This window comes from Coturnix japonica, chromosome 16 (genome assembly GCF_054131305.1).
Source record: "Coturnix japonica strain WE chromosome 16, WE-NBRP24, whole genome shotgun sequence".
In the NCBI taxonomy this organism is placed as follows: Eukaryota; Metazoa; Chordata; class Aves; order Galliformes; family Phasianidae; genus Coturnix; species Coturnix japonica.
Genome location: NC_140678.1, coordinates 9,762,293 through 9,813,168, shown reverse-complemented (window position 1 = coordinate 9,813,168; position 50,876 = coordinate 9,762,293). Strand labels below are relative to the sequence as shown.

Here is a 50,876-nt window from a genome sequence, read left to right as displayed (position 1 = left end):
CAAAGCTGCAGCAGGCCAGAAGTTTCAAGGAAGAAGAAGCGGCTCTTTTAACCATTTCCTGAGCAGTTTCTGAGGCTGTACATGCAGTTTGATCACAGCCCAGCTGAGTCCTGGTCACACCCCGCTCCCTCTGACAACTAAGGGAATCAGCACAACGAATCTGAAGACAGAAGTGATAATGCAAACAAGACGAGAAGATATTTGCTGTCTGGATCCTCAAACGCATTTCAGCTGGGAAAAGGACAGAGATGCCCACCTTGTAAATTTGGGTCACCTCCTCCCAGACACACCAACACATCACCATTGTGAGGAACTCAAGTTTGGAGTTGTGACAGATGTTCTCAGGTAAGTTTTGGACTGTTTTGTGTTTGCTTGAGACAGCTGCGTTCCCAACCAGTTCTGGAGAGTCCCTGCACAAGTCCATCCTTTGAACACATGGCAGGTGCTCAAAAACGAGCTCTGAAAGAAAGCAAAGTTGGTGTGTAATTTGTGGTGGAGCTTGCAGATCTTAACAGCCAAATTAGAGTGACAGCAAAGTTGGAGGACAACTGGCAGAGCAATTGCTTTACCAGCTTTTCTGAAGTGTATTTTGACCTTAACAAAGTGTATAGGAAACTACTGATCACAGCCTGAACTTCTGATTGACCACCTGAGGCAAGCAATGAGTCAGCTGCAGGAGCACAGGTGAAGGTAATTCAGCTGTGCTACTGGAAGGGGTGGAGCTTGGCTCTAACTCTCCCACATCTCATGTAAGGGCTGACCAGCTCTAAGGCAGGATTTCTTCCTCTGGTGATTTTTTTTTTTTTTTTTTTTTTTGACTTTACTGTGGACCTTCAATGTTGGTGAGCATTTTCCCTTTATCCTTCTATCATATTAATCATTTCTATGAAGCATCTGTATACCCTGTGTTTACATTTACATTACATTACCTATTGGCTGTCTAAGTGTTCAGTTGTATAACTATACACACAGGGTCAAAACTAAAACAACACGTGTTTTATGTCTGCTCTTAGCAGCTTGGAAGGAACCAGGCTAGACCTTGTGGTAGGGCATTCTGTGCTGGGAAGTCAGCAGCACTGTGCGCATACAGCTTTTTATGCCAGGTGAGGCTGTGTGCACACAGTGTGTGGGGGCAAACGCTGCATTGGGAACATATTAGCATGAAGCACAGAAATACATGCTCAGAGGTACTATGGGGCATGCTGGGTTTGATTGTTTCAAGACGTGAAATTAAAAGGCTGAACAGACATCATGTGCTTCTGGTTTGGAGAGGGGATTTTAATAAATGTATTTGAAGTTCTACAGAAACTTGGTTTTACAGCAGGCAGTGTCACATTAGTCCAGTCTTTTTCCTATCATCCTGAGGATAATATCACCAGATTAAATTGCTGGTACACCTCGATCCTCTGAGTTTTAAGAGCTTATGCTGTAGTTAAAAGTTGCTTTCAGACTTCCAAAGTGGGTCACCAGCACACGTACTGGCACTGTGAAAGCACACAAGACACAGCTGTTTGCTCTAAAACATTTATGATTACACAAGAAAGATAAAGCAATTGTAACTACTCACTGCCAAGGTAGGAATGAAGTGATGAAGCAAGCTTCCCAAATATGTGGGCACTGCAAGCTGGAATAATCCACTAATGGATTATTCCATTAGACCACTAATGGTCTTCTAATGCAATTCCTTCTAGATTTGGTTTTCCAAGTCCTGGGTGAAGGCAATAAACAATTAACAGTAACTGCTGGCAAATTCTTGTTTGAAGACTGCATTAGAAGAGTCTGCCTTATAAATACCAGACTGCTGCACACTGGTTCCTGCTGCATGAACAGGCAGGAATGGGAATCAGCAGAGCACACAGTCCGGCACATGGGGAAAAACCAGTAAGAACCAAACAAGGTAACACTTGATTTGGATTTGTTGAGATAGCTTCTATTTCTTTTCTTCAACAGGGTGCTAGTCTGAAATTGTTCTGTGACCAGAAGGAATACATTGGGCAAAGAAACTTCTGATTAGCTTGAAAACCATCAGGGAGAACAAAAATGTTCCTGAACTGACTGATCCTCTCTACAAGCATTTCCATCATGTGGACGTTCAGGTGCAGATGGATTGATCTAAGAGTAGAGTAGAGGGTGTTATATGACAATATACAAGCTTTTGGCTGTGGTTAGACCCAGAAGATGGCTAAGCACCATGCCATACTGTACAGAACACCCCTTTGGCCAGCGTAAACCAGGTGTCCTAATTCTGTTCTTTCCCAACTCCTTGGATCCTTTCCTGAGAACAGCTTTGTCTGTGCACAACATGCTTAGCAGGAGCTATAAACATTGGTGTGTTATCAGCATTGCTTTTATCCTAGAACCAACACATTGCATCATACCTGACAAGCTGAAGAAAGCAGGTCTGTCCCAGCTGGAAATGAGCCACATTTACATTGCTTGGGCTTTTTGTTGTGTTTGTTTATTTATTTTGTAGTTGTTGTTGTTGGGTTTCTTTTGGGTTGTGCTAACGATGAGATTTGGTAGTATCAGAATGTATCTGGTGAAGGGGGAAACAGTATTTGTTGAGAACTTCTCTTAGTTGTAGAACTGTATCTGCTTGGATGACACTGACCTCCCTGAGCACCGACTTTCTTCCAGAAGTATTTTCTTGTCTTACAGGAAAATGAGCGATGTCGTTAACTTTCTCCTACCCGATTCCTTCCTGGCTGTTGGCATGCACCAGCTGTTCCAAGTATCAGTTTGTACGTTAGGTATAACTTGTTTTTCGCTTTGCTTGTAGGTCTTTCAGGTTGCAGCCTATGAAGAAGAGGCACGTATAGCACTTGCAGTGCTGGATGCAGTTGAAGGCAAAACTGATGATGCTTTCCTAGCATTTGAAGCTATGAAGAATGTGGTTCACACTGGAATCTTGCCGAGGTTGGTTCCTAGCTTGCATTACCCCAAATGCTTTTTGTTACTTGCATTCCAGCTGATTCTCATTAATCTAAATACTGTCGCTTAGCTTTGGCAAAGAAAGGCAGATGAGTTTGTGAATGATGGTGTGTTGGCAGAAGCACAAGAAGTGCACAAACCCTGTCTTCAAAGAAAGCACTGCCTAATGAAGATCATTGATGAATGCTCCTCAGATCTGTCAGTAGCTGACAAAGTCATTCTTGCTCTACAGCTTGTTTGGAGAGATGCCGTGGTGTTGCTTACAGCTACACTGTGGCACTGTTTCATGCCAAAGCCCAAATCCAGCTATGTGGGAAACACAGTAATGGCCCTCTCTTACTGAATGTGCTGCAAGTTTCAAAGCCAGCCGTAATACTGCACAAGAGAAATGTGGATCTGTCTTTGCTAAAAAGGCAGGAAGGTCAATGGGACTGTATAATCTGTTTGGTGAGAAACAATCATGCTGCCTCCTAATGCACTGCCTGCCGGAATCCAAGCAAAACTAATACCAGAGCTTCTCTTCAGCGATTCTCCTTTAAACTTGAGCAAGTAGATGCTCCAAAGACCACTCAGAATTACTCAAAAATGTCTTTTTCTTTAGCTGTTCTGTATGCCTAGTCCAAAATTAAGCAAGCGATGAAAACTGTTGATCCTGTCAGAATCCTAACTCACAATGTCAACCTAGTGTGCTAGTATCTGTTGTTCAGTTGTGTAATTACATGCGTTTCAAATATCTAATACCTATAATATTTGTTATGCACCTGTCTGTTACATTTCAGAGACTGAGAGCAGTGTTCTGGTTGTCTCAGGAGCATGCAACTAAAGGATGACTTCTTGAACAGTAAAAGTTTCAGTAACAGCTACCATGGTAATAGACTGAGGTTAGTTGGTAAGAAGCACAGACTTCCCCCAAATAATTTGAAACCAGTCCTCTTCAGTTGCTGGTTAATGTTTTCTGGGATGTCAAACCCTCACAGTTACTCAGTGATTCAGTAGTACACATTGCTGCAGACAGCTCAGCTCAGAAATAAGGGCACTGTGGGGTTAGTGTTGCTGTTCTGAAGTAATTCAGTCTTCACGTTTGGCTCAATTTCTGTCCAAAGCTGAGATGACGACTGTGCCATCAGACAATCCTCCATCTGATGGTGCTATAATTGCTGATGAACCAGCACCTATCCCAGAGCAGAGAGCTCGTGCTGGCTTTCTCAATGCGCCTTCGATGTTCTTCTGTTATAAGAATAAGCCTGGATACGTACCTGAAGAGGGTGATGGTAAGGAGAGACCAAGTTGATTTTTGTGTTGCCTTTTTTGTGGGGAAAGGACATTTGGAACCAACAGATGCTGATACCGTTTGGACTGATGGGCAGCAATACTGCTGCCTCCTTCCTTTTGGGCGAGGATCGTGCGTCTCCCTTCCCAAATCTGTCTCGTGGCTCTCTTAATAAAATTACCAACACGCTATTTTCTCTGGAAACACAAAACCTACGCCAGACCTCTAGGCTGAAAAGCTGTCAGTAGTGTAATGAGGCACCTGTACACAAATAGGAATGGGAAGCTTGCTTGCTGACGCATAAAGCTCTTAACACTTATGCAGAAGTTTTTTGTATGCTTGCTGGGCTTGTAAGTCTGAAGGGCGTAACAGACTTAGACTTCTCTGTGTTTGGAACATCACTGAGTAAAAAAGAAGCCTTCACAAAAGCTTTGGTCACAAAATTCATAGGATTATTCTCACACCTCTGAGACGTGACTATTTTCACTCTGTGAGGAATAAAACGCAGCAGAAGAAACACTCTCTGGCTCCTCTCACTGCACCTCAGGTCTTTTCAAACACTGGAAGGGAGACACAGATCTTACATTTCTCAGGAAGAGAAAGGAGTCACAGCTGTTTCCAAACCTGGATCCAGCTTCAGCTACGAAAACTCCAACCGTGTTTGAATTAACTGATTTCAGAGAGAGATTTCAGAGGAAAACAGTACATCATTTTATGGAGTGATACTACTTCAAAGGTATAGCAGTCAACAACGTTTTTTTTTTTTTTTTTTTTTTTATAGTGCCAAATTGGCATTAAGTGAAAATTGAACAGGTTTTGGAGCTATTTCAACATTTTCCCCTTGATTTTTGCAGCTCCATGGAAAAGAAGAAGCTCTGATGGAGCAAGAAGCCTTTCTGGATAATCTGAAAGAGGTGCGGTAATGTAAGGACGCTTATTGCAACTTGGCTTGTAATCGTTTCTAAAATGATCTGGTTCATCCTGTTTGGAATGTGATATTTCTACAGCAGAAGGATGCAGAAGTGAAAAGGATTGAAATGCTGCTGAAGGAAATTGCCGAATGTTAGGACGACCTTGAGGAAGCAAATGAATCCATATGAAATCCATCGAGAGGAATTATTTCCTATGATCAGTAACTCTCCAAGTCTGAGTTAACACTGCTGGTTGTCTGAACAAGATGTCTGCAAAGCTGATGACTTGGTTTTTCTGTGACAGGAAGGGTGTGAATGCAGTCAATTACTTTCCCCCTCTGTGTTTCTGAGTTCTTGAGGCATTTTTGCAGCGTGGTCTCTACTGTTCTGTCACTTGTTTACAAGAAGAGAAAGGGTAAAGCAGTTGTTGGTTTAATCACTCTGCTGCTCAGGAACTCCGTCAAAGGATTTCGGAGTGTTGTTTACCAAAAAAATCGAGTTTTCTGTACACAGATATTTGAGTATTTTTCTTTTATTTCAGGTAAATGACGGGATTCTAGGGAAGAAGTACTCAAATCAATAGATAAGGACAGCAGAAGCTTGTTTCATCTATCTTGAAGGTAAGGTGTTTTCTTATCTGGATAAGATTCCTTTGTAGGTCAGAAGAAAAACAGAATTCCTTGTTCTGTTTTGTTGTAGTGTAAATATCAGTTTATAGTGGCAGAGATGCGTAAGGATACTGGTGAAGTGGCACAACAGATGACACCTTTCATGCAGGAGGAAGTGAGGGCAGCATCAGGAAGGGATCAAGTAAGAGTTGGGCAAAGTGGGAAATTCACTCAAAAGCCATTCAGCAATGGAACATTCTCTGCATACCTGTTGAAAGAAGGAAACTTTTCTAATTTCATTTGTTTCATGAGTTAATTAGTTGGAGAAAGAATAGATTCTATGAGGGGGAAGTGGGCAGAGAAAATAAAGCTTGCTGCTAGGACCATCTTTTGAATTTTATGGGGTGTCTGTATCTACTTCTTATTTGTTTGACATATCATGCATCATTCAGTGGATAATGAGCAGAACTGATGTGCTCTGGCGCATGCCCATCTGCTCAGGTTTTGGCTTGGAAGATCATCAAGTTGAAAGCTGAAATAGCTGATGATGTGACTATATGTATGAGGGGGTTCGGGTTGCTTCCGAAGTAGTCGGGCTACTGAAGAACAACAAAACAACCATCAGGTAGATAAAGCTGCTAGAATTGAGGTGGCTCAAATCGACTTGGATTGGCAGAATAAGGGCGAATTATTTCTAGCTCGATGGGCTCATGAGACCTCAGGTCATCACGGAAGAGACGCAACATATAAGTGGGCCAGAGACCGAGGGGTGGACTTAACCATTGACGCTATTGCGCAGATTATTCATGATTGTGAAACATGTGCCATAATTAAACAAGCCAGAAGGATGAAACCTCTCTGGGAGGAAGGGCGATGGCAAAAGTATAAATATGGGGAGGCGTGGCAGGTTGATTATATCACCTTGCCATGATCTCGCAGTGGTAAGTGTTATGTACTCACTATGGTAGAGGCAACCACTGGGTGGCTTGAAACATACGCAGTACCCCATGCTACTGCTCGAAACACCATATTAGGTCTTGAGAAACAAGTCCTGTGGCGACATGGCACCCCAGAAAGAATTGAATCTGATAATGGGACCCATTTCAAAAATTCCCTTATAAATACTTGGGCCAAAGATCATGGCATTGAGTGGATTTATCATATTCCCTACCATGCACCAGCTTCTGGTAAAATTGAACGATATAATGGGTTGTTGAAAACTATGTTGAAAGCAATGGGTGGTGGAACATTTAAGCACTGGGAGAAGAATCTGGCAGAAGCCACTTGGTTGGTGAATACTAGAGGATCTGTCAATCGTGATGGTCCTAGTCAATCTAGCCCCCTACACACTGTAGAAGGAGATAAGGTCCCTGTTGTACATGTAAAGAACATGTTGGGAAAAGCTGTTTGGGTCCTTCCAGCTTCTGGAAAGGGCAAACCTATCCGTGGAACTGTCTTTGCCCAGGGACCTGGGTGCACTTGGTGGGTAATGCAGAAGGACGGGGATGTTCAATGTGTGCCACAAGGGAATTTGATGCTGGGGGAGTGCAGTCAATAATTTTATGTATTTATATATATATGTTTGCATGTGTAGTGTATTTTAGTTATTATAGTTGTACATTTAGTTATGTTACATGTAATTCTACTGTTTAGCTATCATAATTTTACATACGTGTATATATATGTATATATATATTTACCATGCTGTAATAATGTAGAATAAGGGGTGGAATGTCATGGTTTTGTAATTTTGTAATTTTGCTATCAGTATTCCACATCATAACATCATGTAAATTATGGATACTTCTATTGAATGTGCAGTCCACAGAAGAAGACTACATATCCCAGAGAACAACAGGAGTAACAATAAGTCACGGGACCAGGACTCTATATAATCTCGTTCCCAGGCTGGAGTGCCCTCCTTCTTCTCTCCAACTTCTCGGAGAGTGGGAAGCGTTCCAGCCGTGTCGCCTAGAGTTCACAGTAGGCCTCTCGGTTTTCGGGGACTCTCTCTCTCTCTGTTTGTTCGATTTGTTAGCCTCAATTATATTATATTGTGTTATCTTGTATTTCGGTATCATATTTAGTAAAATAAGTTTTTCCTCCTTAGATTGTCGCTGTTTTATCCCACTCCCTTTTTCCCCCTCCTTTCCGGGCCCCGGGAGGGGGGCCCACAGGGTGGCTTCCCCTGTCACGGGCATAGGTAAATCTAAGTAACGCGTGACAAGATGTCTTATATGCTTTATCTCCAACCCACCCCCCACTCAGGAGAAAGATCCCCCTCTTACACCCTACCATCTTGCTGCATTCTAATGTTGTCATCAGCCTTCAGCTTGTTGTCATCTTTGTACCACTGGGTCTGAAACTCCTCGTGTGAAATCTCACAGACAAAAGATGCACTCCCATATTCATTCACTTCCACATCTTCCAGTGTTTTAACAATCTTGATATCTCCAGCTGTGAAACAGTAGAGATATATTTGTCAGGGTATTTCCAGAACTGAGTGCAGCATCTTTTCCTTACACATATTTGCATAGAAAATAAGTAGGATTATGTTTTATTCTAAACCATCATCCATTCCTGAGTCATTTTCCTTTTCAACACAGTCAATGCATTATTGCCCTTGAACTTAAAGATAGACTTACTAGCTACAATGGAGCTCCCTGCAAACAGTTTTCATGGAAACCAGAATCTCATTTATTCTAAAACCTTTCAAGCAAAATTAAGGGTAGAAAAACACTAGAACTGACTGAATCTTTAAGGTCATTTAGTTCCAGTCCCCCTGCTATAGGCAGGGACACCTCCCTCCAGACCAACTCTTCTCCTCAGGGTCAAGGCTTCTCTCAAATCATTCTCCTCTAAGCCTGTGCCTGTGCTTGGGATTGCCCTGACCCAGGTGCAGGGCCTTGGACTTGGCCACACTCAAGTTCATGAGGCTGCCAAGGGCCCACCTCTCCAGCCTGTCCAGGTCCCTCTGGGTAGCATCCCTTCCCTCTAGCACATCAACAGCACCACTCAGCTTGGTGTCATCTGCAAACTTGCTGAGGCTGCATTTGATTCCACTGTCCATGTTGCCTACAAAAATGTTAAATAACACTGGTCCCAACACCACCCTCCACCTGGACACTGAGCTATTGACTGCAGCTCTCTGAGTGTGACCATCCAGACAGTTCCCTATCCTGCAACTGGTCCATCCATCAAAACCATTTTTCTCCACTTTGGTGACCAGGATGTCATGCAGGACAGGATCAAATACGCTGCACAAGTCCAAGTAGATGATTTCAGTTGCTCTCCCATTATCCACTGATGCTGTTACTCCATCATGAAAGGCCAAGTTTGTCAGGCATGGCTTGACTTTGAGGAAGCCATATTGGTTACCACCATCACCTCATCTTTATTTTCCAAACTATGCCAAGGAGAAATAGACAGAACTCTACAATGTCGTGTCACTACAAACCTGTCTGAATCATTGGCTTCTCTGCATGCTCATCACTAGTCTCTCCTTAGCTTGTGTGCCCACAATGTATGGGGAATGTCAGCCACAAATCTTACCTAGGGGACATCTTTGCTTCAAAGTCCCTTGAACATCACACAATCCCTTTTAACTCTCCAGGTCTGCACTTCTTTATGTCAGAATCAGACCATATTTCTGTGCTGCTATTTCCCTTTCCTTCTGAAGGGCCTGTATACAACTTGGATTAACCTCAGGAGCAGAGTTCCTGCATAAAACAGCCAGTACTGAAACAGCAACCCAGCCTGGTTGCAGACTGAGAGAGAAAATGAGAGTTCACCGCCTGTGAATAATGAGACTTCTCTTATTTCCCTGGGAAGTAATGCCCACTTTTTTACTTTGACAGAGCTCCTTCCCATCCTAGAAGGGAAAATATCAAGTCAAATCTACATTAGTCCTTCCATCTCTGCACTGGGCAAAGGCAGCCTTCAGATCTATGCTTAATTCACCCACTCCCCTAGAATTAATGGAACTGTACTTACTGGAACATATGCTGAAGCTTAAGCACAGTGCAGTGTTTTCAACATGTAGGAATGGCTATAGAACATGCATAAATTCTGGCTGACATATGACAGCTTAAAGCACTGCAGAGGACTGTTAACAAGCCCGTTTGGACATCACCTTGAATAAATGATGTTATCCCCAACTAAGGGAAGGAACAGCTGAGCACTGGGGAGGTACATAAAGGGCCAGAGCACATTCTCACACTGTCAGGTGCAAAGAAAACTGAGATTTCACCCTAAAACCCAGTTCACAACAAGGCTACAAAATCCTGGCTGAGAATTTCTGAATGCTCACCAGTTGTTTCCAGCTCGAAGGTCATCTTCTGGCCAGCAGCCTCGCAGATGTATTCTCCAGCATCTTTCCTCCCCAGCTGCTCCACAACCAGACGCCGTGTTTTGCCCACAGATTCCATTCTGAACTTTCTGGAGGAGGCAAGCAGTCTTCCATCCTTGTCCCATTTTACTCCAGTTGGATCCTGTGCTACTTCACAGCTGAGGGAGGCACTTGCTGCCAGGGCAGCACTCACCTCTTTCTGCACCTGCTCCTGGTTTATAAACACAGGTTTTGGCTCTGAGGGAAGAAAAGAAAAACAGAAGGACTGAAATGAGACCATCTTGCAGGTTTGTATGTACAGGTTGGAACAGGTTTAGGTTACCACTTGTGCCCAAACTAATAGCCTTCATAGAGAATATCAGCTCTTCTGTTGAAACAAAGTGTCAAATCTAGGCAAGAAAGAACCTAGGAACTGAAGGAACCAAAAGGGTCCTTGAACACCAGTCCCATGGTTGCAAGTCACTATGCAAACATATTGAACCCAAAAGAACATCTGACCTGCAGGCAACCAAAACCTGAGTTCCTTTTGCTTAAGACCCACTGTGAAACAACAAAACACATAAACATGCGATAGTCAAACCACTGGCTGCCTTTTCATGACCCAGAACAGTACTCCTGGCTTCCTGAACAGACTCCTCATGGCCTCTACCATTGCCACAACTGTGACTGTCGAAGGCACGAAGGAAATATGCTCACCAACGCAGTCCTTTGTTCTTTGTGTGTGATTTGCAGATATCTATCTTACTTTGAGCTCTGGCAATAGTCAGCTCTACCAGGTCTCTTACTGTGAGTAGCAGACTCACCTATCCAGATGCAGCCTCCAACATAAAGGCATAGTAAAAAGGCAGTGTACTACTAGAAGTTCCTGCTTCTCCTGCCATGAAAGGCTGCACGTAAAACATGCACTCCAGCCTCACTGCACATACTTATCTTAGTCAAATGTTTAGGTGAACAAGAATTACAGTTTGGAATCTCAGGCACAGGAGAGATTTGAATAATATCTTGAATATTGCTTCCATTGTACATATATCAGTAATTATTATTCTACAGACAGACTGAAACAGGTCTTTGTGCCATACTAAATCCAAATACTTGCTACAAACCCAGGCAATCAAGTATAGGGGAAAAACCTCAGCACAGACTACTGCAACTGGATCACTGTATAATAGAAACTAGATTTTACTTTACTGTTCTCTGCTGTATTTCAGACAACACCTGTCTTACCTGTGACATGAATCTTGAAGGTGAGTTTCTGGCCAGCAGCCTTGCAGCTGTACTCCCCCCTGCATCTTTTTTCTCCACCTGGCTCACCACCAGCCGACGCTGTTTGCCCTCTGACTCAGCCTTGAACTTCTTGCTCGAGGTGATCAGTTTCCCCTCCTTGTACCACTTCACCTCCGTCTTCTCCTGGGCCACCTCGCAGCTCAGTGTGGCATCTTCTGTTGGTGCAGCCTTCACCTCCTTCTGCACCTTCTCCTTGTTGATAAAAGCATCTTCTGCTTCTGGAATTTAAGGCAAATGGGCAAATTTAAGACATGAATCTTTTCTACACAGCCTTCCCCAAATGCCCAAATTAGTCTTTGGACTGTACCGTTGAGGACAGCTTTCCCACTCACATTTCCTGACAGTGCTATGAACTGAATGCCAACATCTGAACTATATCAATTGCCAGTGAAGAACTTCCTCCCTGCCAGACCAAAACAGCTTAGATAGCCCTAAACTTGTTTTCATTTCCACCAGTATCATGTTCCAAAATCTTCAAAAATTAAAAAACACCCCTTTCCCCACTGTCCAGCAGCACACCAGCATACACAGTCATTGAAAAGTCTGTTTCATACAAGGGGACAGGCATTAAATTGTCCAAACAAGCTGACAGCTGTAAGTTGCTTTGCCAGCAAAAGCCAGGTGAGGGTCAAGGTTAAATTCTGTTTGTGATTAAGTCATAGTGAGGAAATGTATTTTTCTCACCTACTTATTTCTGAAAACAGTTCTAATCTCCTGAGTTTTCAGAGGCAGTAATAAAATGGTTTCCCCTATGGAATCATAGAACGGTTTGGGTATAGAAGGAAGCTTTAAAGATCATCCAGTCCAACCTCTTGCCGTGGTCAGGGACATCATTCACTAAATGAGGCTGCCCAGGGTCCCCATCCAGCCTGGCCTTGGACACTCCAATGATGAGTCACCCACAACCTGCACTGGACAATCTGTTCCAGTGTATCACCACCCTCATCATAAAGAACTTTTCTCATGTCCAAACTGAGTCTACCCTCTTCACTTTTGAAACCATTGCCCCTTCTTATGTTGCTATAGACCCTGGTAAAAAGCCTTTTTCCACTTTCTCATCAGACTCTCCTCATAAATAGAACGCCTGTCTTCCTCCATTTTGGAAAGAAAAGCACCAGCTTGAAGCCTTTCTACTTTTAAGCATTTCTTTTGTACCTGCTATAGAGAAGAAAACAAAAGAAAATACGGGAAAACCTTTTTAGTTGCAGGTTTCTTTAATTTAATAGAAACCACCAATGCCACCTTCTAGCATTGTGACCAAATGCTGTCTCTGAGACTATTTAGGAAGAAGCATTTGCAGGGGTGTGCTTGTGCCCTGAAGATATCTTTAATATTCTTTAATTTCCCCTGAAATTATTGACTTCTCATTTTGCTATCATTGCATCTACTTGAGATCCCCAGGGAAATTCCCGAATTATTTCCAGCCTGTCTTAAGCTGAGGCTACCCAAGTCCTCTGCGTTCATAGCTTCAGAAGGCAAACAGAAAACTATATGAATTAAACAGAATTTAAGCACCGTCTATATCACTGAATGCTGGGGTTGAATGTGTCAAACCACTTAACTTTCCCCTCCTTCTTTGTTGGGGGGTTCAATACAGTCGAAACAATTTCTCTCACCTGTGACATCAGTCTTGAAGGTGAGTTTCTGGCCAGCAGCCTCGCAGCTGTACTCCCCTGCATCTTTCTTCTCCACCTGGCTCACCACCAGCCGACGCTGTTTGCCCTCTGACTCCACCCTGAACTTCTTGCTCGAGGTGATCAGTTTCCCCTCCTTGTACCACTTCACCTCCGTCTTCTCCTGGGCCACCTCGCAGCTCAGCGTGGCATTTTCTGTTGGTGCAGCCTTCACCTCCTTCTGCACCTTCTGCTTGTTGATAAAGGCATCCTCTGCTTCTGGAACTGGAAAACATTGGGTAAAATATACATTAGATATGAACAACTTGTGACTGGAAGACATTAAAAGTTGCTTCTATGTTGTATTGGACCATTTCCTGGAGCAACACTGCTTTACAGTGTTTATCACACATTATAATGCATCCTCAGCACAGTCCCTATGGTCATCCCATCCCTCTGGGTAGTCTTTACTATCAGCTTGGACTCCTAATTTTCAGATTTCTTCTAATGAAGACAATGACAGATCTTCATCTGTCTGTCTTTTTGATATTGCTTCACTCTGCACTGGAGATCAGCCAAATACAGCTCAATTATGAAGTGAAGACCTCAAAATCAGGAAACCATAGAAATTTAAGAACAGAAAACCATCTTTTGACTCTACCCTATGGTAATGATATAGCCCTTAATATGGTGAATATTTGGCCTACATTAGATTTTGTAGCTCAGTTTTATGCATAAAGCATGGTTTTCTACTCTCAGCAACCCCTGATTCTTCAGAGAACTGGCTGAGGTCATCTCCTCTTAATACCTAACACATATAGAAGAAAGTGTTTAAAGCCCACCTTACCCTTTGTGTCAACAAATGGAGTTAGCATCAGAAAGATAGCAAGTGTAATTAGTTAGGCATACACACTTCAGTTAAGGGGATTCAGTTAATCACTTTGCTAAGTGGGATCGATTGATACATTGAATCTTTTATTGATTACTTTAATGACTGTTTTATCTGGTTCTCCTTTTACCAACAACTGGTTGCTGAGAGCATTCATGCTAGTTCCTATTTGAGGCGTGGGAGAACAGATAAACCCTAAATAAATGGACTTCCATTTCTATTCCATGGTTTGCCCTACAAAAGGCTGTAGAAGTGCAGAATATTTCTGACGCACTTACATCATGGACTTCTCTAGTGCTAGCCAGCTTCTAACAGCAGAGCAATTTTGAATAAGCTTCCTATGCTTGTTTGGGTCCAAGGAAAGATCCCAGGGTCCTGATGCTGATACCAAGACAGAGGCTCCAAGCATGAATGCAGGACTAGCAGGTGTGAGGGGGATTGACATTGCCTTTTATTTGCAGTGGAGACATGGAAGACCACTCATTCAGATCATTCATGCAAGCATATTCAGGCATACCCAACTCAGGTGACCGGGAAGGCTCCTGCTCCCCAGCAGTCATGGCAAACCCTTCCATGACCTGTCCCCTATCTCCTTCCTCCCCGCTGTCACTCTGTGAAGCCTTCTGCTGCCATCCCTTTCCCTTCCTTCATGACTTTCTCCTCTGCATGCTGTCTGAATTCTGAGTGGCAGCAGCTGCCCAGGAGGGTAAGTTCAGCTCAAGTTCCTGTGCTGCTGACCGTTGCAGTACGTGCAATCCCAGGATTCACACCACAGCTCTACCACCAGCACTGCAGTCCACTGAAGGCGAGGGAGCAGGGCAGCAAGCCAATGCAAGAATGCAGTTGATACACTCTACATTTGATCTCCCTGCTTGTATTGACTGTAGAAGCATCATTCTCTCCGCCCACCTTCAACAGCCCCTGTTCTGACTGATGATTTTCAGGGAAGGTTCAAGTTGGATGTTAAATAAAACTTCTTCTGAAGAGGAGTGGTGATGTGGTGGCACAGCTTTGCAGGGAGGTGGTGGGGTCACCATCCCTGGGAGTGTTCAATAACCATGGAGATGTGGCACTGAGGGACGTGGGCAGTGTGCATGGTGGGATGGGTTGAGGCTGGATGTGGGGATCTTTGTGGTCTTTTCCAACCGCAATGATTTGATGAAGATCAGAAGGCTTGCTTATTAGCAAGACAACAAACATGGCCTAGACCAACCAGGTGATACAAAACTTCTCACAAATGCAATGGAGCTTTGGCCCACTTCAAATAAGGATTTCAGCGTGCACCACAAATACTGAGATAATGAGATGGCAGAATCAGCCCTTTTTACTCTAGTTTTCTATAGGTTTCCAAGGTGTGCAGCACTTGTTTCTTTTAAGCAAGAAGGTCTAATCTGCATCCCATAATGCTCAACACTGAGTGCCGAACATTCAAGAGGTCCTTAAAATGGGATTGTTCTGTGCTACCAGTGGAACCCTGAGGTAGAGGAACCCTGAAAAGCTTTCTGAGTGCAATGGTAAGAGGATCAATTAAGACTCAGAAAGCCATTGCACTTTGGGAGAAGCTAGTAAGATGAGGATTTCTGTAGTGAAAGAGCCAACCACTCCAAGAGTACTCATAATCCCTCCTGACTTTCACACCACATCATTTTGCAGTGAGTGCTGGACTTGCATGTCATGTTACAGTGGTACACATGAGAAATACAGCAACGGTAGCTAGGCAAGCACTCTCCACGTATGGCAGAGGAGGAGGTATTGCATTACCCTGTGCAGCCATGAGCTCATCCGGTCTGAAAGAGAACAGAAAACCTTTGGTTTCTGAGGCAAACAGCTAATAATAGCCCTCAGCTAGCAAAATTCAAGTGTAAAAGCACTACATTGCTGTGTTTTCTCCCTACACCTCTGCAATAAGACGTGGGCTGGCTTTGGCTGCTGAGGATTAACTTGGTTGATTCCAGCTGTTGCCATAGTCTTTCTGTCATCGTTCATATTTCATTTTCTCTGACAGATACCTCCCAAATCTACCCTTTCTGTAATCCACTCTTTGCTGAAACTGCCAGTTTCCTGAGCCAAAAGCATGAGCTACACAACTCACGGAACAGATCCAAAGGCCCCAGAATCACATCCACGTGGTGTGGGATCATCAGTAAGAGCTGATGGTTTAGAGTCTACACCACAGGCAGCAGAAAAACTGTCTACTACAGGAGCAGAGATATATTGCACACCAGGGACTGAAGGAGCAGAATGCCCCAAGATGGAGAGAGCAAAGACTGCAACCTTTACAAGGGAACAGAACGCAAGCTATGCCCTGCAAGGACACCAGGTCTGTGTGAGCAGAAAGGCAGTAGACTCCCAGTACAGTTGCTCCTCCACATAGCTGACCAAATGCCAAACCTTGACCAGGATTAAGCTCCAATGTGTTCACTGCCATAAGAAAGAAGAGGAGAAAACAGATTCCCTGTCCTGATCAGCTCAGAATACAAGACAAGAACTGTAAAGTTAACAGAGAACAAGTTGACTTATGAGCAAAAACCAGCAGAGTGCAGCTACAAATAAAACAGAAGACAAACCCTTGTCATCAGCCAGCTCACTAATGGTCACTCAGAATGCAGCTGATGTGCCCATGGCTATCTGGAGTCTAAGTTAAAATTTACCGGATCTTGTGCAAAATATACTGACACCAGAGCAATCTCTACTGCAGCTGGAGTGAGAGATCTGCCTCCGTGCTAAACTCTCAGACTAATGAGAAATGTACAATTAGAAAGGTATCAATGGATTCATGACTGGTCATTACATTTACAGAACATGGAACAAATGGTCGTCAACGTGGGATTCAACAAACCAAAGGCAAGTGCAGTGCCTCTGACTAAAAGTTCTTAGGACACCAATAACCAAACCTTCTCAGTGCAGCCACAGTAGAGATCTGTAACTACTACTGTTGAAATATCAACTGGTAGAGCAGTGTTGCACATTGTACAAATCACAGTTGGACATCTATGGACAGCTCATTATAAAAGTAGTCGTAGGGGAAGAGCTGGATGAAACACTGTTAAAAACAAATAATCATTTTAGCTGCACGTTTGTAAGCATTTCTTTTCATCCTCCCCAAAACAGTTTCATGGCAGAATCAAGAGGAAACATTCACACAGATGTTTCCACAGCCAGACTATGGAATAATCAAAGAATATCAACCAAAATGTGTTTCCTACCAGTTACATGAATCCTGAAGGTGAGTTTCTGGCCAGCAGCCTCGCAGCTGTACTCCCCTGCATCTTTCTTCTCCACCTGGCTCACCACCAGCCGACGCTGTTTGCCCTCTGACTCCACCTTGAACTTCTTGCTCGAGGTGATCAGTTTCCCCTCCTTGTACCACTTCACCTCCGTCTTCTCCTGGGCCACCTCGCAGCTCAGCGTGGCATTTTGAGTCAGTACAGCCTTCACCTCCTTTCGTACCTTGTCCTTGTTTGTAAACAGGTCTTCTTTCTCTGCAGGGACATCACAACAGTCACACCGTTTTGCTGTAGTCTGCTGCAGAGCTTACTCCAGTTCCCCGTTTTCACTATACTTGCCCTTCACAGGGAGCATTGTGATGCCTCATTAAGACAGGAAAATACTTTCCCCTCTATTTTGCCTTGGGAAATGATAAGCATATCATTTCATATCATATCATATCATATCATATCATATCATAAAATATCATATCATATCACATCATATCACAAAGCTAAACATTTCGCAGTCTGATAGCAGATTTGGACATGAGATTTAGAACACCTGCATGCACTGCTGAACCTCCTCCCTTCTCTTTTTTTCTTCTCATGTCTCTCTACATTTCCAGTAAATCAGAAGGGAACGGCCCTCTAGAACAGGTTGCCCAAGGAGACTGTGGATGCTCCATCCCTGCAGGCATTCAAGGCCAGGCTGGATGTGGTTCTGGGCAGCCTGGGCTGCTGCTTGGCAACCCTGCACATAGGAGGGGGTTGGAACTGGATGAGCACTGTGGGCCTTTGCAACCCAGGTCATTTATGAGTCTGATTAGTGGCATTTTCCACCTAATTGTGTCATTTAAATTTTGTAACCAGTTCCCTTCAAACACCTCCCCTTTTCTCACTCCTTGCATGCCTGATGTGCTCTTGCACTGTAACCCTGCAGACACCAGCTGACTACAAGAGCTGCACAAGTTACCCTCCTTGCCTATGGTTTGTTGCAGTAATTCATTCCTGGATGGAAAAGCACATGTAGAAAAGTGTAGCTATGACACTAGATGACAAAGAAAGTCCTATAGCCAAAATGTTTTGCACCAGAGAGGCTGTCAGTTGATCGTCCAAATGCAAGACACACAAAATGAAGCGTTCCTTTATCTCTGGGATTCCAAGCATTTTCTCACCTCTGACTTTCACTTGGAATGTTGCTTTGTCATCTTCTGTTTCACAGCTGTAGCTCCCTCGGTCTTTCAGGGTCACATTTTTGACCATGAGCTTGCGGTGCATCCCCTGGGAGATGATGGTTGTTCTCTGGTCCTGCTTCACCTCTGTTTGATCTTTCTTCTATACGACAGCTCCGCTTGCAGCTGACACCTCACACACCAGCTCCAGGTCTTCAGAAGGACTGACTGATATTTCTGGAGTTGTTTTGGGCTTGTTGACAAAATTAATGGCTTCATCTGAAGAAAAAAAGAGAAAGTGGTTTACATCCTGACTCAGGCTTATTCAGCGCAGCATGAAGATACAGTTAGAACTGATTGTAATGTCTCTGCTCGTTACATTTGGGTGATCGAGTTTCACCTCTGGAGGTACTCACATACAAACGTGTGCTTGATTCTCCTGTGTAAGGAAAGAGTAAGTTCTATGCAGACAGTTCTTATTTCTTTTAATCAATTCTGTATTCTGCACGTGTTCTTCTGAATCTAAAATGAAGGCAGCTAAGTAACGTATTTGCAATACATGAACAAACCTATTCAACACCTTGTCTCTAAGCTAACAAGCAGCGTTTGATGAGCACATCAGTATTTCATGCCCTTCATTCCATCCAGACAGAACCTGCCTGGGGAGCAAGCTGATGGCTGTCAGCTACAGGCAGACCTAGCTTAGTATTGCATTTCTTAGAGCAACAACTGTTGCTTTCATTCACTGAATACACCAAGGCCAATTGCTATGCCAGGCACATTTATGGCATCAGTGAACAAATAATGCGTTAAAAATTGTAATAGACAGGAGACATCTATTCTTTTAAAACTAGGTGACCAAAGAAGATCAGTCCCTCTAGAGTCAAGCTGTGAAGAACTAATAGCACCAACCAATATCACATAGATAGATTACTTCCCTGCCCTAAGACCATCTTGTGACCATTTGGTGCTCCTAATTAAGCCCTCTTGATGGCATTTTGTCTGAGCCATGCGACGTTTTGTGATAGGAGTTATTGCTACTGTTCCCTTAACCCCACACCAAAGTAGGAGGTATCCATTCTCAGGGAATCATGCAGGCTTCCTCTGTATTTGATGCTCAGAGACAGCCCCAGAACTTTTTAAATCTTAGCTTAGCTCTCATCCAATAATGTTCATCAAACAGTGCAACTTGTCCTTTGGGGATGCCTTTGTTCTGCATCAACCAGTTCCAACGGAGTCTTCTTGGCTTGTTTTAGATCAGTTTTTCAACAGATAAAGCCAGGGTCTTTGAACTACAAAGTGAAATTGCAGAATGCATGATTCTCAACCAAACAGAACGGGAGGTGGGATGCAGGGTGAATACCTGAGCCAACACCACCTGCAAGCAATCCTTCAATATCTTAGGAATCTCTAGCCATCCCAAATCCAGTGTTGTGCTTGATCTATCATCTCTGCTGAGTTTTTAGCTAGCTGACGGTGAGCATCATGGTGGTGATGGGTGAGCAGTCAGACTAGAGGGTCTTAATCAACCGTAAGGATCCTGTGATCAGAGGAACGTGAATGTGCTGTTAGAGGTCACAAGCGCTGCACTGCAGCATGAGCATACACAGCGAAAGGCTTTCAGTAGAGCTTCAGTTCATAAATGAGGACTGGGTTATGGAAAATAGGCTCAAGATAGAAACCAGAAAACAGATCTTAATGCCAGGTTCTGTGAATGCAGCCAGCTGAATTTCACAGATATTGAATATCAATGACAATTTCTTGTGTTATTTTACCCTCCAGCTCCACCCTTAACAGGAACATGTCAGTGACAAGCATTACTCTTCCAGGCTTGACCTGACAGTGCTTTACTTGTACTATGAGCTAATGCCAGGAAAAAAAAAAAGAGCAGGAAAAGAGTTTCATCCACGTGCCTTCTCCTTCCTTAGTAAAACCAGTGTGAAACTGCAGCCACGTCAGGCTGAAGGAGACGTCTCAGATGTCCTGCCTGGATGCAGGAGGTCACGTGTCAGAGGATGTCTGGCACGTCAAGTCTCATGACAGTGCAGTGCATGACAAACTGCAACAACACTTTCCTGTGGGCTCCTTTGGGCACGAGGCCCAGCGGGTGACACACCTCTGGCTGCAGCTCTTCAGAGCCTCCCAGCAGCCACGTGATGCCCATGGGAGGGACACAGCTGACCCGCACAGCAGACGATTTACCAGCTAGCTCTGGTTTACAGCAAGAGAAGATACAAGTGGCGATGCTGAATGGTGAAATACTGCGAGTGTGTGGCATGGGTATAAGATTGGTGAGCCTGAGGATGTTCAAAGTCAGGCTGGACAGGGCTCAGAGCACCTGATGGAGCTGCGGTGCCCCTGTTCATTGTGGGGGAGTCCAACTAGCTGACCCTTAAGGGTCTCTTCCCTATCTATGAGATACACGAAAGCTGATTCTGCAGTAACCAAGCTACCAACAGCAGTTGTTTGTCTTACAGTTTGCCAGCACAGATTTTAAAATAACAGCATTGATTACTCATTTGATAGTCACATTACAGTGCAAAGCACATGGAAAAGTCCATCAGCTAATTCAATTAATTCTGGGGGCAGACCTGCCAGTATGAAATATTATGCTAACATGACAAAGAGAGAGAAGAAAAGCAAAATTAAGACTAGCTGACAAGCCTTGCAAGGAAGTTCTGCTCTCCATCGATTTAGTCCCATTATTCAATTCTGTTGGGAGCTGTCTCCATGCCTCTCTGGAGTTTGTTCTTTGAGAAGAAGCAATTAAGTAAGCTCTCCAATGCCAAAGTGCATACACTACTCTAGGGCTTTGTTGTTTCTCCATGGACCAACAAGGGTGACAAGCCAGCAGAATATGATGAAGAGCCTCATGCATACTCAGTGTAAAAAAAAAAAAGGCAATTGTTGCTGGGAAGAAGGTGCATTTGCATTTGTGTCATCTGCAGAGGGTACTGCAGAAATGGAAAGTCTTCCACTGGAGCAAACAAAGGGATCTCATTTATTGCAATCAAGGCCCAGCGTGTGGATCTCAGAGATCAGACCTACACCCTGCAGCAAAACAGAGACCTGCGTGGGAAAGTTCAGTTTCTCTCTACATCTGTGTAAGAAAAAGTCCACCATGGAATGACAGCTAAGTAAACATCCCTGTGACTCTTCACAGGTCTCTTCCACATTTTGGATCACTGCTACAAAAAGAGATGTTGACATCATCTCTCGTGGCCACACTGAGAGAAGAGCAGGAAGGCTGGGATGCTCTTTTTCCTATCTTTCCCTTGATTTCCTCTATATCTTAGGGACGAATCACAGGACAGAACACAGAAATCAAATGGCTCTACAAAGCAGATTGGCCAATTCAAGTCAAAACAGCCACTGAAAACACCCCAGATGCTGTCTGACAACAGCTGGACTGTCGGGGAGTCAGGTGAATGCAGTCTGCTGGCCCTGGGCCGGAAGAGCACAGCCCAGACTGTCACATACCTTTCAGTGAAAGCTGATAGAGCATTTTATCCCCCTCACACATGCACTGACAACTTCCAGCATCATCCATTGAGACGCTGTGAATTTTCAGGGTGTGTTTCTTCCCCACAATGTGCAGTTCCTATTTTTCACTGGCCTTGAGCTCCTTCCCATCCTTCATCCACTCCACAGTAGTGCCTGTGTCTGAAAGCTCAGCCTGCAGTTTGGCTTCCACACACAGCCGAGCAGATATCTTTTCGCAAATCTCACTGCAGCACCTGTCAGGAGCAAAGGCCTCATTATTTCAATTTATATCAGGCTAACGTGGTCAATGTTTGCTGCAACATCTCTGAAAAAGTATCACCTTCTGTTCCTGCACTCATTACTGTGTCAGTGCTGAACAATTCAAGATATTTAATTTGGTATTCTTGTCGGATTTACTAAGTAAAAATCAATCAAATATCTCCTTCTACTGATTAATAATGCTCTAAACATGCTTCTGCAGAGGTTTCCACCCAATGACAAACAAGTCCTCCCATAATGAATGTTTATTTGTTCTATTTTGTCATGCAAAGCTGATTGATAGAGATATTATTGGAATGATTGCTCCCCTACTTCTAAACTATTCCAGTGCAATCAGAAAGGCTGTCTGAACCTGGAGCTGAAAGTACTGCTCTATGGTGATGCAGTGGTAAACCTGCTGACTGAATGCACTGGCCAGTAGCTGTGAACTGCAGACATTCATCAGCTGGCATGAAGCAATCTGGTTCAGATACCAAGCAGCTGGGTAGACTGGCTTACCCTACACTCAGTGCTATCATGTTTAGGTCATTACCAGGACTCATGTCAGTCCATGTGATGCAGTTTCAGGTATTTGGTACAGTCAGTGAATGCCTGCAGCCCCAGTTCTAATCATCAGATCACAGCAACTATGCCTTGACTGTAAGAGGAAAGGAGAAGGATCAAAGCAAATACCTCTCACTCTCATCTTGGTGCTAACATCAACATTTTTGGCAACAAATTTCCCTTCTGCTCCATCATCATTCTTGGTGACGTTCTTTATGATTAGGCTGTGAGTAGTTTGGGTTCTCTTGATGATGCAGGTCTCGCTTTCCTGTAAGACTTTACCACTGAGGTACCAAGTGCCGCAACACGTTGTAAGATCAATAGTAAACATGGCATCCCCTCCAGGTACAGCTTCACTAGTTGTTAGGGGGGATTTCACAGCCAGGACTGGGTCTGAGGAAGAACATGTATGTCTTAATGCTCTTTAGATGCAAGTCTGGTATCTCATTTAGAGATGGAAGATTACATCATAGGTACATTTCTACTTCTCCCTTTGCATGAGTGCTGGAAGAAGCACTTCTGTGCTTAAGATCTGTTACAGAAAGTTCTGCCTCTTGCACATGTGAGATATCAAAAGATAAGGATATTCATGTCTCTGTCACAGAAACATAACTCGTATCACTTTAGTGGTAGCTGGAGGTTGATAGGAGATAGGAGAACTAGGAATAAAGGAAAGCCTTTGGTGTGTTAATGAACTACTATCCTTAAAGTCAAAGGAAACATCTTTAGGGAACCAACACAGCTGCTCAGCACACACTGACCCATTTCCATTGGGGTTTTTGTGCTTACCAAGGTGCACGCTCCCTGGGAATTCCAGAGACGGGCTCTGTCCATGCGCATTGACTGCAGACACTCGGAACTGATCATCAGCCTCTTCAGACAGATTGCTCACCGTGAACTCTGGGACGGGGACATGAGACTTGTGGCACCTCACCCAGGTGAAGCCAGTTAGTTTCTTGCGTTCCACAATGTAGCCATCGATTGGAATGGGGCAGTGCATCTTCGGAGGGGACCATGCCAGCGTCACTGAGGTTTCTGTTTTATTTTTCACCACGGGGTCAACTGGGGGCTGGGTGGGAGGTTTTCTGGGAGCTGAACAGAAATAAATTTCAGAAATATTAGCATAAGGTCATGTAGGCTGGAAAAGACCTTCAAGATCAGCAGACTCAACTTTCAGCATGACCTACTGAGTCCCACCATTAACTACTGTGGTACCTGAGGACATACATGGCAAGCTTATTCCTGCAGGTATTTGCACAGTGAATATATTCACCCTCTGGTTGCTTTGGAACATTTTAGAGGTTAAAATCCCATTGGACTTTTTCACTGTGTGCAGCCACTGATACAGGCAGGAGGCTGGGAATTACCTGATGGGCTCTAGTTACAGACTACTGACACAGTCAAGGATTGATTTCATTTAATTTTGGCCATTAGAAAGTTTGGTGTCTGGTTTCAGTCACCCATCTAGACTCCAATTATAATCATATGGAGAACAGCGCATTTAGGAGAACTCATCTCAATAAACCTGAATGAAATCACAGAATCATAGGATCACGGGAGGGCTTGGGTTGGAAGAAACCTTCAAGATCATTAAGTTCTAAACACCTTGCCATGGGCTGGCTGCCCACTAACCAGCTCAGGCTGCCCATCACCCATCCAACCTCGCCTTCAACACCAAGGACAGGCACCCACAGCTTCTCTGGGCAGCCTGAAATGGAAGCAATGAGACACATGTTGAAGATACTCAAACATTCATGACTGTAGAGAGAGCCAAATACTCTATACATATTGCCTGCCTGGTAAATGGTATTAAAATGCCAACAACAGACTCATCCAGCTCATTGAAAATGGTGTGAACATGGCGTACAGGATTCTTCCAGCAGCTAGTTAGATCTGCAAAGAGTAAAAATAGGAAATCTCAATGCGATACAATTTTCCCTCATAACATAAATAGACACATAACTGTTTTGGGGTGCACTATTACCAGCCTGTCAGTTGCTGTTGGTCAGTGCTAGATGCCAAAGGTCCCACTAACACAGCATGAAGCTGAAAGCTAGAAGCTGGAATCAGATCTCCTGACCTTACCATCAGAAATTGAGATGTCATATTTTGCTCAGCGGTGCCTGCTTGTAGGAGGGACAGCTTCCGAGCTTTTTCTGCTGCAGGAACCAGCTCGAGCTTCAGAATTTAAACAGCAGTCAGAAATTAAACTGAGCTTTGTCACCTCCATCAAATAGAAGGAGTGGTTGGGTGGTACAGCTTTCCAAATCACTTAGAAACTGTCACAACAATCAGATGCCTACCTTTTCTTTTTGAACTTGTTAATACATAGAGCTTAATAGCATCAGAATGCTGCAAGCACTTCAGATAACACGACAGCTGTAAACCCTTATTTAAGGATTTCTTTGTTTAACCACTGAGTAACCGTAATTCAGTGGTACTGGTGGGAGAAGGGAAGTCCTAATCTTCCCAGATGGTGAATGGAGTTGATGTTCACATGCAGACTGGTGCTGCAGCAGAGCCAGAAACCACTCATTTGGGAAACACAGCACCAAGAAAATCATGTGAATAGCTTCATAAAATCAGGCAGCTTCACCCAAATTTCATGGCAGGTCCATTATTCTTCCTATTTTCAGGAAGAAATGTTTTCCCTTATTCTTGTAGTTTTCTTTTCCTTTCCAGCAAGCAGCTTTGTAGCTTACAAATTGTTTTCTAATCACCTCCTGGTGTGGACAAATCACACAGGTTTGACTCCATGTTTTACATAGTTAGCATATTATATTTGTTCCAGTATGGAACTGTACAGTCATAGAATGGCCTGGGTTGAAAAGGATCTCAAAGATCACAGAATCACACAGAATCACAGAATCGTTCTGCAAAAGAAAACACAAAAGCTACAGGGACTTGGAACTACTTTGTATATCGAGATCAGAAGGAACTGAGAAGTTATCAAGTACAAAGAACTTACTTTTCCAGATTGCCTTTTCCAGACTGCTGTTCCAGCAGTGACAACAAGCGCAGGCAGCCCGGAGGACATCGCAGACATTGATGATCAGCTGGCATGGATCAGCGAGGATGAGTTTGGGCACAGCACAGCTGGCAAGGGATGCTGGGGTGGCTGCAGCAAGACAAGAGCTCCTCCAGCCTGAAGATCTCCATCACCAGAAGAGAAAGGACAGGGTGAAAGTAAGGAAGACGCGCAGACGAGAAGAGCAGAAAGGGAGATGAGGAGGGAACTTGGTGGGGTGGCAATTCTGGGGGAGAAATTGTACTCTGATAATGTTACACTCTGAAATTCAGTGCTGCAATTTGGAGGAAGGAATTATTGGGGTGGGAATCTGGGGGGCCGTTGTAATACCAGAAGTATTTTACAGAGCAGCAGCCATGCATCAAGAGAAGGGCTTCACAGAGCAGCAGCTGTGGAGGGAGAAACAGCATGAGAACCAAGGACACCTCTAGGAAAAGAATGAATGAGTAGCTCGCGGGTTTCAAGGGGGGTCTTTGACCAGGGGTTGTTATTGCGGTAGCTTTCCTCCAATTGGTGTCTGTGGTTTTTAAATGCCCTCGTCTGTCTGCTATAAAAGCATGGCTTTTCGGGCAGTCGATGGATGCAGCCATATTTAACCATATTGCTGTCTGGCTGTTTGTCCTAGTGCGCTGACCTTTTGCCTTCAGGTTTGCCAACTACTGTCTCAGGAACCAGAGTTATTAGGCATTATCCAGGTTATCTTGTGCTTCTACTATGTTAATAGATTGGATGTGAATCCAATGGGGTCTGATGTTACCAATGGTGCTGGAATCTGCGGGAATAATCATTGAATGTATTAGTAATGCTCGGTTATGATGCTATTACCTCTCTTATATCCAACTAATTTGGATTTTTCAAATATGACCACGCATCACTTGAGAGGAAGGCACACGCTCATAGAACTGAATGGGAGAGTTGATTTCATTTTCCAAGCAGGTGTTCCACTTGGGCTCTGGAGTACAACTGGAAGAAATCCCTCAGACCCTGAATGCAGGAGAGAATGTGTGGTGGGTGAGAGAGGAAAGGTGCACTTTGAAGCAGGGGACGCCCTGCTGGCACTGCCTGTCGCATCCACCACCAACACGGTTTGCTCTTTATCCTGCTCCACAGCTGCTGATCTGTCAAGTCCTTCTCTTGATCCATGGCTGCTGCCATTCTTCTTGGATTACAACAGGGGGCTGGGAGGTTTTTTTGCACAGGGAGGGAACTATTGGTGGGAGGGAGCCGGAGGGGGGGGCGAGAAGTTGATTGGGGGTGGGAGTTTTAGGGGGTGGGATCAGAAAGAATTGTTAGGGTGGGAAATGGTTGGGAATACTGTCATTTCTTTACTGTTTGGTATGTTCAATTATGCCTTGCATTCACTTTGCTATACCTCTGCCTGTGGCCATTTATTCAGTTACAAAGCCCACCTCCCCAGTCTGGGCAGCAGAAAGGGCAGTGTCCCAGATCTGCCACCACCATTGGACCCATCTCTCCCCTCCTCAGTCAGTTCTGCGTGGGAATGGAGGGATGAGAAAGGGGGATGGACGGGAATTCTGGGAGAGCTGAGTGGCTCAGCCTGGAGTGGAGGAGGCTCACTGCCATCCCAGACACAGCCATCAGTCCCCAGGTGCAGAGAGGACTGAGCCAGGCTGCACCCTGCAGCACCCAGCATCAGGATCCGAGTCTAAGGCCTGCCTAGGTCGTGTGGCTGCGCTGCAGGCTGAGCTATGGAGAAAGCCCCACTTGGAGATTTCTTCGCTCCCTGAATGTTCCCCCCTTTCTCCATCTTGCTCTGCTCCATCCCCAGCCGCAACCCGGCGTCCCCGACATGTTGCTGTGCTTGCAGAGCTGGACTTGGCCCTTGACCTGTACAGGCCCCTGTCCCCACCTGTCGGATATCCACCTTGCCTTCTCACCCCTCTCTCTAGATCCAGTTCATGCCCCATCTATCTCACCTCCATGTCCCACCTACGTCCTCTCTACGTCTTTTGGTCTCCCCCAAACCACCCTCACGGTGCCTTACCTCCTGGCAGGCTCAGGGAAGGAGCACCCGGTGCCCTGAGCCCACAGGCCCAGCCCTGCACAGCACTGCACACAGCACTGTCATGGCGGCGCCCGGTGCTGCCGCACAGCATCCTGGGAGTGGTAGTTCCTGCGGGGCCTGCAGCTCCCAGCAGGCCAGGGCGAGGGCAGAGGGGAGCAGTGCTGTCAGCCGGGAGCTCGCCCAGAGAGCCCGATGTTCGGAGCACTTCACACCAGGAACTTTGGACTCGGCTGCTTCTGTCCACAACGTCCCTGAGCTGCTCAGGAAGCACAACTGTCTCACCCTCTGAGAGCTGGGCTGTGCAAAGGAGGCTGCAGTTGCAGGCTCAGCTCTGCCCTGTTCCAGCAATGCACTTCCTTACAACTGGAGCACTGTCACACTTGCTTCTTGCTTCAACGGAGCAATCGCCCACCGCTTTGCACACCTCTGTGCTCGTGCAAATGGCCACCACCCCATCCCTGCACACACACACACACACACACACACACACACACACACGTACCACCCCATCCCTGCACACACACACACACACACACACACACACACACAGAGACCACCTCGTCCTTGCACACCCTCCCACATGCGTGCACAAATCTCTGCAGTGCATGGACACACCTGTGGACACCCACGTGTGTGCAGCCCCAGCACTGCCCACAGCTCCGTGCACGCTCATTTGTGCATGAAGAGGAACGTCTCAGTGGAAGCGTGGCTGTTCCTCCCCTCTGACGGGGCTGGTGTGGGACAGAAGAGGAAAGCAGAATGCGGCCATATTTTCCTCGTGGCTCCTAGTTCCTGTCTTACCGTGGGAAACAAGATGAGCAACTCTCCCTCTCTGTGATGCTTAGCTCTGTACCTCTGCCATCATCTCTATACTCAGATGCTCCTGCATGTAATGCTGCACACAGTGAACCTGCAGGTCCCAAAGGAATCCTTGGCTGCTCTCCCTCACCTGGAGGTTGCAGGGTGCTGGGCCTCCTGCCTGTACCTCCTTCCAGGTGTCATTTGCCAGACCCTGTATGTCCAGCTGGTTGGAACTGCAGTCAACTAACACAAACAAGGTGTATGAAAGTAGTCTTTCCGTTTCCCAGGCATTCATCTTTATAAAAACACGTTGTGCTGTGAAGCACAGCAGGAAGCAACTCAACTGTGCAGCAAATACTTGGAGCCTTGTTTCATCCCTCCCTAACCTCATTGAAAGGTTGACTGACACCTGCTTGCCAGCGGTGACTGTGGGTCTTTCCTCAGAGTCCAGAGCACATTAATCTCTTCTGATACTCACACTCATTCGTGTTTCTTTTGTAGTTGCTGTTGCATTCATCAGGAAGGAAATGCACTGCACTTATTCTGCTGCATGTGCAGGCTCACTCTGCAGTGCCCAAGATGCCTTCATGAGGAGGAAAGGCAGCAAAGCCCTCTGCGAGCAGGGCCATGGAATCGTATGTCTACAGCATCATATCTCGGCAGAGCACTCACTGCGCCTGCTCCTCCCTGCTGAAATACATGGCCATCTCCACAAAGCTCGAGTCTCCTGCAAGCAAGCAAGAAACTCCAGTGCCAGTGGCTTTTCTGTCCCCGGCACACAAATGATGGCTGAGAGTATCTCGCTGTCACCCTTCGCTCCCATCTCTTGCCCCTTGCCTTCTCCAAAACCTTCCCTGGAGAACCAGGTTGATCAAGTCCATGCTCATCGGCATCTCCCACAGGTACTGTTCCAGCTCTTGCTGTCTTTTTGGCCTTCTCATCCACCGGCATCCCTCTGTCTGAGTCTCACCAGCTTTGTCACCAGAAGAGATTTCAACACTCGAGAATGAAGAACGCACATCTGGCTCCACGGAATGTAACTCTCCTATCTCCCAGAGATCCACGCCCTGTGTGTGCCATCTCACCTGGTCGTGAGCGTCCCTCACAGCCAGCCAGAAAAGCAAGCAGAGGCTGAGACCAAGGAACCCCTCCCTGATGTGCAGCTCTCTGACAGCTTCTCTTTACACAGAGTGCTGGCCGCAGCCGTGTGCATTATCAAACACACTTGTATGGGCAGTTGGTGTCTAGATGTGAAGGAGACTTGCTAAGTGCTCTGCTGACATGTAGGGACAGAAAGAAAATTTCAAGGGGGAGCTGGAGCATGTATATAAAGGATGTACGGACCTACAGTTAAGGATGTGGATTTGCATCTGAGTCCGTGCCTGCAGACGATGCAAGCGCTATGCATTGTCACACAATGGAAATGATCAAACAGCTGCTTTGGGACAGACTGTCTGTAGGGCTCAGGAAGTGTGGCCTTCCAAGGTACTTCAGGTGTCCCAAAGAACAGAGGCAAGCAGTGATGATTCCTTTCTCTCTTGATTCTAATACTTGTAGGTAGAGCACTTGAGAAAGACTTTGGAGGCTTTCCTCAGCCTCTACCTTTCCTTGTACCTTTAAGAGTGCAGACTGTCTAAAAACAAGAAGACTGGACACAGATTTTGGGTTTGGTTATTTTTATTAGTTTTTTAAAAAATATTATAATATATATAATATAATATTATTTATTATTTTATTTATTATATTATATATATTATGTATATAATGTATATTATGTATATTATAATATATATTATATAATCATATATTATAATATATATAATATATAAATAATATATAAATTTTTTGAAGTTGTTTTGGTGTTTTTGGTGGTTTTTGTTCTTTTAGTCCAGTCCAATGTAATAAATTTTCAGTCTTACAAGGGATGAATTTTTAAGGCCTTCCTGCTGATGGACCACACTCCACTTGAACGTCAAGTGGAGCATGAGGTAGCCTTCATCCAGAAAGGTGGAATCTTGATGGGATGTTGCTGTCTTATGGAGAGGAATCTCGGCGTCCCCCAGGCTGAGCCAACACACGGACACAGATTTCTGGATGGTGACCATCACTTTCTGCCCCTGCTCCTGCTGCCTGGTCTCTCTTCCTCATCGGTATCCAGCAGGAGATCACGAAGCCCTGGAGGCACGGTGATATCCAGGTCATCATCTGAAACTTCTTCCACCAGATTGGAAGGGACCAGTCCTCTTGTGCCGTCCGTCAGCTCTCCCAGAAACCAGCCATCCTCATCCATGTCTCCACAGATGTAAATGTATTGTCCAGCTGTCAGTGGAAGCTCGTTTTCTGGGTCCTCATTAGGGCCCTCATAAGGATTTTGTAGCTGTGACGAGCTAAGAATCTTTGTTTTGGTGGTGATGGTCTGCGAAAATGTAGATGCAGACTGCCACTGGCCACTCTTTTGACTCCCCTGGCTTTTCCTGGGGATTGGGGCATTCCTGTTTGGGATTTCTGTGTGGCCTCAGCTTTTTCCCCATCTCCTGGAGCTGTGTGCATTTTTCCTCCAGACGCTTGCTGAGCGCTCCAAGCTTGATGTCAGCCTGCTGGAGGTCTCTCAGCAGGTGGTTCTGGGCCCTCAGGGCCTGGCAGTGACTCTCCAGGTTGCTCAGGGCTTGTTGGAGGTAGCTGCACTGCTCCAGCAGCTTGCTGCTTGTGCTGCCTGGGAACCCCGGGTCTTCCTTGGCCGTCTCATTCTCCTTTTCCAGATGCTGTCCCTGCAGCTGGTTGATGTCCTCTGCCTTCTCTGTGGCCTCTTTGGATGTGGAAGAGGCCTCCTTGAGCTGCCGGACTCTTTCCAACAGCTGCTGGGTACGGAGGCAGAGCATACGCATCTTGTCCTTGAGCTGCTCTACCTTCTCCCACATCTGCTGAGAGCTTCTGCTCCTCAGCAGGCAGCACTTCTCTCCAAGGAGACTGCACTGTCTATGCAGCTCCTTCAGCGTACTCAGCAGGTGGGTGTTCTGCTCCTGCTGCTCTCTGTGCTCAGGTGGGCAGGCCTCTTGTTGCTCTGCAGCCTCCTTTTCCAAATGCTGTCCCTGCAGATGGTTGACCTCCTCTGCCTTCTCTGTGGTGTCTTTGGATGCGGAAGAGGCCTCCTTGAGCTGCCAGACTATTTCCAGCAGCTGCTGGGTACGGAGGCAGAGCGTACGCATCTTGTCCTTGAGCCACTCCACCTCCTCCCACATCTGCTGAGAGCTTCTGCTCTTCTCTTCAAGGAGGCTGCACCGTCTCTGCAGCTCCTTCAGCTTACTCAGCAGATGGGTGTTCTGCTCCTGCTGCTCCCTGCGCTCAGGTGGGCAGGCCTCTTGTTGCTCTGTAGCCTGAACACCCACCTCTGCTACAGCCCGATGGCAGGCCCTGGCCCTGTTGAAGAAGACGCGTGGCTGCCCCTCCACGTGCTCCAGGATGTACTGCAGGAAGCGTCTTCTCTGCTCCTGCAGCTCACACTGGAGGCGCTTGCTCTCCACGGCCTGCTCTGCACGGGACTTCCAGCAGAGCTGCCGCTGGACTTCCTGCTGCATTCTGCGGTCCGCTCTGCTGCTGTCGCACCTCAGCAGCGCCTCCACCAGCTGCCGCTGCAGTTGCCATGCCTGGCGGATGGTGTCGTTGCGCCGCTTCTGCAGCAGCTCCTGCATCTGGTACAGCTGGGCCTCCTTCTCCTGCAGCAGTTGGCAGATCTCTGCTTGCCACTGCCTCAGGCTCTGCTCCCGCAGGCGCTGCAGCTTTGACACCCGCACACACTCCCACTTGGAGCGCAGTTTGTCGGCCAGCAGCTGCCGCTCCCGCTCTGCCACCTCCTGCCGCTCATGTCTCTCAGCAGCGCAGCGGCGCTGCAGCTCCTGGGAGCGGAGCCGCTCGCCCTCCAGCTGGGCCTGCAGTGCCTTCAGCTCCTGCCTCTTCTCCTCCCGCTGTGCAGGGCAGGTGGGGGGCTGTGCCGGGCCCCAGCGGGGAGAGGGCCGGCTGCCCGGGAGCCCCAGGTCTTCCTTGGCTGTCTCTGGCACCTAGAACCAGAAAATCATAGAATAACAGAATGGTTTGTGTAGGAAGGGGTCTTCAAGACTCTCCCGTTCCAAGCCCATGCCAAGGGCAGGGACAACTTCCACTAGGTCAGGTTGCCCAAAGGTGTATCCAGCCTGGCCTGGGGCACTGCCAGGCGTGTGGCAACCATAGCCTCTCTGGGCAGCCTGTGCCAGCGCCTCTGCCCCCTCATGGTGTCCCGTCTTCTTATATTTCATCCAGATCTCCCCTCTTCTACTTTCAGGGTGTTGTCCTTTTTTGTATCACTACCCTCCCTTACAACCAGTACATCTCCAGCTTTCCCCAGTTCTCCTTCAGGCACTGGAGGGCCGCTCTGTGGTGTCCCCAGAGCACCCCCTCCCCAGGCTGAACAATCCCCACTCTCTCAGTGTGTCATCTTACCTGGACCTGAGCGTCCTTCATGGCCGGTTGACTGGAGCCCTGCTCTGCACGGTGGCGGCGCAGAGCTCCCATTCCGTCCTGGGAGCAGGACATTGCGTTACGGAGCACGTCTGCCCAGCTCCCCACGATGTAAAAGGTGAAGAGCCTCCTCTCCAGCTCCAGCTGACGCTGGAGGTGGCGGATGCAGGCGGGCTGCTCCCCATCCATCTCCCAGCGCAGCTTGCTGAGGACGTCCTGCAGCTGGGCATGGGCCTCCTCGCTGCTGGGGGGGTTCCTTAGCACCTTGGCCAGCTGCTGCTGCAGCTCCCGAGCCTGGCACAGGGCTGCATCGCAATCACGCTGCAGCTGCTCCTTTGTCGCGCGCAGCTCGGCCTCCTTCCAGAGCAGCAGCTGCCGGGTCCCCATCACCCGCTGCCGCTGCACCCACTCCTTCAGCTGCTGCTCTTCCTGGGCCTGCTGCTTCTCCCAGGCACAGCGCAGTTGGTCGGTCAGCAGCTGCCGCTCACGCTCTGCTGCCTTCTGCAGTTCACATCTCTCGGCAGCCCAGCGGCGCTGCAGCTCCTGGCAGTGGAGCCGCTCACCCTCCAGCTGGGCCTGCAGCACCTCCAGCTCCCAGCTGTTCTCCTCCTGCTGCACAGCGCAGGCTGGGGGCTGTGCCGGGCCCCGGCGGGGAGAGGGCCGGCTGCACTTGGCTTGTCCCCGTCTGGCACTGCCTCGCAGCATGGCCATGGGAATCTGAATAGACCTTCGGCTTCCAAAAGCTGTAGCCAAAGGCCACCAACAATCACTCTCACTCGTGGGATCTGCAAGGACAGATGCCCCTGACCCCGTAGCGCCCACTGCCTCTCGTCCCTGTCGCAAGGGTGTGCAGACAGTGAATGCCTTGTGGGTGCTGCGCCAGCACCTTCTGTGCTGTGTGCTGGCTCAGCTCATAATGGAGGGCGGGGCAGTGACCTTCAGTGCTATTGGACAGTGGGGCCTTCTGGCCCAGCTCATAATGGAGGGTGGGGCAGTGGCCTTGAACGCTATGGGGCAGTGAGACCCTGTGCCCCCAGCACGTCATGGAGGGTGGGGCAGTGGCCTTCTGCGCTGTGGGGCAGTGCGGCCTTCTGGCCCCAGCACAAAATGGAGGCTGGGCAAAGTGGATTGAAGCGGTGTTGGGAGGAACCGCCTCCCACAGTGCTGGGCTACGTGGATTTCTCTGGCATTGGAGAAGAACAGCAGCAGGCCATCCATCTCATTGTGATTTCCATTTAGATGGCAATAAAGGAAACATCTCACCATACCTACGAGCTAGTTAAGTTAAAAGAACCTGGTTGCCGGTGTACCCTGCTCAAGGAGCTGCTCGAGCAGATGGCCAGGCTGCTGAAAGAAATCAGCAGCCTAGGGAGCTTTTGGGAATCTGTGAAGGAGACAGGTAGGGGGAGGTGTGAGCCTACTTCCACCGCAGACAAACAGCCTCATCCTAAGTCCCCACGAGTGGGAGGAGCCAATCCAGCTGCTCAGCTGCAGGTCAGAGACCTAGACAGCCCACGAAAGGAAGGGGGCTGGGCCCTCGTATCTGCTCAGAACAGAAGGAAGCGTCTGCCCCCAAGCTCCACACAATATTGCCAACCTGTGCAGCGTCCCCTACAGCTTCCCTGAGTAATAGATTCCAGGTGTGAGAGGTAGGTTGTGTTTTTGCAGCATAAATTGTCAGTATTTCTGTATGTAGCATAGGAAAATTTGCCTTTCACAAAGAAAGCTTCCGAACAGAGTAAACTTGAGTCTAGGGCATTCTGACCACAGTTAAATTGGCATAGGCACCAGGTGAGGTAATTATGTAGGGCAGGGACAAAAAGACAAAAAATGGACACAAAATGTACACAAATCGGACAAAGGATTAGACAAAAAATAGAGAAAATGTATTAAGAAAGTAAAAAGAAAAAGAATTGGACAAAAAAATTGGAATAAGAAACTTAAAAGGACAAAGAATTGGACAAAAATGGGAGAAAGAACTTGAAAGGAGGAGAACTGAACCTGCAGCTTCATCACAGAATCACAGAATTGTAGGGGTTGGAAGGGACCTCTAGAGATCATCGAGTCCAACCCCCCTGCCAAAGCAGGCTCCCTACACCATGTTGCACAGCTCGGCGTCCAGGCGGGTCTTGAATAGCTCCAGAGAAGGAGACTCCACCACCTCCCTGGCAGCCTGTTCCAGTGCTCTGTCACCCTCACCGTAAAGAAGTTCTTGCACACATTAATGCGGAACTTCCTATGCTGAAGTTTCAGCCCGTTACTCCTAGTCCTGTCCCCACGCACTACTGAAAAGAGACCAGACTCACCACTATGGCTCCCACACTTCAGGTATTTATAAACCTGGATCAAGTCCCTCTCAGCCTTCTATATTCAAGGCTAAACAGACCCAGTTCACTTAGTCTCTCCTCATAGGGGAGATGCTCCAGGCCCTTCACCATCTTTGTGGCCCTCTGCTGGACTCTTTCCAAGAGATCCCTGTCTTTTTTGTACTGGGGAGCCCAGAACTGGACACAGTATTCCAGATGAGGCCTCACCAGGGCAGAGTAGAGGGGGAGGATCACCTCCCTCGACCTGCTGGACATGCTGTTTTTAAATACACCCAGGATGCCATTGGCCTTTTTGGCTACAAGGGCACACTGCTGGCTCATGGTCAATCTGTCGTCCACCAGGATGCCCAGGTCCCTCTCATCAGAGCTCCTCTCCAGCAGCTCATCCCCCAGCCTGTACCGGTGCATGCAATTATTTCTACCCAGGTGCAAGACTCTACACTTGCTTTTGTTAAACCTCATCCGGTTTCTTACTGCCCAGCTCTCCAGCCTGTCCAGGTCTCGCTGAATGGCATCACAGCCTTCAGGTGTATCAGCCAATCCTCCCAACTTCGTGTCTTCAGCAAACTTGCTGAGGGTGGTCATTGATGAAAATGTTGAACAAGACCGGACCCAGCACAGACCCCTGGGGGACGCCGCTAGTTACAGCCCTCCAGCCAGACACTGCACCGCCAACAACAACCCTCTGCACTCTGCCAGTCAGCCAATTCTCGACCCACTTCACTGTCCACTCACCTATCCCATACTTCCTCAACTTTGGTATAAGTATGTCATGGGAGACTGTATCAGTTATAGAGGTTATAGAGTTCAATTCCTGTAGTCAATTTGGCGGCCCAGGTGGGACCAGCTCTGTTCGCTGCAGGACCAGCTGAGAGGGAGACACTTTTGGCGCACCCTGAGATTTCTCTGAAGGACTCCCTTCCTCACCTGATCACTGCAGGGACAGACAAGGACCACCCATAGGTGGACCAGGTATGTGTATGGTAAGTGGAGCCCATATGTCTTGAGGAGACATCCTACACAGTTTACAGCCATACGTGCTGCTCCCAGGGAGGTGAGCTCATGGCTTTGGTTGCCAGCTGGGGTAGGAAGACTCCTTGGGTGAGTTCCTATGAAAGGGAACTGTATGTCATATGAATGGAAACAAGAACAAATACTCTCTCCCAGGTGGTTGGCAATAGGAGGGACCTAGGTTGGTCTCTCCTACGGGTATGGGATATAGTGGATAGCCTGTCAAATGGTAGCCTGGGTTCTCCAAGGTATAATCATGGGGCTTATAGGTTGTATGTTCAATATTATCATCTGCTTTAAGTATTTGGTACCGTGTGTCAAGACGACTCTGGGAAAAACATTAACGTATGCAACTGGTCGACCAGAGTATGAGTGTTATTAAGATTCCAGCTAGAAAACGTTGTCAGCATTGTGTAGTATGAATAAACCATGGTTTTTGATCTAAATGTCAGAGTGAGTGTGGTGTGAGTGAGACACAGAACAGCTGCAGGGTGAGTGCCGAGTCCTGATCCATGTTTCCTTCCTCCTGTGAGGGAAATGGCCAGACACGGACAAAGTGAAAGACTGTGTTGTCTGTCCACTCATAAGTACTTTCTGCTTTTATGTAAGAAGACAGGAGTTTGTACTCTGTAGATTAATAAGATGGTCCTGAGGAGAGGTGTACATTCCACCCGACCAATGAGTGTCAACCCATTTATGTAATACTATGTACTGCTTGCGAGGAAGTGTGTGAGGGAGGTGGTTCAATCAGTGCTGGTTCTGTGGCACAGTGTTTATAGCTGAAGAATACAGACTGTATTAAGGGAGTTTATGAGAACTGAAGAACTGTACTGTTTGACAAACTGTTTTGATGGTATAAGAAAGTGTAATTGTTAATGATATATGAAAGTGTACTTGAGGGAATGTGGAAGTGTATCTGAGCATAGAAATAGAGGAAGCATTTACAGAGGAAAAAGGGTTAAAGTGAGTTTACCTGCACTGACATGAGAGCAACACCCTGCCGGACCGCTGCCCTGTGAGCTGAGCAGAGCAGAGCAGAGACACAGTCCCCATGTATCAGGTAGTGTTATTCTGCTTACCAAATGAATGAGTTCACTACAGAAGAGGCAAATCTTCCCCTCTGCTCCATTTGTGGCATACTCTGGAGTTCAAGGCATTGCAAAGCTATGGCACATCTACTTTCTTTCAATGATGACGCCTTTGTGTGCTCTGGGCTCTCATTTCAATTGCATCTATAGAAGTCTAGGGTCATGCCAGCTGACAGGAAGCTGGCAAATGTTGTCTCGTTGTAAGGAAGAGCAAGAAAGATGACATGGGCAATTATGGACCTGTCAGTCCAGAGCCTGGTAAAATTATGGAGAAAATGATGGTGGGAGTTATGGAAAAACAGCTGAAGGACAATTCTGTCATTGGTCGCAGCCAACACAAGTTTGTGAGGCGAAGGTCCTGTTTAATTTAAGCTCATTCTGTGACACAGTTATCCGTTTAGTTGACCAAGGGAAGCCAGTTGATGTAATCCTTGAGGATTTCAGTGGAGATTTTGACACTGTTTCTCACAACAACCTTCTGGACAGAATGTTCTGCATATGGCTAGACAGAAACACAATGTGGTGGGTAAGCAGTTGGCCAGTAGGTCAGTCTCAAAGGATTATAGTCAGTGGGTTCCATCAGGCTGGTAGATGGTCACTTCCAGAGTTCCCCAGGGTTCCATTTTAGGGCCACTTTCCTTTCATGTTTATGCAGATGACTTGCATGCAGGACTAGAAGATGTTCTGAGCAAGTTTGCTGATAAGACCAGATGAGGAGGTGCTGTTGCCTTGACTGAGGGTGGAGAGGACTTGCAGAGAGATGTGGACAAGTCAGAGAAGTGGGTACCAGTTGGTACTAAGCACCAAGTGCATAAAGTATAACAAGAACAAGTGCCTGATTGTGCACCTGGGTAGGGGCAATGCTGGACAAACACACTGACTGGATATGGGACACTGGAGAGGATTCTGACTGGAAAGGATTGGGGTGCTGGTCAGCATCACACTGAATGTGAGTCAGCAGTGTGCCCAGGCAGCCAGGAAAGCCAACGGTCCCCTGGAGTGCATGAAGCAACTTATTGCCAGCTGGGTGAGGGAAAGGATCATCCCTCTGCTCTGCATTGCTACTGCCTCACTATGTTCTGGGCACCACAGAACATAAAGGACTTCAAACTCTGGGAGAATGTGCAAAGGAGGGCACTGGAACTGAGAGATATAAAGTTCAGTTTCACAGGGATTGACTGCTTGTTCAGACTGAGCCCTTCTCACATCCCACATCCTGCAATGAAACATAGGTCTCATATGGGACATGAACCTCACAGCGTCCTTGCACCACATGTAGAGCCTGGGATCTTCTGTCCCCATGTCTTTCATTTAACATCATACAGACCTCCAACCCATTGCCCCAGGAAATGCCAGGAGCCAACATGAGAGACAGGATCTCTCTACCACTGGTCTTGTAATCAGGGCTTGACCTGTCTGCTTCGTAAGGCAAAGGAGAGGTTTCTTAGCATGCCAGTGCCTTTGCCTGCCTGTAGTCATGGCTTCCAGTTATCTTCTCTAACAAGTCCCTTGGGAAGCTTGCTTGTTAATGTTCCTCACTGGGCCCATTAATACTCCAAGAAACTTCACTGTTACTTCTGACTTTGTCTTGTTGAGCACTCTGTGCAAACTTCTCTCTGCACTGGAGGTTGATCGACTCAGCATCAAATGTGCCCTGTGGCCCATTATAACCTAAAGAATCTCCTGTGCCTTATGCCATCTTGTTATCTTCTTCAGGTTATCAGAACTTGTTCAGCAAAAAGGAGGGATATCTGGAGAGAGCTTAAAGAGAAAGAATCCATTATAAATTTATTGTCTCTTTATTTATATCTGGGTTTAAAGCAGCACTGTGCAACTGATACCAATCCAGGATGTCCCAATGAGTTCTGTACTGTTACTGTGTTGACAAAGGTCCTTCTCAACCTCCCCACCCAATTTCTGCTCACAATGGACCTATGGGACTTGCATCACTTTTCTTCACATCACTCTTCCCCTCTGCATTCATCCACTCAGTGTTAAAACTGCTTTGCACCAACTCCCACTGGCTTTCCTCAGAGAACCAGCTACACATGGAAAAGGAAAGATTTCTGTTTTTTATCTGGCCAGCAAATGGAAGGAAAGGTGATGCAATTGAATGAACAGTAAAACACAGTGATCAAGAGCATGCCATGTTCAAGCTGCATCTATTGAAGTTTGTCTTTCATATGGAATACTTTTAAAAGAAATGATTTATACTGAGGTAGGATAGGATAGATTGAATCACAGTGAAGTAGTTGACAACAGAGGCCATCAGACTCTGGGAGATGGAGCAAATTCCAGTAATCTCCCTGGGATAGATCAGCCAGGTAGTTGAGAGGTATCAACTTAAAACTGAACAGGACTTTTGAGTATTTTACACATTGAGACGAGTTAACATATTCTCACTGATTTCTATTTTTGTCTCCAACTCTATTTTTCACTTTTACTGACATTAATGAACATCTTTCAGACTTCGTGCCTTAATAAAAAAGAGACAGTGATTGAGAAAAAGTATAAGAAGAAAAAGAAAAAGAATAGATAGGAAGGGATAGATCAAATCACAGTGAAGGAGTTGACAACACATTCCATCAGACTTTGGGGAGATGGAACAAATTCCAGTAATCCCCCTGAAAGTCAGAAATCAGACAGATAATTGGGAGGCATCTGACTGAACAAAGAGCAAGGGATGGAGAAATCTGGAGGGCAGTAGGAGTAGTTTGTGCCCAAATGGCCTGCTGAAAACATGCCCTTAACCATGGCCATTTCTTTAGGAGAGCTGAAAAAACTTGGAGGATGAGGCACATCAAGTAGGCAGCAGGGAAGAGTAGCGCAAGGCACCGGGCTATAGTCACAGGGCATTGGCACTGGCATCGCTGTCTGTGTCTCTGAATCTGAAGACATTTGTGTCCAGCGAACACAGTTCTGGAAAACATTGTAGTTTCAGTAAAAGAAAAAAAAAGACATCAAATCACCTCAAAGATTCATATTTACAACTTAAAATGGAACAAGACTCATGAGAATTTTTCATGTTGAGAAGGGTTAACACATTTTCATTGATTTCCATCTTTGTTTTCAATTATTTGTTTCAGTTTTATTGACATTTATGATCAACTATTAAGCTTACAGCCTCAAAATAAATAAAAAGAGATACATTTGCATCTTGCACATGGCCTGATGCCCCTTGGACCTTCACAGTTCCCACAAGTCCTTCAATGCCGGTGAGTATGAGATCCAGCAGAGCATCTCTCCTCTTTGGTTCCTCCATGGCTTGGTCAAGAAGCTGCCATCTGTGCTCTCCATTAATCTGCTGGATGCCACATGCCCTGCTGTGCTGTCCCTGCTGCAGATAATGGAGTGACAAAGGCCACCAAATGGGACAAGGGACAGACAACATCAGATTCCCATCTGTCTGCAGAGGGCACCTTCCATTTACTCTCCCTGATCAGGAAGACAGGAAAAGACACTGATGGTCTCCTCTGTTTGCCATTTCCATAAGCTCTGACCTGTCTGCTCTTCCATCCCCAGGCAGAGCTCAGTGCACTCTCACAGAAGGCAGTCGCCCTTCTTTGTCTCCTCGCCCATCCATCCTAAAGACTCGGTATCCCCCTTGTGCTACAGTGCAGTTGTGGAAACCATTAAACTGTGTCCCCATGGTCCAAACAGGAGCTCAGGCCAGCAGCTCTACCAAGATTTCTAGCTTCTTGTGTGTTGGTGTTTGCATTAGTGCAAAAGCACAGAAGTAAGCAACCTAATTGAAAAGCATCACTGGACATTGCCTGACTGGATAGCTCATCTATGGTATCGGTGTGCAGAAGGTGGCACACAAACATTAGACAGATCGTGTGTCTTGGAGGTGACGTAGCAGCACGGACACACCATGGGCATGGCTTTGCTGAAGGCCCTGTACTGCTCTTGTAGCTGCATGTGAATTCACCAGACAGCCGGTGCTATCCCCTCTCTGGCCTTCGGCTGATGCCCAGGAAGGAGCTGTCTGTCTCAGGGATTTCCCACACAGTTTACAAGCACTGGCACACATCAGGAGCAGCCCAGGCACTTGGGCATCACCCAGTGTCTGTGTGTGAGCAACTGCCTCCCCGCTGAAGGACCAAGGACTCAGAGCAGGAGCTCACATGCAGGCAACTCCTTGTGCACTTCTGAACTGAACCAGAGGAATCCCAGCTCCTGTGGGTGTGTAGGGAGCTGAATCCCATTTCAGCTCCAGGATTTCTGTCAAGGGATGAGACTCCTGCACTGCCTCAGCTGGATAACTGCCCTGCACAGGGAAAGTCCAAACCTCCCCGTCCTCATCTGGGTGCCCTTTGTGCTTCATCAAACTAACTCTGAAAGTACTTGTTATATGTCTCCAATCAGTCACTGACCACTGGACATGTGGTGGTTAATTGAGCGGATTTCAAAGCACAGTCATGATGCTGTTGTCTTTTAGGAGCTGTTGGCCATGAGGACCCAGGGACATGTCAGGGGAGATGAGTGGGAAGGATAAAAATGACATCATCTGCTGCTTGCTTGTCCTGGCACCAGGGACACAGGGAGCTCATAAAAGTGGGCAGAGCTGCAGAGAGACAGCTGTGCCCAGGAGCAGCTCTTGTGCACAGCACAGCCTGCAGGTGACAGAAGGAGAGGAGAGAAACTGGAGAGAGCTTGCAGGATGTGTATGGCGTGAGCGGGCTGTGAGCTCTCTGCAGGAGCATTGCTCACAGACCATGACAGGGTAAGTCTCACTGCAGACCGTGAGCTGCTTTTCATAGAGGGTCAACTTAATTTGGGATATCCCATAGCAGATCTGGATGTAGGCACTGCATGTTTCTTTACTGTGGAAAAAGCCTTCTGCTCCAGCTGAGGGCTTCCATACTGCAGTGTCAGAGCACAGCCCTGAGGGCTGCGTGTCCCAGCACGGCTGCAGGCTGTGCAGCCCGGACTGCAGGCAGGTGCCCAGGGCTGTCCTGCAGAGCAGGGTCCCTGCTGTGCCCCAGGGGCTGTGTGCCGGGTATGGGACTCTGCCGCCTGCCAGGCTCAGCACTCAGCCTGCCCGGGGAGCTGCCCAGGGCGCTGCGGGGAGACGTGTGGGGGGAAGGAGCCCCCGGGCAGGGCTTGTGCTGCTGCTGCCTGGGGCAGGGGGATCACAGCTCCACTGCACAACTGAATGTTTCTGAGGGCACTTTGCAAGAGGAGAGCCAAGGCAGGGGGTTTCCATTTCCTGTTCTGAGGCAAAGAGGTTTGGAGTCAGAAATCTAAAAGGGGCAATAAGAGTTCTGAGAATTTTTCGTCAATCAATTGCTTGTTTTGTGAACAGTCACACATGATGTGCTTTCAGTCTCCCCTTTCTCGAAGGATGGAATTATCATCATTTTCTGTAGGCATGAATAATTCACTTATCCTACAAACAGGCAGCATTTTCTAACTGAAACTGAATGCCACAGAAGCTGGGGTAAAGGGCTCTAAGAGCACTTAGGGTAAAGATATGAGACATGAAACAGATGAAAATACCCAGGGAGAAGGGATAAGAAAATAAGAGGAAGGTTAGAGCTCCATATGCTGCTTCTGCTTAAGGAATGTTGAAATACATGAAATTAAATGCAAGTAATGGTGCTAAATGTACACTGTTGTAAGAGAATAAAAACATTTCATAATATAGCAGGAGGAGTGTCTGAGAATGGTCTGGACTTGTCATTATCTTCTGCACTCTGAGCAGGACTCCAAGCCCAACAACAGCAGATGTCCAACAGCAGCTCCATCAGTGAGTTCCTCCTGCTGCCGTTGGCAGACACGCGGCAGCTGCAGGTCCTGCACTTCTGGCTCTTCCTGGGCATCTACCTGGCTGCCCTCTTGGGCAACGGCCTCATCAGCACAGCCGTAGCCTGCGACCGCCGCCTGCACACCCCCATGTACTTCTTCCTCCTCAACCTGGCCCTCCTCGACCTGGGCTGCATCTCGACCACTCTCCCCAAAGCCTTGGCCAACACCCTCTGGGACACCAGGGCCATCTCCTACACAGGATGTGCTGCACAGCTCTTTTTCTTTCTCTTCTTCATCTCAGCAGAGTATTCCCTTCTCACCATCATGTCCTATGACCGCTATGTTGCCATCTGCAAGCCCCTGCACTACGGGACCTTGATGGACAGCAGAGCTTGTGCCACCATGGCAGCAGCTGCCTGGGGCACTGGGGTTCTCAATTCCCTACTGCACACTGCCAGTACGTTTTCACTGCCTCTCTGCCAAGGCAATGTTGTCAACCAGTTTTTCTGTGAAATCCCCCAGATCCTCAAACTCTCCTGCTCAGAATCAAATCTCAGGGAAGTTGTGTTTATCTTTTTTAGTATTAGTTTAATCTTTGGGTGCTTTGTTTTCATAGTGGTGTCCTATGTGCAGATCTTCATGGCTGTGCTGAGGATGCCCTCTGATCAGGGAAGGCACAAAGCCTTCTCCACGTGCCTTCCTCATCTGGCTGTGGTCTCCCTATTTCTCAGCACTGTCCTTTATGCCTACCTGAAGCCCCCCTCCATTTCCTCTCGACTCCTAGATCTGACAGTGGCACTTCTGTATGCATTGGTTACTCCAACTCTGAACCCTATTATCTACAGCATGAGGAACAGGGAGATCAAGCACGCTTTCAGGAAGGTGTTGCAATACGCACTATTCCAGCTTCCATAAAGTGCACATCATTGCTACGATTCCCAGTGATGTTTCCTTATGTTTTATGCAATTTTGATTGTTTGACTGTGTGTGATACTGCAATGTGGAAATAAATAAATAAATAAATAAATAAATAAATAAATAAATAAATAAATAAATAGATAAATAAATGAAGTTGCAGTTTATTTCACTGCTTCTTTCCTATCTTTCTCACTCCAGGAGCTAATGTAAACATGGAACCAGATTCCCTGAGTTGGTTAAAAGATACCTAAAAAGCTTTCAACATAGACTTTTCCTTAGCTCTTCTGTCTTCCTTCCTTTTCTGGGTCTGGGGGAGGTACAGCCTCAGACAGTATCACACAACATACTCTTTTTGTTCCTGCTCTTTTTACACTGCCACAATGCTTTCAGGTCCTCCCATTTATGGAAGCCTGAAGGTCTTGTGTGTCTCATGACAGTCTTGTTGTCTCTACAGCAGTACTCTGGGGCTGCAGTCAGTAGCCAGCAATATGGACGGCTGTGTCAGAGCTGGTCTCCTTGCTGGCAATGCCATAACAAGATGGCCTGTCACGGTTTGAAAGAAAAATCCACCTGCGTCCATGACAGGGGGCCGTGGGCCCTGCAGGGGCCCTAGGCCGAAAGGAAAAAAGTTAATTAGGAAAAGAAAACAGCGGCAACAATCTAAGGAGGCACACTTATTTACTAAATACTATATCGAAATACAGGATAACACAATATAATACAATATAATTGAAAATTGAGCTAACAAATCAAGCAAAATAGGAGAGAGAATGCGTCCCGTAACCGAGAGGCCTACTGTGAATCTAGGCAAAATGGCAAAGGCTTCCACACACTCCCCTGAACGCCAGAACTCGAAAGACATCAGTGTATTCTGTGACCAAGTTAATATAGAGTCCAGGTCCCATGACCTACCATGTTGTTCTCTGGGAGATGTAGTCTTCTTCTGTAAGTTGAAGATTCAGTAAAATTATTCATGCTTTATATGATGTTATGATGTGGAATACTGATAGCAAAATTACAAAATTATTAAACCATGACATTCCACCCCTTATTCTACATCATTACATTATGCTTATACATACATACGTAGAGTTTTGAATAATCAGCAACCTTATTTTCTCAACAATTTATATTTATTCCATACAAATCCCTAAGTTGAGAACAAAACTCTATAACCTAAACTACTATTTATTAATTTTGAGAAAATGGCAAAACTGCCAGAAAAAGGAAAACACGTCAGCGGTAGAGGGGAAAGGCAGCGCCAGTAGGGCATCCCCCACATCAAGGTGCACTCATCCTTTCCCAGCCACCACAGCAGATTTCCTTTTGTTCTATACTTCTTTCCATGTGTGCTCTACACATGCATGGCCAGTGCACGATATAGAGTCCAGATGGAAAAACTTGCTTACAGAATGCCTAATTAAGGTATATAGAAAAAAAGTGTTTCCTTAACATTAATCCACTCTATCTTAAGTCCTGTACCTAATTGGACATTTGTCAAATATTTTCTGAGACTCTACCTATATATCTACAAGAAATCATTGGCTGCATTCCCCCAACATCAAATTCCCTTGTGGTACACATTGGACATTCCCATTTTTGTCCATCACCCACCACGTGCACCCAGGTCCCTGGGCAAAGACAGTACCCTGGAGAGGTTTGCCCTTTCCAGATGCTGGAAGGACCCAAACCGTCTTTCCCAACACACTCTTTATGTGTACTACAGGAACCTTATCTCCCTCCACGGTACGTAGGGAGCTGGATTGGTTAGGACCATTACGATTACTAGATCCTCAAGTGTTGACCAACCAGGTGGCTTCTGCTAAATGGTTCTACCAATTTTTATACGTTCTGCCACCCATTGCTTTCAACATAGTTTTCAACAACCCATTGAATCGTTCAATCTTACCAGAAGCTGGTGCATGATAGGGAATATGGTAAATCCACTCAATGCCATGATTTTTGGCCCAGGTGGTTACAAGAGAATTTTTAAAATGGGTCCCATTATCTGATTCAATTCTTTCCGGAGTGCCATGCCGCCACAGGATTTGCTTTTCCAACCCTAATATGGTGTTTCGGGCGGTAGCATGGGGTACTGCGTATGTTTCGAGCCACCCAGTGGTTACCTCCACCATGGTGAGTACATAACGCTTACCATTGCGAGATCGTGGCAAGGTGATATAATCAACCTGCCATGCCTCTCCATATTTATACTTCTGCCATCGCCCTTCCCCTCGAAAAGGTTTTGTCCTCTTGGCTTGTTTAATTACGGCACATGTTTCACAGTCATGAATAACCTGAGCAATAGCGTCCATAGTTAATTCCACCCCTCGTTCTCTGGCCCACTTATATGTTGCATCCCTTCCTTGATGACCTGAAGTCTCGTGGGCCCACCGAGCTAGGAATAATTCACCCTTATTCTGCCAGTCCAAGTCTATTTGAGCCACCTCAATTTTGGCAGCTCGATCAACCTGATGGTTATTTTTATGTTCTTCAGTAGCCTTACTTTTAGGCACATGAGCATCTACATGGCGCACCTTTACAACAATGTTCCTTATTCGGGCAGCAATGTCTTTCCACAGTTCAGCAGCCCAAACAGGTTTACCCTTTCGTTGCCAATTATCATCCTCCCACTGTTGCAACCACCCCCATAGGCATTGGCCACCATCCATGAATCAGTATAAGGATGAAGCATTGGCCACCTCTCCCGTTCAGCCACATCTAAAGCCAGCTGAACAGCCTTTACCTCTGCAAATTGACTTGATTCTCCTTTACCTTCATTGGCCTCTGCAACTTGTCGTGTGGAGCTCCATACAGCAGCTTTTCATCTGCGATGCTTCCCTACAATATGACATGATCCGTCTGTGAATAGGGCAAATTTCTTTTCGTTTTCTGGTAGCTCATTGTATGGTGGTACCTCTTTAGAAGGTGATACCTCTTCTGTAGATGGTGTTTCAATTTTTTTACTCTCAGGCCAGTCCATGATCACTTCTAGAATTCCAGGACGGCTGAGTTTTCCCATTCGAGCTCGTTGAGTAATTAATGAAATCCACTTACTCCAAGTGGCATCAGTAGCATGATGGGTGGAGGGGACCTGTCCTTTAAACATCCAGTTTATTACTGGCAAGCGAGGTGCTAGAAGAAGCTGAACCTCTGTCCCAACTACTTCAGAAGCAGCCCGAACCCCCTCATACACGGCTAAGATCTCCTTCTCAGTCGAAGTGTAGTGCTCCTCAGACCCTTTATATGCTCGACTCCAAAATCCTAGGGGTCGGCCTCGGGTCTCTCCTGAGGCTCTTTGCCACAAACTCCAAGTGGGACCTTTATCTCCAGCAGCAGTGTAGAGGATGTTCTTCACATCCTGTCCCGTCCGTACTGGCCCCAAGGCCACGGCATGGGCTATTTCTTGTTTTATCTGCTCAAAAGCCTGCTGCTGCTCAGGACCCCATAAGAAATTATTCTTCTTCCGTGTTACCTGATAGAGGGGGCTCACTATGTGGCTGTAGTTTGGGACATGCATTCTCCAAAAGCCCACTACTCCCAGAAAAGATTGGGTCTCTGTTTTATTTGTGGGCGGAGACATAGCAGTGATTTTGTCAATCACATCTGCTGGGATGTGATGGCGTCCATCTTGCCATTTTATACCTAAGAACTGGATTTCCTGGGCAGGCCCCTTCACCTTGCTGCGCTTAATGGCCAAACCAGCTTGCAAAAGAATTTGGATTATCTGTTTCCCTTTCTTGGAAACCTCTGCTGCTGTATGGCCCGACACTACAATATCATCAATATACTGCAAGTGTTCGGGAGCATTACCCTGTTCCAAGACAGCTTGGATCAATTCATGGCAAATTGTTGGGCTGTGCTTCCACCCTTGAGGTAAACGGTTCCAGGTATACTGAATACCTCTCCAGGAAAAAGCAAACTGTGGCCTACATTTTGCTGCCAATGGGATGGAAAAGAAGGCATTAGCAATGTCAATGGTGGCATACCACCTAGCTTCTTTTGACTCCAGTTCGTACTGGAGTTCTAGCATGTCTGGTACAGCAGCACTTAATGGAGGTGTAACTTCATTCAGGCCACGGTAATCTACCGTCAGCCTCCATTCCCCACTGGTTTTACGCACTGGCCATATGGGGCTGTTAAAAGGTGAGTGAGTTTTGCTAATCACTCCCTGATTCTCTAATTGGCGAATTAGCTTGTGAATGGGGAGCAATGAGTCCCTATTGGTGCGGTACTGCCGTCTGTGAACCACTCTGGTGGCAATCGGTACCTCTTGGTCTTTTACCTGGAGCAACCCCACAGCAGAAGGATCATCTGACAGATCAGGTAAAGCTGACAGCTGCTTAACACCGTTTGTGTTTACAGCAGCTATCCCAAAGGCCCACTGATACCCCTTGGGATCCTTAAAATATCCCATCCTAAGGTAATCGATTCCCAGTATACATGGAGCCTCTGGACCAGTCACAATAGGGTGCCTTCGCCAGTTTTTACGAGTGAGGCTTATTTCGGCCTCCAACATAGTCAATTCTTGGGAACCCCCAGTCACTCCATGGATCTATATTGGTTGTGTCCCTTGGTGACTTGAGGGCATTAGGGTGCGTTGTGCACCAGTGTCCACCAAGGCTTTATATTTCTGTGGTTGAGATGTGCCAGGCCACCTAATCCACACAGTCCAGTATACTCTGTTGTCCCTTTCCCCCCCCTGACTGGGGGCAGGGCCCCTCTATTGTTTACCTCGGTGGCTTGCAGCAACTGGAACTTTCCCCCTTTTGGAAGAGTTCACCTTGGTGGTTGTTTTGCATTGTAATTCTTTCACTCGTGCCTGAAGTGCAGAAGTGGATGAATTATACCACTTCTTTATATTCTCCCCATGATTACTCAAGAAATACAACAAAGCAAAACTTATGGTCTTATTGTTGTCATTTGCTTGAATACGAGGTGTCTTGTTGTTGTCATTTGCTTGAATACGAGGACGTCTCTTTTTTATGGTTGAGATTTTCGATGATATGGGTCGAGAGGAACTCAAGTTGTTTAGCTTTTTCAATAGGCGATTGTGGGAATCCTGGTCCCCATCATCTGGTACCACCATGGATTCATCTACATCAGGCATGTTAGTCAACAAGTCAATAATATCATTTTGTGTTCCCTCTATTCTGTTTAACCTTTCAGCTATTTTGACAATGGCTGAAGTATAACGATCAACTTCTGTAGTTCTTATAAATAATTCAAGCTCCTGAAGTTTAGCATTTAGTTCATTCGCAAGGGGTTTCCTTTCCCCCTGGTCATATACTAATGCAAGTGCACTGGCATGCTTTTCTGGAGCAGCTCTTGTAAAGTCACGCCACATTTGTCGTGGAACACGGACTGTCTCAGGATCATGTAATTGGTTCGGGTCATGACGGTTGAAGTGGGAGCTGTATAGCATTTCCACCAGAGCACTTTCTCTCAAAGTTTGGATACCTTTCTCTATATCAGTCCATTTCATTTTCTCAGGCTCCAAGTCCCGTTTAAAGGGGAATCTATCTTTTACCGCTATCGACATCCGCTTCCAGAGGGTGTAGGACTGATCCTGGCATGTGCCAATACCTTTGTCCACACGTGAGTCCCTGGAAATGCCACCCAGTTGGCGAGCTTCACTGCCATCGAGCCACTCACTGTTGGCACCATTGTCCCAGCATCGAAGTAACCAAGTGACCATATGTTCTTTTGGCTGACGTGTGAAATCCTTTCTTAGATCCCGAATTTCACTCAGTTTTAAAGATCTATCAATAATGGTCGTAATACTTCGCTCACCTTTTGCTCTATCAAGAGTCCCAGGTGTTGATGGTGGCAACTGTGTTGATGAGGTCACCCCATCTAGAATTTTGGACTCAAGAAATTCTCGTAAAGAAAATCTAGCTTTTGGCTCCTCTTCTTCTGACTCAGACTCTTCTATTTCCTCCACTTTACTTTCTTTTTTTCCTCCCTTCTAACTTCCTCTGCTGTTCTAACTTCCTCTGCTCTTCTGACTCCCCCTGCTCTTCTGACTGCCCCTGCTCTCCTAACTCCCTCCGCTCTTCTAACTCTTTCTGCATTTTCTCTAACTGAGTTGAAACTCGTTTTGTTTTTCACCCTCTTACAGGGGCAACCAACATTGTATCTGGTGCCCCCGGTGGTTGGTCAAATTGGACTACATGTGCCCCCAGTGGTTGGTCAAATTGGACTACATGTGCCTCTGGTGGCTGGTCAAATTGGACTACATGTGCCCCCAGTGGTTGGTCAAATCGGACTATATGTGCCCCCGGTAGTTGCTCAGATACATTCAGTTCACCCCAGAGGGTGCATAGCTGGGATCAGAGAGTGTTCCGATCGAACTGGACAGTGCCAAACTCAGTCTGGAGGCTGTCGTACTTCCACTGGAGGGTGTTGCGCTCGGATCGGAGGGTGTTACACTCGAACTGGAAAATGTTATTCTTAGACTGGAGGGCGTTGTGCTCAGTCCAGAGAGTGTTGTGCTTTGTCTGGAGGGCATTGTGCTCTGACTGGAGAGTGTCATACTTGGACTGGAAGGTGTCGCGCTCGGATTGGAATGCGTCGTGTTTGGGCTGGAGGGTGTTGCGCTCAGACTGGAGGGCATCGTACTTGGACTGGAGAGTGTTGTACCCAGACTGGAGGGTGTTATGCTCTGACCGGAAGGCGTTGTGCTCGGACTGGAGGGCATTGCGCTCAGCCCGGAGGGCGTTGTGCTCAGTCTGGAGAGTGTTGTGCTCAGACTGGAGGGTGTCGCACTTGGATTGGAAGGCATTGTGCTTGGGTTGGAGGATGTCATGCTCAGACTGGAGGGTGTCGTACTTGGACTGGAGAGTGTTGTACTTGGACCGGAGGGCGTTGTGCTCTGACTGGAGGATGTTACACT

General features: G+C 46.7%; 1 long non-coding RNA gene across 1 annotated transcript; it reads right to left on the bottom strand.

Annotated features, from left to right (window-relative positions):
• Positions 1 to 23,339: 23,339 nt before the first annotated feature.
• LOC146758254 (uncharacterized) lies at positions 23,340 to 27,671 on the bottom strand. Its single transcript, XR_014934906.1, has 3 exons — positions 27,574 to 27,671; positions 25,509 to 25,693; positions 23,340 to 23,632 (listed from the first exon to the last, which is right to left on the bottom strand). It is a non-coding gene; the product is annotated as an uncharacterized LOC146758254 (long non-coding RNA).
• Between the last annotated feature and the right edge of the window lie 23,205 nt (positions 27,672 to 50,876).